This window comes from Hydractinia symbiolongicarpus, chromosome 1 (genome assembly GCF_029227915.1).
Source record: "Hydractinia symbiolongicarpus strain clone_291-10 chromosome 1, HSymV2.1, whole genome shotgun sequence".
NCBI classification, from domain to species: Eukaryota; Metazoa; Cnidaria; class Hydrozoa; order Anthoathecata; family Hydractiniidae; genus Hydractinia; species Hydractinia symbiolongicarpus.
In genome coordinates this window covers 25,816,231-25,888,319 of record NC_079875.1, presented here as the reverse complement: position 1 = coordinate 25,888,319, position 72,089 = coordinate 25,816,231, and the positions used below count along the sequence as shown (strand labels likewise).

At 33.1% G+C, this 72,089-nt stretch overlaps 3 protein-coding genes across 5 annotated transcripts; 1 reads left to right on the top strand and 2 right to left on the bottom strand.

The window, feature by feature from the left end:
• Window positions 1–824: 824 nt before the first annotated feature.
• Window positions 825–17,335, bottom strand: LOC130648352 (putative ankyrin repeat protein RBE_0319). Of its 3 annotated transcripts, none has more exons than XM_057454383.1 (7): window positions 17,102–17,335; window positions 7,215–11,569; window positions 6,025–6,291; window positions 3,993–4,912; window positions 3,867–3,915; window positions 3,572–3,624; window positions 825–1,692 (listed from the first exon to the last, which is right to left on the bottom strand). In XM_057454383.1, exons 3-7 carry the CDS (start codon window positions 6,147–6,149, stop codon window positions 1,196–1,198), a joined length of 1,644 nt encoding a protein of 547 aa, XP_057310366.1. In that variant the 5' UTR covers window positions 6,150–6,291; window positions 7,215–11,569; window positions 17,102–17,335; the 3' UTR covers window positions 825–1,195. The 3 variants fall into 3 exon arrangements, with proteins under 3 accessions (XP_057310366.1, XP_057310358.1, XP_057310375.1); XM_057454375.1 differs by having other exon boundaries at window positions 8,231–11,569; XM_057454392.1 differs by having other exon boundaries at window positions 10,596–11,569.
• Window positions 17,336–46,521: 29,186 nt separating this feature from the next.
• LOC130648337 (putative ankyrin repeat protein RBE_0319) lies at window positions 46,522–51,612 on the top strand. The gene is made up of 5 exons (XM_057454369.1): window positions 46,522–46,998; window positions 47,422–48,340; window positions 48,416–48,464; window positions 48,710–48,762; window positions 50,946–51,612. The coding sequence occupies exons 2-5, from the start codon at window positions 47,524–47,526 to the stop codon at window positions 51,515–51,517; spliced, it is 1,491 nt and encodes a 496-aa protein (XP_057310352.1). The 5' UTR covers window positions 46,522–46,998; window positions 47,422–47,523; the 3' UTR covers window positions 51,518–51,612.
• Window positions 51,613–64,725: 13,113 nt separating this feature from the next.
• Window positions 64,726–69,453, bottom strand: LOC130648322 (putative ankyrin repeat protein RBE_0319). Its single transcript, XM_057454368.1, has 5 exons — window positions 69,313–69,453; window positions 67,974–68,892; window positions 67,848–67,896; window positions 67,557–67,609; window positions 64,726–65,588 (listed from the first exon to the last, which is right to left on the bottom strand). Exons 2-5 carry the CDS (start codon window positions 68,788–68,790, stop codon window positions 65,131–65,133), a joined length of 1,377 nt encoding a protein of 458 aa, XP_057310351.1. The 5' UTR covers window positions 68,791–68,892; window positions 69,313–69,453; the 3' UTR covers window positions 64,726–65,130.
• Between the last annotated feature and the right edge of the window lie 2,636 nt (window positions 69,454–72,089).

Here is a 72,089-nt window from a genome sequence, read left to right as displayed (position 1 = left end):
TTGATACACGAAGCATTCCAAAGACGTGAGTGTTATATATTTGCGATTGTTTGTATTAATGCAGGATAATTGTCATTTAGGGTCGACAACCTCGTTTCAAGTCCTTATATTTTAGCCGTATAATTGATGAACCAGGAATTTAAAAGAGACGAGTTTCTCATATATTTGCGCTTTTTGTATTAATGCAGGATAATTGTTCTTTAGGGTCAACAACTTCGTCTCAGGCTCTTTTATCTTAGCCGTGGAATTGATTAACGAGGCATTTAAAAGAGGCTAGTGTTATATATTTGCAATTTTTCGTACTGATACAGAATAATTGTGCTTGACGGTCAACAACCTCGTCTCAGGCTGTTAAATTTTAGCCGTGGTATTGGTAAACGAGGCATTTTGAATGTGAACAGTGTCATATATTTGCGATTTTTTGTATTGATGCAAGATAAATGTCATTTAGAGACGGCAACTTGGTCTCAGGTTCCATATATTATAGTCGTAGAATTGGTAAACAAGGCATTTAAAAGAGACGAGTGTCTCATATATTTGCGATTTTTCATATTCATACAGGATAATTGTACTTTAGGGTCAACAGCCTCGTTTCAGGTTCTATATATTTTAGCTGTAAAGTTGATAAACGAGGGATTTAATAGAGACGAGTTTCTCATACTGGATAATTGTACTTTAGGGTCAACAACTTCCTCTCAGGATCTTATGTCTTTGACGGGGAGTTGGTAAACAAGGCATTTCTAAGTGACGAGTATCTCATATATATGCGATTTTTCGTATTGATACAGGATAATTGTACTTTAAGGTCAAAAAATCGTCCCAGGTTCTATACGAATTTCGTGTATTTGCGATATACACATGTCAAGAAAACTTGTTTAGTGCTTCTTACGTTCTTGATAAACTACTGAGGTAGCATCTCTACTTACTTCTGTTAGTCAACTAAATTTAATGAATTATATCTTCTTCTTCTTAAGAAGTCATGTTTTGAAATTTGTGAACGTATATTTATGAAATAAATAAGAAACCTATTCTACTATAACCTATAGTTCTTTTAAAAAAGACGATATATGCTTTTAATAATTTGCTTAGGTAAATTAAAAAATATAATTGTCTGAAAATGTTCTTAATTTCTTTAATGTTCTTGTAATAAACGTTCGATAGTGTTGTTACAAGTAACATCATAAGCAGTTTTTTTCTAATTGTCTCGTATATTGATATCGATATGTGGTATAGACAACAACAACTTCACACATTCAATATGATCATTTTCAGATGCAAGATGTAATGGTGTGTCATTGTAACTGTCTCGTACATTGACATCAATGTGTGGTATAGACAACAACAACTTCACACAATCAATATGACCGAAATAAGATGCAAGATGTAATGGTGTGTAATTGTAACTGTTTAAATTGTTAATATTTGTGACGTCATGATTAATTAAAACTTTCAAAACATCATGATGACCACAACATGCACTGTAGTGATATGCATTCCATTTATTTGCATTGACAGCATTCACATCGCTACCAGCATCAATCAAACATTTCACTATTGATGGTTTATTGTACCATGCTGCTTCCATCAACAGTGTTCTTTCATAAAAACCTCTCATTTTAACGATACTTGGATGATCAATAAGAATTGTGTGAAATGTCTTGACATCGCCATTTTCAATGATTTTTTCAAGTTCTAAACACAAGTTATGTGGTATTAATTAAAAACAAAAATGACAAGGGTGTAAACTTTAAATAAAATTATTGCGCTAAATGAAATAGGGCCGAAGTTCGCAGTCGGCACTAAAATTTTTTATAAGAATCTTTATTTCTAACCTCTTGTTTTAAGAACATATATATAGTCAATTGTCTAAAAATTAAAACTTTAAGAACATAAATGTTAATAAGTTTATTTGGGTTATGTTATTTTAAATAAATAATAAAAATTAAACTCATCATTTTTAAACTGATATACGACTAAGTGTAAAAATTTAAAGTGCGTATTTGATATTCTGTTCTATTATTAATGTAAATTCCCTGGAAACAAAGTTGCTGCGAGCGTTCGCAGTTGACTTTGGTGACATTTTCGTTCAATGTTTCCATTTTTTGCACGCATTAGTTTTATTTACAGTCCTCTGAAAGAAGAAAAACGCTGTTAGTTTTTATCCTCGATTTTGATTAGGTGCAACCTAACAGTATGCAAATTTTATACCGCAAGTTTATCATATCTAGTGCGACTTACAAATTTTAAACTGCGAGTTTAACGTATCATATTGCGAGTTACAAATTTTAAACTGCGAGTTTATCATATCTAGTGCGAGTTACAAATTTTAAACTGCGAGTTTAACGTATCATAGTGCGAGTTACAAATTTTAAACTGCGAGTTTAAAATATCTATTGCAACTTACAAATTTTAAAATGCAAGTTTATTATATCTCGTGCGAGTTACAAATTTTAAACTGCGAGTTTGACATATCTAGTGCGAGTTACAAATTTTAAAGTGCGAGTTTATCATATCTCGTGTGAGGTACAAATTTTAAACTAAAAAAGGAAAACAGGAAAATAAAAATCATATAAAAAACGAACTTTTTTTATAAAAAGAATCTCCACATGCTCTTTCAAGCTACTCTCTTTTAAAAGAGCCTAATAATTATTAAAGAATAAAGATTTTGGGTGAAAGTTATTGAGAGCCAAGAGAATTTACATTTTGTATTGTTCTTACTTGACGACAAAAATGAGGTTGTTCTTAGTTTTAGAAACAACGATTTGAACCTAAAGTTGTTCTTTTGTTATTTGTATTTGCCAGAAAGAAAAGTCTCATGTTCTTATAAAATTATTTATGTAAGAAAACCGTGGAAGTCGCTGCTTATAGCATGTATTTAGCCGAAATTAGCAAGGAGTAATTGTACGGGAGCGCAGAGATGGATAGTTCAGTGGGGGAATTATCATTAGTAGGTGTTATCTAGGGCCGCAGTTTTATTTGGATTCTAAAACAGTTTTTTTTTTATTTTAAAAGTGGCAAGTGACATTACAGTGACACGGTGAGTTGTTAAGAATCAAAATGGAAGTAGGCAAACTGGATTTGATTGGCTCAGCAAGTATAAAAATTTAGGGGGCAGTGTGAGAAGAAGTGGAGAAGAACATCTATTGTGCTACGAGTGGTGAAAGTTGGAGTGATAGTACTACGGTAAACTACAAGTGGTTAAAAATGGGATTGAAAGTACTGTTAATCATCAAAAACTACATATAGGGACGAATAAATTAAGTCTAATTTCTTCGTACCGCAAGAGAACAAACCCCAGTCTTTCTTGCCTAAAATCTCTTTTAACATATTGATTTTATCTTAAAATAATATAACTTTGGTGTGAAATTTTTTTTTTTCCAAAGCCGAGTGCTCAAAACAGAACAGTTACAAGAAAAAAATGTCAAACTTGATGAGTGTTTTGAATTGATAGTATTGGAGTAATACTTGTGCTCACGTTATTACAAAGGCGATCCGTTTTAGGTAGCAATACCACAATTTACTGCAGATTGAGAAAAATTAACCTATCCCCACCACATAAAAAGCTTCATACCTTCAAAAGAGTAACTCTTCTTAACATGCTGGAAACTTTTTGGCTTTACATCACTAAATAAAAACACCGTTCAATTACATTGCTACTATTTCTTAATCTTAATCAATCTGTACAAACATTTAACAAACAGGCTGTAGAAACATTTTAATTGTATGTGACAAATATTGAAGCAGTTGTAATGATATATCAATCATTTAAAATAGTTCAATGACAACAAATTCTGATTCTGATCAATATGGTGACTAGTGAAGATGACAATGACAAGTAACACTATGAGGATTTAAAATATACCTACTTCTGTTGTTGTTTTCCAGAAGAAGGATTTACAATTGGTTTCTCGTACTCTATAAAATACAATATTTTTTTTTAAAATTCACATAATTTATGTTAAAACTTTAATTAATAAGAATGAAAAACTCACTTTTCAGAGTTTTAACCAAGTTCATTAGATCAGTTGTTAATTGGGAATAGTTGGGTTGGGTTTCATCTTCATCAATCAAGTTTCTATAAACAGAACATTCATTGGGATCTACACCAGCAGTGGTGATTTCATCAATTGAAATTTTCATTTCGCCCAACGGATTTGACGAAATATCCGCTTTGTTCATTTGATGAAGGTGTGAATTGAATGTTGGGATAGTTCTTGGAAACAAGGATAGCCTGCGAAGTTGTCGTTCAATTTCCAACTTTTCAGTAACTAACTCAAAATGAGATTTTAAATTAAGAGTTTGAATGTAATTTGCAAATTCTTGTACTTTCTTATTGTCGACAAAACCATCACAAGTCAATTTTGCTTTAAATTCTTTAGATTTCTCATCGAATATCCGCAATAGATCTTCTTCTTCTTTATTTAATATTTTGAGATATTCTTCTAGTCGTTTTAACTTTCTTTCTTTTAATTTTTGAACAAATAGTTCTCTTTCTTTCTCTAAATTTGTTAGAGCGTCACTGTATTTTCTTGTTAACTTTTCCAACACCACTTTTGTTTCATCGAATGAAGTGATAAACGATCGAAACCACTTTTTGGCTTCAAGGCCAAAATCATCAATCGTTTTTATTCTGTGATTCTTATGTTGTCTGTGTGTGCAATATGCACATGTTAACAAATTTTCACAATCAATACAGACAAATCTTGCAAGCGAGTCGTGTTGCTTACACAATGGTTGAAGTTCTTTCAATTTTTGATTGAAAATGACATTGATATATGATTTGTTGGAACAAGAATGAAGATTTTGACATTTTTCACAGATCTTTAAACTGCATGTTGTACAGGAATAGCTGATTATCTGGTTACACTCTTTACTTTGCTGACATAAAGATTTTACATTTTCTCTAGGTGACCTATGGATAAAGAAATATCATTTGCTTTACGTAAAAATTCTATATAACCAAATTCCATTTTAGTGAGTTTCTTGACATATGCTATACACATTTTATAAAGACCATGAGTTGCCATTATTCTTTATTTGTTCCTATATCATTAACACTTGTTACTTACGTTAAATTATAAATATTTGATATAAAATTTCTGCTTTAAAATATCATTTTCCTTTTTTTTTTTTATGAAGAACTTTCAGCTTTGTAATTTTATTTTTTCTTTGTTCACATCAAAACCACATTTGTGTATAGGTAACTCGAACTGAAATGTTAGGAACCAAAAGAACTGTTTACTGCAGCCACATCTTGTTTTTGTTGAGATGCTGTTTTAAAGTAGGAGAAAATGACAACATGGTTAGCTCACGATACATACCTGATGATGGTATGAAAGCGTTGTTTAACAACCATCCAAGCAATACTATCGATGCAAACTACTTACAAAAATTTGCTAAAAAATTATCCCGCAAAAGGAGTGATCCTCAAAGCACTTTATCCGCACATCCTCTGTTTTTAACAGAAATGAGGCTGTTGAACAAGACTTCTATATTTGCCCACAGAAATGCTGCATAACGTCTCTGAAATTTTGGTCGAATGTCATCTTTCCAAAAAGCGTTATTGCGGATGTAGGCATTGGGGACAATGACAAAGATGATGTTGCTAAAAATCTTGATGTTTCAGTTTCGTGAAGTTTAAGAAGCCATAAAATTTGATTTTAACGATTTTTAACGTTAAAACATTTACATTGTATTCATGTCAATTTTCGGTGTGGACGTATTGCTTATCGTTGGATTTTTTGTTTTGCTTTTGTATGAATAGTGAGAGTAGAGTCAAATTTTGAAAACGTTTCTTCAGACAAAACATGCAGTGACTTCTGTTTATTTTTAATTATATTCTTACTCATATAAAACTATACTATGAACTATATCATAAAAAATAGTGACTTTCATTATTTACGTCAGTTTCATTGGTTTTGAAAAGCACGTAAAGCACGCAAGCATATGAGCACGTAAAGCAGGTAAAACACATGAGCACGTAAGCACGTCGAGCACGTAATTTAGCAGACTCAATTAACTTACACTTTGTCCAAAATACCAGTTAATGTAAACACAGTCATTAAGGAGGATGCTGTTTGTTCGTGAGTAATTGTTGTCGTTTTAGTACATCTTACTGGACAAGGCAGTTCAGCACTCCCATCTTCCATAAACACTAAAATACGATCTAGACAATCTTGGCAATAAGTGTGTCCGCAGTTTAGATGTTTAGGCTGATGATAAGTGTCCAAACAAATCTTGCAAGCTCAACTTTTGATAAAGCCATTTTATTGCAGAAACTTGCAAAAAATTCTAAAAATAAAAGTATTTCAAGTATCTTTTTTAATCCACACGAGTGAGACTGTTTATTATTATTAGTGGGCAGATTTCCACTTAAAGATATTTACGTCATACACGTCTCAGTGCATACGCTAGGAATTAAAGTTTTGTTAAGATTGAACCTCACCACGCATTCTAATAAGAAGAGACTTTTACAGTGATTTCACACAGTTAAGTAAGGTTTAAAAATATACAAGTAATTTACAAAATGAACAAAAAATGAATTTCGTGTGAATCAGCATAAAATTTAGAATATTATCTGCATTCCCATGCATAAATATTCATGTCAATGACATGATTATTTATGCACAGGGATGCATAGCTTTTGAATTTAGCGTTTGTGCAATTTCTCATTTTGTTTAGATTGATGCTTACATTACGATGCATGACATTACTAGGTATGTCGCATGGAGGAGAACTACTAGTATAGCATAGTATTAAAGATCCATATATTTCAATTTTTCAAAATGAGACAAAAATATGCCAAGTAGCAGTTATCATATGTGACAGAGTGATAAAAAGTGAGAAATTGCAAATAAAGTGTACTTTGTGTCATATCACTACGAGCCAATAAAATGAATTAAACTAATATTTTGTGAAAAAAGAAATTAAGAATCGAGATTATGAATCTAAAAATATACCCTTCCAAAATTCAGCTTAATCACAAAACATTTAAAACCTAGAATACACGCAATTGCATCACACCCACAATAACAGATAAGCTTTTGGAATCAACAGCCTTTATTTTAGCAAATGCAATATATAGCTTTCTGTCAACCAATGAATTTACATTTCCAAACCAAGTATGTAGTAAACGGTTAAAGTTTATTGATATTTTAAGTCGTAACATATTCCCCTTTACGTAAAAATTCAAATTATTTTTTAAAATTATTTACCAAAAATATACAAACTCTCTCTTCTAACTTGTGTTTTCAAAAATATCTTTCACAATACTCAAACAACAAATGACACGCCAGCGTTTGTCCAGTAATAAAACTGATTAAACAGTGGAATAATAGACCTCTCTTGTTGCCATAGCTCGTATCTTCTTTTAGAAGCTCTTCATCGTAGAAGCTTTAAGACACTCCGTTATTTGTTGTCATTAAAAGCTTATAGTTATCATATAATTTTAAGTATAATCACGATAGTCTGTTATTCGCTATATTTGTATTCTTCATTTTCCTATCATTGAAAATCTTGTAATTCATAATATATGTAACGTGTGTACCCTTACGACCACTGATTTCAAATTTAATTGAAAATCAGAAATCCAAAATTTTAGTTGAAATACATTTTTTAATACTTTCTTATTTTGAAATTCAAAATTGAGTGCAGGGTTTACCAGATTCCGGGTTGAACTAACGCTGCAACGACTTTCGAGCATTCGTGGACCGAGTCTAACATTAAAAAAATTCGAAATAGCAATTTTCTTTCGTTGTATATTAAAAAAATTCTTTTTACTTCATTATCATTTTTAAGATCAAAAATTGAAAAAATAATATAACTTCGTACAAAGTTCAATTTCTTTTTTATCACGTCTCGCGCGTAGTTAGATCTAATTCTCGCCTATACATGTAAATTTCTAGCCCGATATATAACTAGATGACCTGAAAAGATATAAGTGATAAAAAGTGAGAATTTGATAATAAGGTGTTGAAGAAAAGTCGATAGATAATGTGAAATGGCATTCTGTGACATGTCACTACGAGCTAATAAAATGTATTCAACTTATTTTGTGAAAAAAGAAATAAAGAATCTAGAAGTATACCCCTCCAAAATTCAGCATAATCACCAAACAATAAACTTAGAATGAACGAAATTGCATCGCACCCACAATAATAGAAAAGTTTTAAAAATGATTCGATCAAATTACGAAGGAAGTAATAATAAGCCGAAATAATATTTTACTTACAGCACAATCAATCGAGTATTTTCCAGCCCGAAATTGTTCCGTGTTATGTTTCTTTCTGCAACGCTACACTTATTATCAGACAGTCTTTATTTGAAGCAAATGCAATATATCGCTTTTTGTTCTGTAAAACAATGAATTTACTTTTCCAAACCAAGTATAACGTGAACGGTTAAATATAATTGATATTTAACGTCGTAAGATCTGTACTGGAAGTATTTTTAAGACTATTTAACAGAAATATACAAAACGTCTTAACTTGTGCTTTTAAAAACAACTTTCACAATACCCAATCAACTTACCACAAATGACACACGCCAAAAATATTTAATTAAACAGTGAAACAATAGACCTCTTTTGATGCCATAGCTCGTATTTGCTTTTAGAAGCTCTTCATCGTAGGAGTTAAGGGGCACTCCGTTATTTGTTGTTTTTTAAAATCTTAGTTATCTTATAGTTTTTGAGTAAAATCACAGTATTTTTATACGGAGTTCCTGACACTTTCAGGCAGACATATTATTTTTGTTACCAGTATTACTTTAATTGACTTTTGTTTAATATGCCTTAATCTAAGATTTCTTCTGTTGGTCCAGAAAATTTGTTGACACACTTCGACAATCTATTATAGAACAGATTAAAAGGCGTTATAATTGGTATAATATTGTAAATTCTCGATTAACATTCGGCTGTAATAAAGTTGGAGTTAGGAGGACAGGTTTGATGTGAATCTCGTCCAGGGGTTCTTAGTTTCTTTATATTGATTCCGTTCAAACAATTAAACCTAAGATGTCCAGAGAAGAGACTGGGTTAACCCCATGCATCATGTGCGTTATAAAAACCTAAAAATATAAAGTAAAAATTTGAATTTAATCAAATAACACAAAAAGAAAAAAAAACAGTGAACAAGTTCTCCTAATGGGTTATTACCGTTTATTCAGTTCTTACAGAAAAATATGAAGTCAAAAAACCAACAATACTGTTTCCAATTTGTTATTGCCGTGGTGCCACGAAATGGCTGGTGAACTAAATTTAGAAAAGTTCTTAAAAAAAGCTTTTTTTATAACTTCCATAAAACACCTAAAATAGATCTACAATGGAAAAGATTAAACAATAATAAAAGAAGGCATGCGACTAAGCAAAAGGTCATCTTCGGACCATTTGGTTTTCTGTTATTATTTACACACTAAGCAAAAAAAAGCACAAAAAGACTTTAAAACCTACTTCTCAAAAATATCACTTATGTCTGTACATAGTACAGATTTATTACACCCTAAATTTTTATTTTTTATTTATTACATTTATGACTTTTTGAAGAGAATATGCTACAGATTGTACATTGTGTCCTTTTTTGGAAATGTTCGGATCATTTCTAAAACACACGCAAAACATATTCAAAAATATGTTTTGCTGTATTTTAAAGAAAAGTTGAACATGAAACTATTTTATGTTTAATTCGTAAAATGACAACAAATAAATAAGTATGTTCCACAAATTGATATCTACATTTTTTAAACATTTTACTGAAAATTCATGACTGTGTTGAGAAAAAATAAAAAAGTTTAAGATAAATAATATTCAGCACTCAATGATGTAAACAAAACTGGTATTTCTTAGCTAAAAAGACAAATGGGGACTTCTTTTACAGAACAGAATAGTCAACTTTGAAATAGAACATGTCGATCTGAGCATGTGCCTTCTGCTTTTCGTTTTTTTTTTTCAAATAAAATCCAAATTATATGTGAAGAGTTAAGTTAAATTAAGACATTTGAAAGAGATCTGGATTCAGCTTGATTTGATCACATCACAATGGTCATAATACTAATTTGAAATAATATTTCACTTGTACAACCACCAAGAAATCCAACTGATCCACATTATTGTGATTCCAAAAGGTAAATTGCGTCATAAAACTATTATTTGTTTGACGAGGATAAATTTAAAAGTATGGTTTGTTCCTGTTGGAGAGTTTTAATCTCGAAGGTAAAAGATACACAACGTAGATAAAAAATACAGAAGGTGGAAAAAAGAAAATCTGTGCCTTTCCTGGGAGAGTTACAAACCAGATGGACTTTTCATTATCATTTTAGGCTAAATGTCGATTAAGCTTTTAGTCAGCACTTTTTTATGTTTCATAACAAAATATCAAAATATCTTAGATCTGAGTTAACAAGCCTAAAATTTTCAATCGCTTTTAAAAAAAATATTTGGCGTATTTGAACTCAGGATCAAAATTTATATAAACATGCAAATTATAAAGCTGGTAGACTAAGTGCAACTGCCAGTATTAACGCATAACATTCGAAAATTGCAGGTTTTTCTTGTGATAAAAACAAAACAAATCATAAAGCAAAAAAGAACGGTCACTTACAATCCGGTCTAAATTAAAGCTGAAATAGTTCGGTTTGTGATTTAAAATTTTAAGTTCACCAACTGCGGATAAATAAGACCTTGATCACTGAAGCGGCTTCACTGTAATACACATTTCCCGAATTTTTTTCTTTTAAGTTTTAGAAGTTTATTGTTTTGACTTTAAGATCATTTTCAGCATCAATGAATTTGTGTGTATAAAATTTTAACTTGGTGGTGTTAATGTTACGGTCAAAGTCTCTTTCAGACTTTTACTAATTAGTTTCTGTTTCAAGCAGAGTTTAATAAGTTGATTAATAAGTTGAGAAATAGCAGCGGTACATCAAAAAAAACTAACTCAAAACTAAAATATTTAATTAAACAGTGAAACAATAGACGTCTTTTGTTGCCATAGCTCGTATTTGCTTTTAGAAGCTCTTCATTGTAGGAGTTAAGAGACACTCCTTTATTTTTTTTAAAACCTTAATTATCCTATAGTTTTTAAGTAAAATCACGGTAATTTTGTACGGAATTCCCGACACTTCCAGGCAGACATATTGTTTTTGTTAGGTTTGAGAGTCAACAACGTCCCTGGTTCTATATATTTTAGCCGCAGAATTGATAAACAGGCATTCCAAAGTGACGAGTGTCATTTATTTGCGATTTTTCGTATTGAAACAGGACTAGCCGGGAGACTAAACCCGACGTCGAAACGCCGTGTCTAGAAACGCCGTTGAACACCCAAGCGCCTTATAAGAACTGCAAACAGTGTTCTCAGTAAGAGCTTTGTAATAAAAGAAACAAAGCTGTGAACTCGTGTATTCTCCAAAAAACCTAAGCATTGAGCAGGAACATTTTGTTTACATGGTTTGACTTGCTTATTTTTTCCATAATAATGAGATTCGGCAATCAAGTCAAAGCCAGCCTCCTCTTTTTCCTTCTCTGATCTTGAATCAGGTTTTTCTTCAAATGTAAACATTAATGGAAACCATCACCCTAGACGAAAAAATGTTACGTAAATTTAAAATACTTGTAAAGTAATTTTTCCACAACAAGCGAGATGTAAAGAATGACCAACTTGACGAAAAATATTATTCACAATTTAACAAAGGAAGAATGCTTAAAGTATTGACGCTGACTACTTAGACAACGGCAGGTTTTTAATAGGTTACCATAGCAATTCGCTGCAACTTTATATATCCTTGCCTCAGTCTTTTGAAATACTAATGAAGGCCTTACGATACAGTTTTTTCCTTGTTGTTGGTAAGATGTTATCATATAGGCGCGATAAGATTGGCAGTTAATTTAATAACAATTTTGTCAGGAAGCGATCTTTTGAAGTAATTTAAAGAGTTTCAAGAAGAATGTTTAAAAGAAAAATAATTAAGTTAGAGTTTTCTAACCAGGGATCAGAAGAGTAAGGTGAAACTGGTAAATATAATTTTTCTATACTTTTTCATCATATTAATATATGTTTTCCATTCCTGGACTTGATTATAAAATTTCTGTTTTGGCAAGCATAAAGATGAAGTCGTTGTTACTTTCCTTAACCTTATTGTCTCTGTTTGGTGCTTCTGTGATGGCAAACTCGAGGTCTGTATTTTGAAAAGGTAATAAAATCACGTATGGATGCAATGGATTTTGCTGGAGTTACTGTGGAGTATCTTGGGTAAGTCATTCATTATTTATATGAAAACTTCCAACTTTTATTTCGACTGTGAGATATCATAAAATAATTCTAGCGGATGGCATTGTGTTTCACATAATCTAACATTGAAAACATTCACTTTTTTATGTTTCCTCTAATTTAGCATGACGTAAAAATCATTTTTCATCAAACTACGTTAGCTAAATATGAAAATGCTTACAAAAATTTTAGTCTTAACAAGATTAAACAATTGTTTGGGTTATATTCTGAAATACTCTTTTTCCAATATTTCTTTCCACGGTGAGATTAAAGAAACTAAGTTTGAACAGTTATCTTAGAAGAAATGTTTTCTTAACTGAAGCTAAACTGTAAGAAACATGCTCTTACATCACGTTTAGTCTTTTAAACGATGCGATTACGTTGTAAAAAGGCGGGTTTCCATTCAAACGTATGTAGAACAAGTAGAACAAGTAGAATGATGTTGTTTTATGAAATATGCAAAAAAAATTCGTTTGTTTAAAATATCTTCAGCCATTTTTCACTTTTGTCCACATCTCGGTGAAGTGGAAACTTCTCGGTAAAGGGAAATCTTTCTGCTATGTCTTACCAACGTGTCTTTTAATGTAACTACATTTGATTTCGAACAAACAACACAACAGTATACTTCATATTATTCTACGTTGTTTTATAGTGGAAACAGTACGAAATTACTTAAAATAAGTATTAAAGTGCTCAAGTTATTATAATGTACTTCTCGTTATAGCATAGTCGAAATAATTTTATAGCATTTATACACAACTTTACATTCGTTTTTCTTTATTTAGACTGGTGGTGAATGGTGTTATACTAGCTTTTAGTCATATAAAGTGCCATCCACATTACCACGTGATTGTACTTATGTTATGCAGGGGGATTACCTTCATTGTTATGCTCGATGTACATTGTTTTGAATACTGGAAAAAGATTTCACAACATATTTTCTTGCAACAACTTGTACTTTGAAAGGGACATAATAAATTGATAAAAAATAGAGTACTTTTTCATTACTGCTAATCTGCTGTACTGAAGTGGCTCACAATCCACCCATTCATCCTTAGTATCCATCCTTAGTATTTCTCTATTAGTAATTTTTTTAACTTAGCGCGGCATTTAATTAGTGCAAATGACCATTTTGCGAACTTTGAATCCGACATTAGTTTAATAAGTTTTACCCAAATACCTTTCAACCAAACATTTATCGGCTTTTTGTCTATCCACGCTTTTGCCTGTGTTCTTACAACAAATAAATCTGTGATACGAAGTTCTTCGATCGTTTTTTGTTATTTTCCCCTGGAATATAATCATAGGACGGAGCATTGTACCATCAGCAGTAGTTATTTTTTCTCCTCTAATTTAGTGCGGTAATAGTCAAAATTTCCTCTAGATGTTTGTGACACGTAACGAGAAAAAATACGATGTTCTGCAGCCGCTAGCTTGCGAGAGCTCAACGTTGGCATAATTGTGCATTGTGAAACAATAAGTTCCGCAGGCCACAAAGTCTGCTAGCCAGGAGATTGGAGTGTACTGCGGTAGGCAATAATTCGTACAGTTTAAAGTTTGTGATCTAATCAAAGAATCAAACCAGGCCAGATGTTCATGGTCCGCTGTAAAGCTGATATCATGGATAATTTCAGTGACGGTATATTTGGATAAATTCATTACGCTTTGTTAGGCCTTGCTATACTCGTACTCGGGGTATAGTCATCCAGGAGAACCAAGACAATTGCTGTATCGCTGTTCATTTACATACGCAAGAGCTTGATCAGCATGTAAAGTTCTATTTAACAGAGCCAAGAGGTTTAAAGAACTTATAAAAAAATTTTGTTTACTTGTGGGAAATTCTTGTAACTCTTCATCCCTTTAACATTTCGCCGAGTATTTCGAACAGCATAGCACAATGGAAGCATCGTGGAACCAAATTCAAATTACTGATCTTTTGCGTTGTCCTTCTGCCGAAGTGGATTTTTCTCCGGGCATATCGACTAGTACCGAGTACACGGAAATAGACGAGTGCAAAGGCCGAAGTTCGAGTTTGACTGTAAATTGAAACTGTGTAGAATTAATTTTTCGAAAGAGGACAATTTACAAATCCTAATACTAGCGGGAAAGAATCATAAATCGATGATAAGTCGAGAGCTTTCTCCAAATCGGAAATTACTGCACTGGGTATTTAATCTAGGCACAAGAATCCTAGCTGAATTTAATGTTTAGATACTACAGGTTTTAATAAAAAAGAAAGAGATGTTTGTTTCCATTTTTTCAGACACGTTAGTCTGAAGAATCCTATTCTGTCTTAATTTAGATTTCAGAAAAATTCTAGTTGTAATAAATGCGTGATTTGTGTAATAATGTGTGTAGTTTGCTTTGTTTAACAGAAGTATAAACTTGATGCATCGACTTTCAAAAAACATATATTGCGACAACGACAAATATAGTTAAAATCTAGAGTGAAAATCCCATGTTGGGATTTTCACTCTAGAAGCCCAATCCTTTTTTGCCTCTTAAAAATGCAAAGGTCCCTACCGTATCTTCAAAACCCAAAAGTTCGCGTAAGTGGCTAGGTGTAAACGTCTGTTTTTTGTCTCTTTTATTATATAGTGTAATGCGTTTGTAACTTTAAAGGCTATTTGCCAAAATTGTGCTGTAAAATGCTGTGTACTTTAAGATAAGAGATCTAACCTCAAACTAGTCTACGTTTAACTTGTTATTAAAGTGTTGAGTATAGGTCAACCAGTAAATATTGAGCAACTAAACCTTAATTTATCAAATAAGGAATTCCATTTGATCCTTATCATGTGTAATCTTAATTGGTTTTAATAAAATCCTTGTGTTTTGATACATCAATCAATTTACGCAACAAATTACATCCTTAAATCCTATTACTAATAGCTTTATGTACGACTTGCACGTTTCTTATTTACTATATTAAATAAAAAAAAAACAATTTGAAACATCTGAGTAGATTATGGACTGGTGGCCATGTGATAGAGCGTTTTTACTTATATGGCATACAATATGGGCAAAAAACGTTTAAGATATAGTCATCTGGAAAGCATTGATAGAATACACTGTTCTTATTACTGGTCAGTTGAAAACATTATCTCTACTGGAAATATATTTCTAAAGTATAGCTTATTCTTAATTGATTTTTAAACAGATCTAACCTGAACCAAAAAAGATAAGACTGTCCCTTTAATTGGTCTGGATTTATAGAAATTACTGGTAAAAAAATAAAGCAATTAGAAAGTCTGTTTTCTTACTGCGAACGTTGTTTAAAGTTTACTTGAAGCAACTTAAAATTTAGAACATGAATATAAATTACCATTTATGAAAAAATACAATTATAAAGGAAAAGCAATTTGCTTGCAAAACCGATCGCCATCTTGAAAACGAACTCCCGCAGGAAACATCAATGTTATTTTTACGCCATTATGTTGCTCAGCGACAAAATGTTGTTACGGAACTTAAAGTAACGTTTTCAAGTTATCAACAAATTGGTAAAATATTGAGTTTTGACTCTGGATTTGTACATCCATCCGAAATAAAGTCGCTAAGAGCATAGACGGGTGTATAGAGGCTGAAAAAACCCCAGCCGTTTTGCCTACGTAGAGCAACTTTGAGCAACATAATGACGTCACAACACTAAGCAAAAAAAAAGCACAAAAAGACTTTAAAACCAACTTTTCAAAAATATCACTCATGTCTGTACATAGTACAGATTTAATACACCCTAAAATTTTATTTTTTATTTATTACATTTATGACTTTTTGAAGAGAATATGCTACAGATTGTACATTGTGTCCTTTTTCGGAAATGTTCGGATCATTTCTAAAACACACGCAAAACATATTCAAAAATATAATGTTTTGCTGTATTTTAAAGAAAAGTTGAACATGAAACTATTTTATGTTTAATTCTTAAAATGACTACTTTGACAACAAATAAATAAGTATGTTCCACAAATTGATATCTATATTTTTTAAACATTTTACTGAAAATTCATGACTGTGATGAGAAAAAATAAGTAAGTTTAAGATAAATAATATTCAGCACTCAATGATGTAAGCAAAACTGGTATTTCTTAGCTAAAAAGACAAATGGGGACTTCTTTTACAGAACAGAATAGTCAACTTTGAAATAGAACATGTCGATCTGAGCATGTACCTTCTGCTTTTTGTTTTTTTTTTCAAATAAAATCCAAATTATATGTGAAGGGTTAAGTTAAATTAAGACATTTGAAAGAGATCTGGATTCAGCTTGATTTGATCAGATCACAATGGTCATAATACTAATTTTGAAATAATATCTCATTTGTGCAACCACCAAGAAAGCCAACTGAACCACATTATTGTGATTCCAAAAGGTAAATTGCGTCATAAAAATATTATTTGTTTGACGAGGATAAGTTTAAAAGTATGGTTTGTTCCTGTTGGAGAGTGTTAATCTCGAAGGTAAAAGATACACAACGTAGATAAAAAATACAGAAGGTGGAGAAAAAGAAAATCTGCGCCTTTCCTGGGAAAGTTACAAACCAGATGGACTTTTCATTATCATTTTAGGCTAAATGTCGATTAAGCTTTTAGTCAACACTTTTTCATGTTTCACAACAAAATATCAAAATATCTTAGATCTGAGTTAACAAGCCTAAAATTTTCAATCGCTTTTAAAAAAAATATTTGGCGTATTTGAACTCAGGATCAAAATTTATATAAACATGCAAATTATAAAGCTTGTAGACTAAGTGCAACTGCCAGTATTAACGCATAAAATTCGAAAATCGTAAGTTTTTCTTGTGATAAAAACAAAACAAATCATAAAGCAAAAAGGAACGGTCACTTACAATCCGGTCTAAATTAAAGCTGAAATAGTTCGGTTTGTGATTTAAAATTTTAAGTTCACCAACTGCGGATAAATAAGACCTTGATCACTGAAGCGGCTTCACTGTAATACACATTTCCCGAATTTTTTTCTTTTAAATTTTAGAAGTTTATTGTTTTGACTTTAAGATCATTTTCAGCATCAATGAATTTGTGTGCATAAATTTTTAACTTTGTGCTGTTAATGTTACGGTCAAAGTCTCTTTCTGACTTTTACTAATTAGTTTCTGTTTCAGGCAGAGTTTAATTAGTTGATTAATAAGTTGAGAAATAGCAGCGGTACATCACAGAAAACTAACTCAAAACTATAATATTTAATTAAACAGTGACGTCTTTTGTAAAATAATTTTCTATAATATTTAATTAAACAGTGACGTCTTTTGTTGGCATAGCTCGTATTTGCTTTTAGAAGCTCTTCATTTTAGGAGTTAAGAGACACTCCGTTACTTGTTGTTTTTTAAAACCTTAACTATCCTATAGTTTTTGAGTAAAATCACGGTAATTTTGTACGGAATTCCTGACACTTTCAGGCAGACATATTGTTTTTGTTACCAGTATTACTTTAATTGACTTTTGTTTAATATGCCTTAATCTAATATTTTTTCTATTGGTTCAGAAAGTTTGTTGACACTCTTCGACAGCCCATTATAGAACACATTAAGAGGCGTTATAATTGGTATAATATTTTAAATTCTCGATTAACATTCGACTGTATTAAAGTTGGACTTAGGGGGGAGGGGGGGGGAGGCAGGTTTGAGAGTCAACAACGTCCCTGGTTCTATATATTTTAGCCGCAGAATTGATAAACAGGCATTCCAAAGTGACGCGTGTCATTTATTTGCGATTTTTCGTATTGAAACAGGACTAGCCGAGAGACTAAACCCGACGTCGAAACGCCGTGTCTAGAAACGCCGTTGAACACCCAAGCGCCTAATAAGCCTAATAAAAACTGAAAACAGTGTTCTCAATAAGAGCTTTGTAATAAAAGAAACAAAGCTGTGAACTCGTGTATTCTCCAAAAAACCTAAGCATTCAGCAGGAACATTGTGTTTACATGGTTTGACTTGCTTATTATTTCCATAATAATGAAATTCGGCAATCAAGTCAAAGCCTGCCTCCTTTTTTCCCTTCTCTGATCCTGAATCAGTTTTTTCTTCAAATGTAAATTTAAAATACTTGTGAAGTAATTTTTCCACAACAAGCGAGATGTAAAGAATGACCAACTTGGCGAAGAATATTATTCACAATTTTGCTTAAAGTATTGACGCTGACTACTTAGACAACGGCAGGTTTTTAATTGGTTACGATAGCAATTCGCTGCGACTTTATATATCCTTGCCTCAGTCTTTTGAAATACTAATGAAGGCATTATGATACAGTTTTTTCATTGTTGTTGGTAAGATGTTATCATAAAATAGGCGCGATAAGATTGACAGTTAATTTAATAACAATTTTGTCAGGAAACGATCCTTTGATGATACAAAGCTAGTTTTGTGCGCCTTGATTTTTAATCTTGTTTTCTCCTAATACTCCCAGAAGAGAGCACTTTTGTTTGAAACTTACTTTTGAAAACCTCGTCTATATTTTAGTCGCAAAAGAGAAAATAATTTACAAAGAGGTGGCAAGCCACCGCAATGATGAACTCAACCTGTTAGGTCTTTGGAAACAAGCTAGAGGTTGTACTCCTCTAGAGAACATGCCTCTAAAAGCACAATTCTCCCTTTTTACAAGGAATTAATGGAAAAAATTTAAAAAATAAAATAAAAAGGACACAACACATTTGAAAAGATGAACAGAACTTTAACCAAGGACAGGTAGGTTTCGACCCATATTTCTGAACCTAAGTACCCTGGATGTCTAGCTGGGTCACCTCGAAGAGTTCCGCGGACGGTCATCAGCAGAAACTAGACATCCCTAACTTCCTAAATTAACTTTGACCACTTTCTGTTCAACTGTGCTATTCTTTGTTTTTAACTCAGGTAGTAAGTGGAGTCGTTACTTTCCAAGGACAAGATCATGTGTGATCAAACCCCCCCTGCTAATATTTTTTTTATTTTTTTATTTATTTATTATTTTTTTTTTTTTAACTGGGGTAATAAGTGGAGTCGTCACTCTCCAAAGACAAGACCTAGTATGATCAAACCCCCTTGCTAACTTAATTTTTATTTGATTTTCTTTTATTTTTGACTGGGGTAATAAGTGGAGTCGTCACTCTCCAAAGACAAGACTGAGTGTAGTCAAGCCCCTTGCTGACTCATTCTGGTAAAAATATTCTTATCTCAGCTCTTCTAAAAAGAAAACATATGACTCGTGACTGTTAATAAGGCGGTCATCACAGAAAATTACTGCTCTATCATTGCAATGTATCCACCTGTGTACCATTTGGTCGAAGGCTATGGTTGTGTAGTGACCATTATTTAAGTTGCCGCAATGGTTGATAATAGCCCTTAATTGAAAATTTTTACGAAATTTCACTTCTCCATCAATGGTTAAAGGTATGGAAAGGGTACCAGGGTAAGCAGTAATACGAGAGGCAATTTTTGACACAAGGCCGTTTAGCTGTAAAATGAGATGGGAACCGCACGACACTACCTCTTTTTCAACTAGAGCTGTTTGATGAGCGTTGCAAACATGGCAGAAGTAGGCATTTGTGTCTGACAACTCCTCGCTTTCGAAGAAATTATCTGAGGAAGATTGTAACGTAGGGTGCAGAGAAAGTTGGATGCATGGTGATATAACTTCTGAGGAGCTGGTAATATGACATAAGTTGCAAGTGGTTGATGTCTTGATGCCAATACTAAAAAGACTTCCAAGAAATGAAAAGTCTAATGACAGACCAGGTAGGAGATATTCAAGAACCTCGGGGACGTCGTGCTGAGCATAGATATTAAATGCACTTCCCTTCGCAGCTGAGATATGATGTTTCATAGCACGCAAAAAATGGGAGGGATCAACTGGACTTCTAGAAACAGCCAAACTTTGAAGAACACCTACAAATGCTTCGCCTAACTTTGAGGTTGTTTTGCTGACAGAAATGGCTTCTTTAACTTTTGGAAGGTTATAAAAACATTGTAAGATGGAGTTTGCATAACATGTGTTTCCCAAGTTTTTTAGACCGCAATTCCTAAAATCAGGGTTAGATGGCAATGCGACTGTTGTTTTGGAAGACCTTGTAGCAAGTTTTTCGGGTTTTTTGATTTTACAAGTTTTTTTGTGATTTGCGGAAGATTTCTCAGGGGTTTTTGATTTCTTACATTCCATATTTGTAACAGAAGAAACTTCAGGAATGATTGGGGCCTTTTCAGGCTCAACCCAAGTGGTAGAATTTCGAGACATCCACATGTAAAAAGAAGCACTCATGGAGGTAAAAGTTAGAGATTTTAATAGGGAACGTAAAGGCTTGTTAGGGAAACCAAGGCGACGAAAACAGGTCCTTACTGATTCTGAACAGAAACCCCTTGCACCCACCTTAATGGCAAAGAAATGCACGATCCATCCATTGTTTTTCATAGCATAACAAAGTGAAGAATATTTGTTAAGCTTTCGTTTGTTCCAATATTCCGTGTTCTCTTCACATGGACAAGTCAGTTCTAACATAATTACAGTTTTGGAAGAACTGGATATTAATAACACGTCTGGGCGTAGGTGTGTTATTGCAATGTATGGTGGAACAACTAAAACGGAATCTAAATCTGACAGTATTTTCCAATCGGAAGCAAGGTGAAGAAGGCCTGGACACTTTGTATGCCTCGATTGACCGGCCGGAATGAAATTAATTTTGTTGCACTTGGAAACCTTAAGAGGTTTACATGATACCAAAAACTCTTTTAATGCCTTAACCAAAACTATTAAAACCGAGTCATGACGGTATGTGTATCTACCCTGCGTAAGGGAGGTCCTACAGGCACCCAATATGTGAGAGACATTTGAGGATGGTTTCTTGCACAGAATGCACATTTGTCTTTCTCAATTCCCCATCTCACAAGATTGGTTGGAGAGGGAAGGGTGTCGTAGGTTGCCCCTATACAAAAGGAAGTTAGACATTGTGGCAGTGAAAGAATTGTTCTTCAAGATAAATCATTTTTCACATAAGAGCACCATTTCGTCCAATTGCCTTGCAAATGCAACTGTACAGCTCTGGCATGGTAAATATCTTCTTCATTTTCTTCAATGATTTTGGAAACAAGCTTTCAGTAAGCATAAGTGCCTTTTGGTGGTATATTTTTGTGGTCTAAGAGCCCTAAGCCAGCTCGACCAGTCTGATGCAAACCTAAAATCCTTTTGAAATTGAGCTGACTATCCACCGAAAGAACTGCCTCACTAACTTTCCAATTTCCAGCTTTCAAAACTGGTAGGCACTTAGACACACAAGGGTCGACAGAATCTCTTAGTAACAGATGTCCACTGATTTTGGCAGATTTGAGAACAGATGCAAGACTTTTCAGGGGAAGAGGACAAGGCGATTGCGAGGAATATAAGGAAATGTTGGAAATTGAATGATGTAGTTTTAACCATTTCCTAATGAAAACAGAAAATCTTTGCTCTAGTTTTGTGATAGTAGATAGAGAAACTTAACAAATTAATAATGGCCAGCGGATTCTGGGAATTAACAGATGGTGTGAAAACTAAACCTTATGGACCCCTTTATGAAAAGACCTGTCTATAGCCATAAGTTTGTCTGCGGCATCATTTAGAAATTCTTGTATTGCAGCAGAATCAGACAAGGATGAGTTTATTGTTCTGCCTAAAAACCTATTTGGATTAGAATGAATGGATGGAATTTTTTCGCTGCCAACTGTAAACGGTGAACTTTGGACGACTTTTCCCTTATCAATAACAATGCTGCGTGATTTAGAAGGCCTAAACGACATGCCTACCCAATCAAGAGCTGTTGTACACCTGTTTAATAAATTTTGAGTACTGGGAATTGACGTGGACATTAAGAACATATCATCCATAAAAGCTTTTATTGGGGGTTGGTCTGGGATTTTGTTTTTATTACATTCAGTATCAATAAGGCTTGGGGTAACACACACATACTTAATAATAACGTTTATAGCTGCAAGAAATAGTGTAATGGAAAGTGTAAAGCCGATAAAAATTCCCCTACAGTGTTGATGCCAACTGGAAGGAGCAGAAGCCGAAAAAAACTTACTCCACAGGCTGTCGTAGTATAGCTGTATGAGCCTTATCCATGATTCTGGTACACCACAGCGTCTCAGAGCCATAAATATCAGCTTGTGCGGAACTGAAGGGTACGCATTAGCAATATCAAGCCATATGGCTGAAAGTGAATAATGTTGTGCCTTCGCATTCTTAAGTGTGAACCAAACAAAAGACATGTGTTTCCAGCAACCCGGAACTTTTTCCATACAAGCTTTTGAACGGAAGTATTAATGAAGTTGTTTTTCTTTATAATATGCGATTCTAACCGCTTGGAAATCAAACTAAAAAAGAGCTTTCCTTCAACATTCAGAAGAGCTATGGTGCGAAAATCCTTTATGTTGGATAGACAAGGTGTGTTGTTTTTAGGCATATAAACTTCAGATGCAATTCTCCATTGCACAGGAATAAAAGACTTCTTTAGACAAGCTAGAAAAATGTTAAACAGAAACGATGCAATATGAGGACAATTCTTATATACTGTGTAAGGAATTTGGTTCAGCCCAGGAGAAGAAGCATTTCTACGGGAATGTAGGAAAGCTTGGAAATCCTTGAACTTTAGCTTGGAAGAATCGAAAGCTGAGACTAGATTTGGTGGTGAAGACAATCCAGGGAGATCTGAAAGAGGTATATGGCGTGAAGGATCGTTCAAGGTTGAATGTTTGTGTGAATCCATTTCGTCCTGGGCAACTTCAAGTTCTATTGAACATTTGGGATCTAAAATATTTTTTCCAGTCTGATAAGGATTCTTAGAGAAAGCCCGGCGTGCATTCGAGATTTTCCAACGTCTTTTCCTATTCCGCTCACCTCTCCGAAGTAACCTTAACTTGGCCATTATATCATCTAAAAGGTTTTGCATGTTGCTTTTCTCAACTGGGTCAGATGTGTTCTTAAGAGTTCGGAGTAGATTGTTCTTTTCGTTCACCAAACTGATGCTTCGTAAAGCTCTCCTGTTCAAACCTGATAGGTTGTGCTGGGGAAGTGACCTTACACCAAACAGGTGAGACGCATGGTGGTAAATTGTTGATTCCAACAGCTCCACTTTTTTTTGACAATGGGTAAGAGCCTAGAAGATTGTGGAAAACTGCATCATCAAGGGAATTCCACAATTTTGTGTCAATTGACTTCGGCCAAGCAATAGGTTGTTTCCATTTCATACTGCTAAGATGGTCAGGTTCTGTTGATTGCTGAGAAAGAACACTGTGGGAGTTATCCGGGTTAGCTTTCAGCAGCCGAGACTTTTCAGTGGAATCAACAGCTAGCACATGATAAACGAGGCATTTAAATGAAACCCGAGTTATATATTCGCTATTTTTCGTACTGAAACAAGATAATTGCCATTTAGGGTCGACGACCTCGTCTCAGGTTCTATATATTTTAGCCGTAAAATTATTAAACGAGACATTTCAAAGTGACACGATTTTTCATATTGACAAAAGATAATTGTCATTCAGGGACGAAAACCTCGTTTCAGTTTTTATGTATTTTAGTCGTAAAATTGATAAACGAGGCATTTAAAAGAGACGAGTGTCAGATACTTGCGATTTTTCGCTTTTATACAAAATAATTGTAATTTAGGGTCGACAACCTCATATCAGGTTGTATATATTTTGGCCGTGGAATTGGTAAACGAGCCACTTAAAAGAGCAGAGTGTCTCATATATACGCGATATTTTGAATTGATACAGGATAATTGCCATTTAGGGTCGACAACCTCGTCTCAGGTTTTATATATTTTATCAGTAGAGTTGATAAACGAGGCATTTAAAAGAGACAAGTGTCATGTATTTGCAATTTTTCGTATTGATACAAGATAATTGTAATTTTGGGTCCACAACCTTGTCTCAGGTTCTTATATTCTAGCCGTAAAATTGATAAACGAGGCATTTAAAGAACGGAGTGTCTCATATATTCGCGATTTTTTGTATTGATGCAGGATAATTGTCATTTACGGTCGACAACCTCGTCTAAGGTTTTATATATTTTACCGGTAAATTGATAAGCCAGGCATTTAAAATTGGCGAGTGTCTCATATATTTGCGATTTTTCGTAATGATACAGGATAATTGTCATTTAGGGACGACAACCTCGTCTCCGGTTCTATACATTATGGCCGTAAAATTTATAGATGCGAAATTTCAAAGTGACGAGTGTCATGTATTTGCGATTTTTCTTATTGATACAAGATAATTGTAATTTTGAGTCCACAACTTTATAAAGCCTCATCATCTATATCATTCGATCAATATCTCAAATTCCCATTCATTCACCACATATTGTTTAATTTACACTGGATGCTAATTGACCTATAACCGCAATTTTTTGTTTGGAGCCTGTTATGGGGGTCTGGTTACTTGCTACTGACATGAAGACCGATAGCAAGTTAAGAAAGACTTCTTGCCATATAAAAAATCAACCTTCTTTATGTTCACATTGAAGAAGCTACACTTTCAGTTTCTAATGAGAATGACAAATTAGTCTGATATCGCTCATTGGAGCTATTTAGAACATTTCGCCGCGCTCCTTATCTCTACTTTTCAAACGCTCTTTAGCGCTCCCTATCGCTACTTTGGCTTCAAGTAAGAACTAAGTTTTTTTATCATCTCATTTAATCTCTTATAATAATACGGAGTGTATGTGACGGTCATAGTCACTTTCCTTTAAAGTCGCCGAAATTTCCTTTATAGTTGCCGAAAAAAGTATGTCTCAAATGTTAATTTTTATGACGTTACGGCGCGACGTCAATAACACTACTTTAACGTCATTATCCTATAGGACGCGTTTTCCATACAAGTGTTATAAATACACTTTCGTTTCTAATCTAGCAACGATTTTTAATAACTAAATACCTTACTTTTGGAAGATTTTAGCTCCTTTTATTATAAAAACACCTCATACAACACCACAACCCCTGATTTACTTTGCCAACAAAATCTGTTAAATTTTGCCTAACCAGAAAAAGATCCTAGATCCGCCCCTGAAATGCCTCGTTTATCAATTTTACGACTAAAATATGTTAAACCAGAGACAAGGTTGTCGTCCCTAAATGACAATTATCTTGTATCAATGCGAAAAATCGCAAATAGATAGCACTCGTCTCCTTTAAATGTCTCGTTTATCAATTTTACGGCTAAAACAGGGTCGACGCTTGTATCAATACGAAAAATCGCAAATACACGACACTCGTCACATTTAAATGTCTCGCTTATCAATTCCACGGCTAAAATATAAGAACCTGAGAGGAGGTTGTAGACGCTAAATTAGAATTATCTTGTATCAATGCGAAAAATCGCAAATAAATAGCACTCAACCCTTTTGGCCGTAACATTGATAAACGGGGCAATCCAAAGTGTCCGGTGTCATATATTTGCGATGTTTCGTATTGATACAAGATAATTGTCATTTAGGGTCGACAACCTCGTCGCAGGTTCGATATATTTTAACCGTAAAATTGACAAACGAGGCATTGCAAAGAGGCTAGGGTTATGTATTTGCGATTTTTCGTATTGATACAAGATAATTGTCATTTAGGGTCGGCTACTTAGTCTCAAGTTCTGTATATTTTAATTATTTTAGGTTAAAGTGATAATCAAGGCATTTAAAAGAGACTAGTGTTATATATTTGCGGTTTTACGTATTGATACAAAATAATTCTCTTTTAGCGTCTTCAACCTCGTCTTAGTTTTGATATATTTTAGCTGTGGATTTAATAAACGGGACATTTCAAATTGACGAGTGTCATGTATTTGCGATTTTTCGTACAAGATAATTCTCACTTAGAGGCTACAGCCTAGTCTCAGACTCTATATATTTGATTCGTAAGATTGATAAACGAGGCATTTAAAAGAGACAAGTGTTATATATTTGCAATTTTTCGTATTGATACAAGATAATTGTAATTTAGGGAAGAAAACCTTGTCTCAGTTTCTATTTATTTTAGTCGTAAAATTGATAAATGAGGAATTTAAAAGAGACGAGTGTCTCATACATTTGCGATTTATCGTATTGATACGGGATAATTTTCATAAAGAGTCGACAACCTCGTCTCAAGTTTTATATGTTTTAGACGTAGAAGTGATAAACTAGTGATTTAAAAGTGACAAGTTTCATAGTTTTTTGCGATTTTTCGTATTGATACAAGATAATTGTCATTCAGGTTCAAAAACTACACATTTACGCTGTAAAATCGAGAAACGAGGCATTTAAAAGCACATTAAAGGAGCCAAACGAAACGAAAAATAATAATTATTATCAAGAACACCTTAGAAGGGAGTCATTGCGGGTTGACTCCTTCTTGCGTTTCAATTTGACTCCTTTTTGATTCCTTAAGGGAGTCTTTGTAAAATGATTGCATTTAAGGTTTCATTTGACTCTTCTAAATTTGTCAGTGAATATCAAGTATTAAATACAATTTTTTTTTTCATTTTTTAAGTCAGTAAAGTGTTAAATAATTGCTAGTCACGCTGTCATCATTTGGTATTTGCAAAAATAAGCAAATTATCTTTAAAATATTCAGACGAATCAACTTTTTTTTAACAATTGATTCCAATGTTAGCCTATCCCTATGAAAAAAAATAACATTGCATTTGTTTTAACATTGCTGTAACAATCAGCCTGTAGTTTAGCAATGACAAGCTCCATATATTTTAATTTTTACTTGCAAATACTCTCTTAGATCCATTTCTGTTTCCTTTGTGGCTAGTGTGCATGAAGATGAAAACTGTAATAGATTCTGCAACTCAACAGCACTTTCTTATTTTTAAATTGCTATGTACTATCAAATGCAGAGCAATTTTTTGTTGCCAGAGAGTGTTTTTAACTGCTTATTTTTTCATTATCATTAAGAAGGATTACAGTCAAAACAACCTCAGCAAGCTTAGAAGACATAACTCTGGCATCTCTGAGTAGGCTGCGGTTGCTTTTGTATTTTGTCCTGTGGTAATTTTAGAGAGATAACCTTTTACTGCATGCTCAGACAATTTTTCTAATTCATTGTAAACTTAATTTGATTTTTCAGGAGAAAAAATTAATACGCTGCTTGCTAACTTTCTAAAATATTTTAAAGAGACCAAACGTAAAGGCATGTATGACAAAATTTACTAACGAGCTATATTCGTTTTTTAAGATTTTCATAAGTGGGAACTAAATGTAAACTAAGTGTTTAAAACAAACACAAGACGCGCGGACTGCATTTCAAAAACTTTCTTCATATATGTTGTATACTAGTTTTCTTTTGTAAAACAAAACTACAGCTCGGTTACACAAGCAAAAGGCCTGGATTCAGTACTATAGGTTTTCTAGTAACTAAAGAAATTAATTTATCAGCCATTTGTTATTGTTAAAATATCTGTGCCTAATATTTTTTAAAAATTACCAGATTCCATTGTTGAAACGCTGATCAAAAAATGTATAGGATCACACGTTTTAACCCGGTTAACCAAGTTTCAAAATATTATTTTAAGTCGTTGTTATTTTCATTCGTTTAATGATATTTAGTCTGAAATGTAAATGTGCAATGCAATGATTTTATTTTGGCAATAGGCGTCAACAATTATGCGCTCACCTAAATATTTAGACCCTACTAGATTGGGGTCAAGCCAAGCTAGAAAATTCTTTTTAACGGACAATTACCTTTAGAATTACAAACCAACAACAACTTGCACCCGTCTCTTAGTAGAAATTAAAAATATATTACTTCTTTCGTGCAGATTAACCAATCCAAATGCGAGAAAAATCATATTAAATAATGAAAATAAGTTCGTGGTCTTTTTCATGCAGGCCAAACAAATGTGAATTTGATATTTTACTGATTCAAGCTCCAGAAATAGGCACATTCACATGTTGATTTGGGTAAAAGATTTTGAAATGTTTAACATCAATCGTTTTCACGTCAGATCAATTTCGCTTCAAAACGGATGTGCAATTATGCAATGACGGAAATATGTTGCTGTCATATATTCAAAGTTACGTTACGAAAAGAAAGAGCATATTTTCTCAAAGGATAAGCATATATTAAGTTGCGCATCTTTCTGCGATTTATGAAACCTTACGAAAAATGACTTGGACATGAAGACGCGACTTTACTTTGTGTTTCAGATTTTTACCTAACTGCAAGCTTCAATAGTGCACTCAGTGACAAAACGAGTTCCATAAAAAAGCACTAACAATATACAAAAACAGAAAACTAGTTTAAAATCTAACTGGCTTTTTTAAAATAATTACTGTTTCGTTTGTGTTGTGGCATTTCTTTATTTTCCTAGCGCATTTCCTTACCCAACAACAAAATGTGTTGTTCGGTAAGGAAATGCGCTAGGAAAATCCTAAATCCTAGTAGTTGCAATTATTATACCTGCTAACAAAAGGTTTCATAAAACAGCACTGAAGAAAGAAAATTTTTTTTGTGTGTCTGTTTTAAGATAAATACAGCTTGGTTTGTGTCTAGCTGCAACATTTCCTATTGTAACTGAGTAAGATGCTGTGTTTGTTCAGTGATTCTTTGATAAAGAAGCACTGTGAACAAACATAGAACAAACAAAGTCGATAAAACGGTTTATCAAGCATTGTTTGTCGATATCATGGTGGAAACTTTTAAGACACATCGCAAATATATAACACTCGTCTCTTTGAAATGCCTCGTTTATCAATTTTACGGCTAAAATATATAGAACCTGAAACGAGGTTGTCGACACTAAATGACAATTATCTTGTATCAATACTAACAAGAAACCTTGACGGTTTGAAACACTCGTCGTTTCTGTATATGTGCATGTTCATGAGTATTCTATTACTTATATTTTGATAGATGGGATTGCTTAAGCCATAACCGCTTCCATCGATACCGGTTACCGTCTGTGTTGCTTCTACTGTTCTAGCCAGTCGCGAAGTTCCAGAAGGGAAGTACGAAAGTTGCTTCAACAAACAACATGACAATGCCTGTTGCATGACGAACCAATTAGATTACTGATTTTTTCGCGGTGACCGAATTGCATTTATTTCTTCATTTAAAACTCTGGATAAAATGGCAGCATGGCGTATGAATGTTCTCTTTGGTGAAAGTGTGGTGGTGATTAAGCAACGTAGAATGGCGCAATCCAGAAAGCAACCTAGAACCCCAGGTAAAATAGAACAGACTTTACTTTCACCTACGCATACGAAAAAGTGTTTTGTGCTGCTGTTGTATAGATAATAAGGCCTTCATGAAACTTTAGGTAGTTTTAAAGTTAATAAAACGAGTGACTACTACACTACTTCTACCACTACTACTTGCATAGATAGTTACCTAGGTATAGCTAGGTATAATTTTTTGTATGTATGTAGTTAGCTATAATTTTTCCATGATGATGTATATCATTTATTTTATTTTTTAGAGAAAGGAACTGGTCAAAATTTGGAAGGATATGTGGTGCAACTGTCTCCAATTCAGACAGCCAAAAGTAATTCATGTACCAAATTTTTCGACATGACGTTCAAAACCGAGGATGAAAAGTTTCGTGCTGTCTGTTTTTCGACAGAGAAACGACGGAGACTTGAAAAATACTTCGAAAGTGGTACCAGTTGCCAGGTCACCAATGTTATGACTGGCAACAACAAGATGGAAGTAAAACTCACAAACTTTTCATCCATCAAACCAAAAACAGTCCCTTTCAAGAATGAAAAAATCGAGTGGCAGTATCACACAATTGATGATATCATCAATGAAATTGAGCCAGCAACCTATGTCAACATCAAATTCAGAGTCGTATCACGAGGGGAGATAAACAACAAGGGCACCTATAAGTTACGAGAACATGTCATCACAGATGATGGTGTCAATACAATTATCTTGACAATGTTTGGTGACCTAGTCGATAAACTTGAAGAAAAACACGTTTATTCGCTGGTTAACTGCCAAGTCACGACTTTCATGAATAAAAAAAGGCTGAAAAGTTCTTACCTTTCTGTTGCGGAGGAAGTAGAAGGATCAATTCCTGACTTAAGCTCTACCGAGGTGGAAGAAGAATTAGCTTCAACATTGGATTCCACGACAGGGAGTGCAGAAGTCAAGATACGTTTAATTAATGATGGAAGTTTGTGTTCAGTGTTGTCGTGCAATGAATGTGTTGAACAACTGATAGAGAGTGGGAACGGAAAGTTGCACAAATGTGAATCTTGTGGTGCTGTGCAGTTGGTAAGCATGTGCAAATCAAAGATAATGGTGTCATTCACTTCATCAACAAACGAGAAGTTCCAGTGCGAGGGTCCCTTAATTCGAGGTGTCTAACCGAATGACATTGAAATTGGTGACAATGAGGATCTTTTAATTTTCATGCTTTCGAAAACTGTCGCAATTGAACATGTGAATGGAAAAATTACCAACATAAGTGTCAAGTAGTTCAGTGTGAGATTTTATTGTTTTTTTTGTATATGTGTTGTGCCCACTTCGTTTTTATGAAGTCTTCTGTTTAGAAACGTTTTTGGCTGTAAATATGTTTATATATGGAAAAAGTTATGTTTGTTTGCAGTATGCAAAAAATCTTTTGTACAAGCCTTTTGGTGTGGAGGTTGACACTGAGATATTACCTTGCGCAAGAAACTGCTCTTTTGAAAGGGCAATTATCAAGTAATTATACCTAAGAAGAAAACGCTTCGGAGTTTCTTGCACATGTGAAAAAATTATAACATTTGTTTGTTTCGACAGCGCGCTGCTGTGAAGGTTGCCCTTTAAGCCGGGTTTCCACTAGGTGACGTTATTCGCGCGAAGCGAAAAATAATTTTTTCCCTTCAATTTATTGCGCAATATACACAACATTTTTCAGACACAATGGAAGAGAACAATAGAGACTAAAATTGTAAAACTGTAAAAAAGTTTTTTTATGTGCGAAACCATCAACGAAGAAGTGCTCTGTTCAGCGGTACCGTGAGGGAGTTTCATTTTTAATTGATTCTGAGTGGTTGAGAAAAGTAGAGTGCGAAGATCTCGGCGATAAAGTAGCACTATATCTGCATACAGGGGATAATTTCCGTTTCAATTTTATCCTTAATATGGCATTGCTATCTGCACCGTGTGGCAATGTAGTAGTAACATTTTGGCAATCGATGGGAACATTACAAATGCTACCTTTCAGTTTAGGAGATTGACCTTTAGGCATAATTGCTATTTTTTTAAATAATATTTTTCTCGCAACAATAGTTCTTTCTAGCCTATTTAAAGTCTGGTAAATCATATAGTTCTAATTTGTCCCAGACAGCTTGTGAAGTGGTTTGAGATTTCACTAACTTTTTATGACATGATTTACAAATATAGGACATTCCATCATTACTTAAGACAGTGTGGAGTTGCAGATCAATAGGATACTTTTCGGAAGAGAAAAAAACAACAGATCTTCTGTAATGGCAACGATGACATACAACACAAATAAATACTGGTCCCTCTTTGACAGCACTTTTAAACCTTTCTATTTTCTCAGCCATTGCTTCGTCCTTGTACCAGCCACATTTCTTTTTTGATTGAGGTTCATGTGAGTCTTTGACAAATAACCTTGTTTTCCTGGCATATTTCGTTTTTGAGCAGTTTTACGGGATTTGGCTATACTAACATTAATTAATTGTGCTACACAGTCTCACTCATACAACTTGTACATACTGCATTTCAAACTGCGTTTCAACAGAATTTTCCATTTCATGTAGATACAAATCCTTAACGTACTTTAGTACGTTTGTAAAATTCCTAAGCTTCAAAAGAACAGAAAAGCCATTCTGAAAAATCTGACCACTTTCATCCCTGATATGACAGTCAAACAGATAAATGTAATTTTTATCCCATATGATAGCAACACTGTAACCACTTGTGGTAAATATGAAACCAGTACCAACTGTTTCTGAATTCATTTGTCCATCAGCTAAGAAGTAATGTTCATCACCCAAAAGAGCTGACGTACTACTCAGGAGACTTATAGAAATTTGAAAACGATCAATATTGATAGATATTGGTAACTCATAACATGCCATGGATCTGTTGAAATTTGACTGCTTAAAATTAGCATCGCCATGTTTTAAGATGTTATCTAAATCAAATGATTTCCAAACAGAAATTCTTTTGAGTTGGGACCGAGATATAGCTAGAAGAGCATTGCACATACACTGATTACCAGCAGTTTCACCAAACTTTTTGTCGCCTTGATTAAATGACCCATTAACTGATTTAATAGGGTAAGCCGGACCTGGATTAGATTCAATATTCCCGCACAATAATAATAGAAGTTTGTGCAAGAAAGAAGATATCGTAAAAACATGGCAGAAAAACATAATTAGCTAGTTACATGAAATAAAATAATACACTAAGTCAATGGAATGATGAATAATATTCAGCACGACGTACCTTGGTACCTAAAGCAGCTTCCCCAGGTATTGAAAGTCTTCTCGATCTAGCAGTTTTAAATTTCAGTGAGCGAAGGCAGACTTTGCAGAACAACAACACACTAGGCACACTTTGTACAACAACAGTAGGTCAGTAGGCCTAGCAAGATAGCAGATTGCATGAAAGCAAGATAAATAATCAAGCGATACTTCATTTATATTCCGCTACTATTTTTTAAAACAATTTCGTAGAAATGTGAAAACACAGCTAAGAGTGCTTCGATTCTCAGCGGGCAGTGCGCATGCTTCGACTTCAGGGGTAGTGATGCATAAACGACTGGTCTGTGGTCTGCAAAATACGGGTTAAGACACGCACAACATGATAAGAAGCGGGAAATAGGGTCGCGGAAAAAGAAGAAGAATTATGGCGCCAGGGAGCGGGTAAGTTACGATATTCGGTCAGATCGCATGTCACTTTTGGTCGCACAAGCCGAAACCAATACACTCCTCTCCTCCGGGACGAGTGTAATAACCTAACTTTATAAATATAAAACGGCGTATAAATTGGTCATTTTTCTATAGAGAGTCTTCTTCTTTTAGTTAGGGGTAGTTTATACAGCCGAACTTATGCCTCTTTTAATTTAAATGATTTTAGTTAGGAATAAGTTAGGGATAAAATCAATTTTGATTTATACGTAATTTTTAGTGGTACTTAATCTGAGTTCAGAAAGTGACTAAGCACAAGATTGGCCACGCTTTCTAAATTATTTTTTGTGCAAAATGTTTTAATATATTTTGGTCTGTTTGGTCATGGGTGTATAAACAAATGTTTCAGGATGGCTGCCATTGATAGGAGAAGGCCTCTTGCTTTTGCTCTTTATATTTATCAGAGAAATAGGAAACAGAACATACAGCGTATTCACAACACTTTATCAATCCTATTATCTATGGGAAGTAGCAGGATTTTCCTGATTCAGCAACATTTTATTCATCTGAAAAACCTTGTTATGATGGATCATTTCATCAGAAAGAAAACACGACGGAAACGACACAGCCCTCGTTTTTCCAAAAAACAATAGAGCTATACGTACGCAAATGCACGAATAATGACGATATGGATTTGAGTTGGACTCACGTTAGGTCGTTTCAACCGGTGCCTACGTTAGGCCGTTTCAACCAGTGCCTAAATAAGTTAGGCAAAATTTGCCGGACTTAATAGATGAGCCGAACCTAATGAAATTCAGTTTATGCAGCCTAACTTACGTCGAACGTAAAAGAAATCTTACGAGTATTCAAATTAGACGAGGCATAAGTTAGGCCGTATAAACTGCGCCTTATGCACATTTTTACAAACTAATGCTGCAATAGGATTTTGAAAGGTTACTTTGAAAACTAATTGTTGCTATTTAAAAGCAAATAATTATTTAAGGAAACATGGCCACATGACGATAACATGAGCACTTTTGTTACCATTTAAGGCGTGTTTTTTTTCTACTAAAGTCTTAGCGTTCCGCTTATGTAAACTCTCACAAAATAATGCTGAAAAAGGTTTTTGAAATAATTTTTTGGGGAGACATGGCCAGAAACAGTTTTATAGAAATATTATTTTCTTAATTCTTTATTGATTATGCCTTCAGCAATATTTATTACATTATAAAATTGTTTTGCGTCGTGATAACGCCTAATTTAAAAATTGACATGCAACAAAAAATATATTTTCTTTGGGTTGCACAATTATATATATACTAGTGTATAAAGCCCGTGGATAAATCCACTTAGGCAAAAGGTCAATAAAAAGAAAGTTATTTAAATCCGTGGAATAATCCACTTAAAAATCTTTTCGTCATATTCCATGTAACCGATGTATATAAGTTTAGTTACACAAAATGTGAAAAATACATTATTTGCATACACAAAATGTGAAAAATACATTATTTGCTTAAAAACAGTCCTTAAACTCTTCTTAAATATTATGTAATACTTTTTTAAAAGTTGTTGTGGCTTGTTAATTTAAGCTTAAAATGTCAAATGAAATAAGTTACAGTCACATTCTTAGCAAAGACCACTAAGATAACACTACGGTAGCTAGCTTAGCTACATGTAAAAAGCAACATAAAACTGAAGCAAACATAAGCTAGCTACAGCAGCTAATAGCTGGTCAGTTGAATATAAACTGGAGACTTTGCTAGGTATAAAGAACATGGCTACATATTTATAAAGTCCGAGCTAGCTAGCTAACAAACATGTCTCGCATCAATACTATCATCAAAACTGAAAAAAACATAAACAAACCTTACAGAAACCTTTCTACACTTCATTTATATACCATGCCCCTTTTTCAATGCTTTGTAAAGATTTATTTTGAAGGAAAGAGTAGAAATTGCTTAAAAAGAACAGCCATCTTTTTTGCAAACACAATTTCCGTTACTTTGTGCTAGAACTTCATTTAACAAACCACATAAAACTCGCAGCTTTTCACGACAAAGAAGACATAATTTTTTCAGCGACTTCAAAGAGAATTTCGGCAACATCAAAGGAAAATGGCGAAAACCCTTAGTATTTTATTCTAAAATGTCAAAAAGGAGGCCTGCAAGAGTTAGCACAAATCAACAAAAATAAACTTTTTACACATTTTATATATTGTCTTTCCCTTAGAAGCTTATACAAAAATACGAAAAAGCCATGGTTTGTAAAACATCAAATTTAAATCTAGAAAAATCAGTCATTTCGGTTATATACCATCCTCTACCACAAAAATTTACACAAAATGTAAAAATCAACCAGTTAAGAACACAAAATTTTTCACTTTTGGTTCCGTACTGCCCTTTACCAGCAATTTTAAACCTAAATGTCAAAAAATCAATGAACAAAGAATAAACTTGAATCAACAAAGATCATTATGTATAGAGCTTGAACATAGAGCATGTACAACACCAACAAATAATAAAGTCAGAAATAACACATCTCTACTTTGTGAAAAACCTTTAATAATTCAATCAAAGTGTCAAAAAACATAAAATTTATATCTGGAAAATCATTTCTTCGATTACATACTATCCTGTTCCCAAAAATATACACAAATTGTAAAAATGAACAGGTTAAAAATACAAAAATTTTTTCCTGAGTACGATGATCTGTAGTGACCTTTACCAAATATTTTAAACGTGAATGTCAAAAATGAATAAGGAGTAAATTTAAATCAACAGAGATATTATTTTTGGAAAACAGAGTGTATATACGGTCTGTCCTCACAAAAGTTTACACAAAATGTAAAACAGATTTGTTTTTGAGGAGCACATTCAAATCAACAAAAATCAGTCCATTTTTAGCATGTCCTATATTGCCATTGCCCATAAATCTTTCACAAAAAGGTTATGAAACACATCAAATCATAGAAAAATCAGGCATTTCATATAATATTAAAAACAAAAAAGTTTTCATTATCACCAAACACAGTTATTATTACAATTTTAAAATTCTTAACAAAAACGTGAATATGTTCTTTCAGTATATTGCATGTGGTCTTTTTCCCACAAAAGTTTACACAAAATTTTAAAAAGCAGCAGTTTGCAACATAAACAAAAACACAAACAACCATACCATCCTCTCATAAATTAATATAAAGTCATAACCCCACGTAAAATTGCCAATCAAATGTCTACAACCCCTGTAAAAATAACCTGGAATTTTACATGTAGGCTGACAAAAGTTTAACAGGATGTCAGAAATAAAACAATAACTTAACACACATGCTTTAAATTCTGAAAAAAATTGCTTGGGTCCCCTTGTAAAGTTTACAGGAAATGTGAAAATAATTATACTCCTAGAAATATACATCCTACTATCCTGTCCAAAGTTTAAGTCTTTGAAAGATTTTGCTCATAAAAGAAGAGAAGTTTAAGATAGGTAAACTAAGTTAGCTAGCTATACATATTAAAAAAAAGGAATAACAACATAATTCATAGGTTAGAGCTAGCCATGGGATGGGAGAGCAGGACTTGGAGAGGCTAAATTAGCTAGCTAACAGTAGCTAAGACCCCCAGTTAAATATATCTAAACCGGGAACACTTAGCTAAAACTAAAGTTACCTATTTATGCTTAATAAAACATACATAAAGAGAAACAATAGTAATGTAAAAATAATAACATTACAATAAGCAGTAAGTTCAACAAACCAAAGTTTTCCGTTTGTTAGTTAGCTAACAGCTTTATGCAGCATTTTGAATTTTAGGACAAACACATTAGTTACGCGCCAGGGGATACATTAATTATGCAACAAAAACATAAACAAATATGGTGGCTAGGTTTTTTAAAAAAAAAGCGGTAAAATATAAAACTTCAAGAATTTGAGGCTTTTCTTGGAAAATGCGAGTCTGCTTGTTCCAGTGACATAAAAACTAAACGTCTGAATACATCAAAGTTCTTACTATTTGGGATTTCAAATCCACTTCAAACCTCTAGCTTTTATTTTCTAATTCTAACTTTACTACTTTACTTCTAGCTCTAACTACCACTTCTTACTTCACTTCTTGGACTCTTCTTTCTCTGAATTACTTTTTTCAAGACAGAGGGACCGTTCTTTTGTTGCTGTTTTTTTTTCGGTGTCAAGGGACACCATTTTTGTAAAGAAAGCCGTTAAATATATTTCAGCAAATCAAGTTGCTCCATTTTGATCACGTGATGTAAACAAAGTAAACCCGCCAGCAAAATGGACATAACTTTTTCGGTGACTTCAAAGGAAATTTCGGCAACATCAAAGGAAAATGACGATATCAACTTTGCCTGTCACAGACAGACGGACACACTTAGCGTATTATTATATAGATATAATGGAAAACTCAAATGCTGTTGTTTAAAATGATTATGTTGAAACGAATATTTATATTGCGTATAAGAAGATTAACTTTAAAATTATAAACACGAAAATGCGTCTCTGACACGCACAATTAAGAACAGAAAGAAACATAAAAAGGTGTAAGCAAATAAGTGAACAAGTTGAAGCAGAAGAGCACGAAAACACGGTAACTTTAAAAGAAATAAACGTACAGTTAATGCTGCGTGACGTTATAATAAATTTGGGAAGGAAATTATCCTCCAAATACATATACATCTCGTACACATTGTGTTTTTCTTGCATCTTTTTAATTAACATAACACCTTTGTAAATATAAAACACTCCATTGAAAGTCTTGTTATTTCATTCAAGTACTGAAGATGTGTGGTTTATCTACATTTTTGCAAATTCATCTACAATAGGTGTTAAAAACCTTCTATGAAAACTTGATATTGCTATTTAAAATTAAATAATTATTTGAGGAAACATGACCACGTCAAGATAACAAGAACATTTTTGTTACCTTTTATGTAGTTTTATTTTTTCTATTTGATCATAAACGTGAACTATTTTACTGGCTTAGAGTAAAATCTTTTTTTATAAAGCTAAAGAGTTCAAGACTTGGTATATCGCGTATTTTTTTTCTCGCACGATCATTTTGTTTTTATATTTTTTAAAGCAGTTTTTAAATTGTTTGAAAAGAAGATACATTTTGTTTGCTTTAGTAGCATGATTTTTCACGTTTAATAAAAGGTTTTTTACCAAAAAGTTGTTTGTTAATTCGAATATTATTGGAGCAGATTTTATCATATTCAAGTAAACGAATACCTATAAAGTGAAGGCTCCTAATAAATAAAATAAAATTGAAAGTGAAGAATAATATTGCTGCCCAAAATAAACGTCTAACTGAAGAGGAAGAGACAAGAAAAATATTTAATGAAAATATTTCGATCAAAAATACAAACGATATAACTATTTTTATTGGGAGTGTTTAAATTTTAAATGTACAAATGGGCATACCAGATATAATGTTGTCTTAATCTGACGCAGCTTTCCTCATTTAGACGAGAATGAACAAAAAGGATTAAGTTAAAGAGCTGGAGTTTTTATGAAAAGTAAGTGTACCGTCATTAAGATAATGAGACTAATTTGTGTAATATATTAATATTACTGTATAATAATTAAAATATATAGGTGTCAATCATTACAAAAGATGCTTCATACCTTCCCAGAAAAGAAACCCACCTTAGAGGTACTTTAGCGCTGTATAAATTTAATAGTACCAAGTATAAGCAAATAACTAAAGAATATCCAACATTCTTTTAAAATTCAACCCACAATTAAAGGATTCAAAAAAACAGTCAGACTATTCTGTACAAGTGGTCATGTGTGCTGATAATTGTATTTCACATCTTGCTAATTTTAGCCTGGTGAAAAAAGATGAACCATACTTAATCTACCTTTTTTTTTATTTTATGCTTGCTGTTATGGCCACAACAGAAGAAAACACAACAACCGCCAGAAATCACTTTCGGAGCATCACCGTCTAATTAGAAATTTGTAAATAAATATATAACTCTTTGATATCACTTTACTTGAAAAAAGAATAACAACGCCAACACATAATTCCACCGTTTTGAATCCCAGAAAAAGGAACAATCCACTTGCATCTACTCGTTTGGATTTAAAGCACTAAAGGGTTAGCATTAACTCGCATGAAATGAACCATGGAATCAAAAAATCTATCCATAGGCTACCACGTATGTTTTAAAATTTCTTTAACCCCAAACTCATTCTTTCTTCTCTGCAATGTAATTTTCTCACTATTCTTTCTTACTTTTTATTCCATCACAGTCGAATTTCATTACTAGGTACAAAAGCTACAAAAGAGTGTCAAATCACACGAGACAGTGGGGTCATTCATTTGAAGAAAAAATATACACCCAGAATGAAAGAACTTACCCGAATCGCATCTTTCCATAATGCTTGTTTATTAATCCCACATTATGGAGCGATAGTCAGAAAATATTCAATCATTTAGAAGAATCTGTTCACAAGCGTTATTTCATTGACACATTTTTATTGTACAGTAGAGTCTCCATAACTCGAACGGCCAGGGGGGAAAGGAAACCGTTCGAGTTAAGGAGACGTTCGAGTAGTAGAGGTTCTCAAGTTTTTTCTAAATTTTTCCCTTATTTGCCTACCAGATGAACAAAAACAGTATATTAAGTACGTAGTCTTACTTATTGGGGGTTCTGGGTTGGTGAAATACAAAAACAGAGCGTTTTAGTTGCTTTTTGCTCAAATTTTTTGAAAAAAATCAGTTATAATTGATTGTTTATAAGTATCATCATAATCTGGTTTGATGTTTATATTCAAGTTCCAAGTTATGGAAGCCAACACTTCTTCTTCAAATTTCGAGAAAACGCTTAGGTCCTTAAGAACGGTGATTGCTGAACGCACTTGTTCGGCAGTCGGTCTTGAAAGATTATCCTCATCCTTGTCATCGTCATCTTCTTCATCCTCTTCATCTTCCTCATCTTGAGTTCCAGTGATATCAGCAATGATGTCAGCAGTTTTTAGACTTATATGGGATGTGCTCACTTCGATATCGAAATCAATGAAATCCTCAACTGATATGGTAGAATCGATATGGTCAGGAAACCTTCGTTTTATGTACGAGAGATCAGCATCGAGGGTCGGGATTGGGTCCTCTTCTGCCTCGCTACTGCCAAGGTCTTTGAATGGATCGTCATCTTCGTTGATGGCATTTTCAGCATCCTTCTGGGAAATTTCTGAATTCCGAAAACAGTTGGTAAAGGTTTGGTTGTCAATATCGTCCCACGCTTTTCTAAGCATGAACATAGCAGCAAGAATTGAGAACTTCGGGATAGAGACTTTTCATCCAATGCTTTTTCAACTTGCGGACTGCTAACGATCGATACTTCGCTTTCAGTGCACGAATGATTCCTTGCTCCATAAGTTGAGTATGCGACGTTGTATTCGGAGGAAGGAAAACTAATTCAGACAGAGACAGAAAATTTTCGATCAAGCTCCCGTACCCATTTTTCGAACAGCTCTCCAGACATCCGGCTCTTTTTTTGCGAACGGTATCGACAGGGTAGTGTTTTGACACCTTTAAAGCAGCGAGGTTTGGCAGACTTTCCGATTACAAACATTGGTAAGCGCTCTTCTAAGGCATTGCCAGCAGTTAACCCAGTAAGTCTGACTTTACTATGCTTTCCTCCAGAGCACTTTTCAACTTTCATGTGCAGAGATTTATTTGGAAGGCATTGGAAGAATGGCCCGAATTCGTCGGCATTGAAAATATTTTCCAAAGACAAAAATGGTTGGTAAGGTTGTCTCTTGTTTTTCTGGTTTTGATCTCTTAGAGATTGACCCTTTGTTAAACTATTTAAAGATTTTTTCCTTATTTTTTTTCACGTCGACAATGTGCTTGAAGGAATATTGGAATTTTTTGCAACATCCTTTGGAGCAGTTTCTTTTTCAAGCTCTTTGAGGGCACTGTATTTTATTTTACAGGACTTGTTATCGGCTCTACTTCTTTTTGACCCTGCCACAGACGCCATTGTCAGATTGCTATGAAATTCTGTTTTTGAAAATTGGTTGAGAAAGCGTTGTCGTTCGAAACACAAACAAAACATTCGAATCATACATTCGAGCTATATAAGGCCCACAACACACGTACACATTAAAATATGAAAATGATAAAGAGTTAAATGATCAGGAAAACCTATCAATTTTTCTCAAAATGCCACAAAATTCGAGTTATGGAGTCAAAAACCTTCAAGGGACATAATAATCTGTTCGACTTAAGGGAACATTCGAGTTATGGAGGTTCGAGTAGTAGAGGTTTTTTTATAAGAGTTTATTACGAAATTTTCACGGTGCAAACGAATTCGTTCGAGTTAAGGAGACGTTCGAGTAATAGAGGTTTGAGTTATGGAGACTCTACTGTATCTTACGTCGCTACGTTAAAAGATCTTGGCATACCAATCTGGTAAGTTGATCTATTTATGAATAATAAAACAAGCTTGCCCTATCCGCAATATTGATATAACAATTTTCATACATTTCTTTACTTAGGAGAAATAATAGTAAACAATAACACTCGCCATATTCAATTTTCTATAGAAGATCTAACTGTGGATCAAAAAATTATCTTTCACTATGTTAAATCAATCTTATTGACAATGAATCCAAGACAAAATGTAAGACTTTTTCATCTTGCAAATAAAATGTACCTTACCAACACTTTCTTAGCAATGTTATTTTTCATACACAGTCCAATTTACGTCCTAATTCTTTATGTGATTGTACCTTCTTTTTTGTTAAACATATCCACACTTTGTGGTCTGGGTGGTTTACTCTCTCTGAGGGACGACAATCAGCTTTCATAACACAAAGTCCAGAATCAAGAAATAAAATAGACAGTTTTCCTAGCCATCCATTAGCAAAAATATTGTAGGCTTTGGTAGTTTTATAATCACTGAGATCTTCACTACCCAAATCACTTTGGTGAAACATTATAAAATTAAAAATATTTCCGTAAGCCATGGGTGGCCAATACATGATACCGTCGTCCTCATTTAACCAACCTTCTTTAACTTTATAGGGATCAGGTACATCTATGTCGTCAGCAATGAGCTTAGACAAGTATTCCTCTTGTAAAAGTTCGTCAACTTTCTCTGCTGTACAGATAGATTTCACATCATTTTCAGCAGCAGAAAACACTCTAGCAACTAATTCTGCTTTCCTTCCAGATACCTTCAGGCCTCTCAGCCTTAAATACTTCTTCAATTCGTCGACTTTCATTTTATTTATAAGATCAAAACCCATATTTAATACTTGGTTGTCTTCTCTCTTCAACTATTTCACTGTGAATGGTTATTCATTATTATGATCCCGTCCATGGTAAACTAGAGCCCAATCCTTTTTCCGCACTAAAAAGATTACGTCATTGCGATTACGGAGAGCTATCTGGAACGGTGTATTATCATGTATCAATACGAAAAATTCCAAATACATGACACTCGTCACTTTGAAATGCCTCGTTTACCAACTCCACGGCTAGAATATGAGAACCTGAGATGAGTGTGGCGACCCTAAATTACAATTATCCTGTATCAATACAAAAAATTGCAAATATATGATACTCATCCCTTTTAAATGCCTCTTTTATCAATTTTATGGCTAAAATATATAGTACCTGAGACGTGGTTGTCGTCCCAAAATGACAATTATCTTGTATCAATACAAAAAATCGCAACTATATAACACTCGTCACTTTGGAATGCCTCGTTTAATAATTCCACGGCTAAGATATATAGAACCTGAGACGAGGTTCTCGTCCCTAAATGACAATTATCTTGTATCAATGCGAAAAATCGGAATTATATGAGACTCGACACATTGAAATGCCTCGTTTATCAATTTTACGGTTAAAACATATAGAACCTGAGACGAGGTTCTCGACCCTAAATGACAATTATCTTGTATCAATACGAAAAAACGCAAATATATGACACTTGTCACTTTGAACTGCTTCGTTTATCAATTTTGCGGCTAAAATATATAGAAACTGAGACGAGTTTGTCGACCCTAAATGACAATTATCTTGTATCATTACGAAAAAACGCAAATATATGACACTTGTCACTTTGGAATGCCTCGTTTATCAATTTTATGGCTAAAATATATAGAACCTGAGACGAGGTTGTCGACCCTAAATGACAATTATCTTGTATCAATACGAAAATTAACAAATATATAACACTCGTCTCTTTTGAATGCCTCGTTTATCAATTTTACGACTAAAATATATAGAACCTGAGACGTTGTTGACCCTAAAATACAATTATCCTGTATCAATACGAAAAATCGCAAATACCTTACACTCGTCACTTTGAAATACCTTGTTCATCAATTTTACGGCTAAGATATATAGAACCTGAGACAAGGTTGTCGTCCCTAAATGACAATTATCCTGTATCAATTCGAAAAATCACAAATATATGATGCTGGTGTCTTTGAAATGCCTCCTTTATTAATTTAGCAACTATATTATATAGAACTTAAGAGAAGGTTGTCGTCGCAAAAGTACAATTATCCTGTGTCATTACGAAAATCGCAAATATATGAGACTCTCGTCTCTTTTAAATGCTTCGTATATAAATTATGCGGCTAAAATATAAAAACCTGAAACGACGTTGTTCACCCTAAAGTAGAATTATCCTCTATCAATACGAAAAATCGAAAATATGTAACCCTCATCTCCTTAGAATGCCTCGTTTATCAATTCCACGGCTAAGATATAAGAACCTGAGACGAAGTTGTTGACCCTAAATTACAATTATATTGTATCAATACGAAAACCGCGAATACATGACACTCGTCAATTTTAAATGCTTCGTTTATCAATTTTACGGCTAAAGTATATATAACATGAGGCGAGGTTGTCGACCCTAAATGACAATTATCTTGTATCAATACGAAAATGGCAATTATATGAGACACTCGTCTTTTTTAAATGCTTCGTTGATCTATTTTACGGCCGAAATATATTGAACTTGCGCCAAGGTTTTCTTGCCTAGATGACAATTATGCTGTATCAAGACGAAAATTCGGAAATATATAACACTCGTCATTTTGAAATGCCCCGTGTTTCAATTTTACGACTAAAATATATAGAACCTGAGACAAGGTTGTCTTGCCTGAATGACAATTATGCTGTATCAATACGAAAAATCCGAAATATATAACAGTAGTCTCTTTAATCCTATTTGGTATGGGCTTTTTTCACCCTTGTAAGTATGGGGGGGGGACATAAAGTCCCCGCGACCTGTAACTTTTGTTCAGTTTAGTTTTAAGTGACGAAACTTGGCACAAAGAAGCATCAATATGTTGTGACTTAATTAGTGTCAAAGTATTTAGATTGACATGTCATGACAGGAAGTGATGACGTCATAATGAGACAATGGTTGAAGAAAATGTCTTTCTTGGAAATTCTCGTTTTTTTTTTTCTTTTTTAAAATTATTTACAGTACTAATCATTAAAAAAGTAATATAAGAATGTAAGATATTATTAGGAGCATTATCAGGTGGTATAAAGACAAAGGATTTCTCTAAGGAGAAAATGAGAATCGATCAGATATCAAATCTTCAAGAATTATTTTTTAAAAGTTTATATTTGAGAACCATAGTGCTAGTAGCTGTCATGGAATAAAACTTGGTATATATATTGGCACTTACGTCAGTAGCTACTCAATCAAGACAATTTGGATTGACATGGGACACAATGACCTATGACGTTTCCATATGACAATAGAAATAGAGAAATAGGAAATTACAGCCATTCCGGTCTGCGAATTACACAGTATGCATGTCAATATTAGATGATGACTTTCTGTCACTATCACATACGTAATCCCATATTCATACAACTGGTTAGTTTAGAAAGCAGTTATTTTTAGCACTACAATAAAAATGTTGATATGACCACCTGCCAAAAAGGACAAAGTGACATTGACAGGACAATTTTTGGAAATCTTTATTTTAATTTTCCGTAAGTCCAATAAGAGATAGGAAAAGTCACAAGATTTCAGGTAATTTCATCCAATATTTAAAAAGTTATTATGAAAATGCCGCGGGCACTTTATGAAGATTTCCGATAAAAAAGAATCGTTCGGATCTGTAGCGTATTCACTAGAAGTCATATTTTAAAATGCAACAAATAAATCAATAAAATTTTAGGGTCTATTAAGTGCCAGAAGTATTAATTAAACAAACCCATTAACTTTTTAATTGAGAAATAAACTGTACCAAACATCTTAAGTTATTTTAAGTTAGAATATCCTTAGGTATATCAAAAAATTAAAAATTAGGGGGTTTGAAAGAGTGGTTACAATTTTCATTTGAAATCTGTACTTTGTACAGGCAAGACTTTTTGCTTTGTGTGTAAAAAATAACAAAAAAGAAAACCGTAGGAAGATAACCTTTTGCTTAGTCGCATGCCGTCTTTTTAAAACTTTTTATCTTTTTCCTTGTAGATCTATTTCAGGTGTTACATGGAAGTTATAAAAAGACAAACAAAGCTTTTTTTAAGAACTTTTCTAAATTTAATTTACTAGGCATTTCGTGACACCACGGCAACAACAAACACATATCAATCCCCTGGAAAACAGCAATGTTGGTTATTTGACGTCATTATTTTTCTGTAAGGACTAGATAAAAGATAATAAGCCACAAGGAGAACTTGTTTACTGTTTCTTTGCTTTTTGTTCAAATTTCAAATTTTTTCTTGAGAATTTTAAGTATCATTTTTGGAACAGAATCAATATAAAGAGATTAAGAATCTCTGGCACGAGATTTACATCAAACCTGTCCTCTGAATGTTAATCGGAAATTTGAAATACTAAACCAATAACAAAGCTTTTTTAATGTGTTGTATAGTGGACTGTCGAAGAGTGTCAACAAATGTTCTGAACCAACAGAAGAAATCTAACATTGACGCATGTCAAACAAAAGTCAATTGAGACGATACTGGTAACAAAAACAACTACCTGGCAATGTCAGGAATTCTTTAAAATATTGGGCACAAATCTCAGCTCCTCATGGAACGCTGCTGATGAAAAACTATATGGAAGTATGCAAAATGTGGGGAAAAAATGATTTTTAAATTCTGTTTTTTTTTTTGGTTTTCAATTTTTTCTTTTCTTTAAATATTTGATATTTACGAACTTTGAATTTCAAAATAAAAATGTATTAGAAAATGAATTTGTATCAAAATTCTGATTTCTAATTTTCAATTAAATTTAAAATTAAATCGGCGTAATTACAAAATGTAAATTACAAGATTTTCAATGATATAAAAATCAAAAATACAAAAATAGCGAATAACATAGTATCGTCATTTTACTTAAAATTATATGATAACTATAAGCTTTTAATGACACCAATTAACGGAGTGTCTTAAAGCTTCTACGATGGAGAGTAGAAAACACGAGCTATGGCAACAAAACAGATTATCAATACACTGTTTTATTAAATATTTATAGCGTGTGTCATTTGTGGTAAGTTGATTGGGTATTGTGAAAAAAAAGTTAGAATATTTCTGTTAAATAATTTTAAAAATAATTCCAAGACAGATTTTACGTAAAGGGTAATATCTTACGACTTATATACTGAACAATCTTACTCAACATTAATAAAAAAACGATACTTAAAAAACTTTTAAAGTTTCTGTAATAAAATGGATTTATCAAAAGTTCAGCTTGCTGCAATGTTGGAATGCAAGATTTGTTTGGACACCTATCATCAGCCCAAACAACTGAACTGCGGACATACTTATTGTTAAGCTTGTCTAGATGATATTTTAGTGTTTATGGAAGATGGAAGTGCTGAACTGCCTTGTCCAGTAAGATGTACTAAAAAGACAATAATTACACAGGAAGAAACAACTTCCTCATTAATGACCGTGTTTGCATTAACTGTCATTTTGGACAAAGTGTAAGTTAATTGTATGCACATAATACTGAAAGACGCTCATTTTGTACTTTTCTCAGTAATTGTAGGAATGTTTATTTTAGACATAAGCGCATGGAAATAACACAGACTTAATTTAAGAAAAAGTTTTTAGTTCCTAACATTTCAGTTCGTTTGGATGTGAACAAAAAAATAAATTTACAAATCTGAAAGTTCTTCAGGAAGAATAACAAACATAGAAAAATGATATTTTAAAGCAGACAAATTTATATCAAATGTTTATAATTTATCGTAAGTAACAAGTGTTCAAAATATAAAAACAAAGTAAGAACAATAGCAGCTCATGGTCGTTATAAAAATTGTATAGCATATGTCAAGAAAATCACTATAATGGAATATGAGGATATATAATTTGATAATATAGAATTATTACTACCTTATCCATAGGTCAACTGGTAAAAATGTTAAATGTTTATGTCAGCAAAGTAAAGAATGTAAGCAGATAAGCAGCTATTCCTGTACAACATGCAGTGTAAAGATCTGTGAAAAATGTCAAAACCTTCATTGTTGTTCCAACAAATCATATATCAATGTCATTTTCAATCAAAATTGCAAGAACTCCAACCATTTTGTAAGCAACACAACTCGCTTGCAAAATTTGTCTGTATTGATTGTGAAAATTTGTTAACATGTGTTTATTGCAAACACCGACAACATAAGAATCACAGAATCAAAGCGATAGATGAATTTGGTGTGGAAGCCAAAAAGTGGTTTCAGTCGTTTATTACATCATTCGATGAAACAAAAGTGGTGTTGGAGAAGTTAACAAGAAAATACAGTGACGCTCTAACAAATTTAGAGAAAGAAAGGGAAGTATTTGTTCAAAAATTAAAAGAAAGAAAGTTAAAACGATTAGAAGAGTATCTCAAAATGTTAAATAAAGAAGAAGAAGATCTATTGCGGATATTCGATGAGAAATCTAAAGAATTTAAAGCAAAATTGACTTGTGATGGTTTTGTCGACAATAAGAAAGTACAAGAATTTACAGATTACGTTCAAACTTTTAATTTAAAATCTCATTTTGAGTTAGTTACTGAAAAGTTGGAAATTGAACGACAACTTCGCAGGCTATCCTCGTTTCCAAGAACTATCCCAACATTCAGTTCACATCTTCATCAAATGAACAAAGCAGATATTTTGTCAAATCCATTGGGCGAGATGAAAATTTCAATTGATGAAATCACCACTGCTGGTGTAGATCCCAATAAATGTTCTGTTTATAGAAACTTGATTGATGAAGATGAAACCCAACCAAACTATGCCCAATTAACAACTGATCTAATGAACTTGGTTGAAACTCTGAAAAGTGAGTTTTTCATTTTATTCATTAAAGTTTTAATATAAATTGTGTGAATTTTAAAACATTTATTGTATTTTATAGAGTACGAGAAACCAAATGTAAATCCTCGTTCTGGAAAACAACAGCAGAAGTAGGTATATTTTAAATCCTCATAGTGTCACTTGTCATTGTCATCTTCACTACTCATCACCATATTGATCAGAATCAAAATTTGTGGTCATTGAACTGTTTTAAATGATTGATATATCATTACAGCTGCTTCAATATTTATCACATACAATTAAAATGTTTGTACAACCTGTTTGTTAAATGTTTATACAGATTGATAAAGATTAAAAAATAGCAGCACTATAATTGAACGGTGTTTTTATTTAGTGATGTAAAGCCAAAAGGTTTCCAGCTTGCTAAGAAGAGTTACTCTTTTGAAGGTATAAAGCTTTTTATGTGGTGGAGCTAGGCCATAACATTATTTTTCTTCATCTAGATTACATGTGGTATTGCTAATTTTGAACGTTGCAGCAAAGCACAATGAAATAACCAGCCTGTTAAGTTTCAGGGTTAAATCATAGAGCCTTTGTTTCTCTCAACTTTCTGCTAAGAACGCAGTTAAACTTCCGTTTGGCCGTAATAACGTCACTACTTTATACTTGCACAAGTATTATTCTAATACTATCAATTCTTAACACTCATCAACTTTGAATGTTTTTCTTGTTGTTGTGTACTGTACATAGTACTGTTCAGTTCTGTACGCCAGGCTTTGGAAAAAACTTTCCAACCAAAGTTTAAATTATCCCACCAAAGTTTAAATTATTTTAAGATAAAATCAATATGTTAAAAGAGATTGTAGGCAAAAAAGACTGGGGTTTGTTCTCTTGTGTTACGCAGAAAATAGACTTAATTTATTCGTCCCTATATGTAGTTTTTGATGATTAACAGTACTGTCAATCCCATTTCTAACCACTTGTAGTTTACTGTAGTACTATTACTCCAATTTTTATCACTCGTAACAAAATAAATAAATCCCTAGATAACTCCTACTAATGATAATTTCTCACTGAACAATCCATCCCTTCCCTCCCGTACAATTAATTCTTGCTAATTTCGACTAAATAATAATTTTGTAAGAACACGAGCCTTTCCTTTCTGGCAAATTCGAATAACAAAACAAAAGAACAACTTTAGGTTCAAATCGTTGTTTCTAAAACTAAGGACAACCTCATTTTCGTCGTAAAGTAAGAACAATACAGAATGTAAATTCTCTTGAACCCCAATAACTTTCACCCAGAACATTTTTTTCTTTAACAATTGTCCCCTACATAACCTCTATCTACGTCACAAGTAGAAACTTAAGATCTAATATTTTGACAAATTATGATTTCCTGTACTTCTTTTAAAAGAAAGTAGCTTGAACAAGCATGTGGATGTTCTTTTTATTTACAATAAGATATATCATTTTTAACGTGATGGAAACTTTTGAAGTTTTTTAGATATCATAAAAAAAGTTTTATTTATGTGATTTTTTTTCCTGTTTTCCTTTTTTAGTTTAAAATTTGTAACTCGCACGAGATATGATAAACTCGCACTTTAGAATTTGTAACTCGCACTAGATATGATAAACTCGCAGTTTAAAATTTGTAACTCGCACGAGATATGATAAACTCACAGTTTAAAATTTGTAACTCGCGCTAGATATGATAAACTCGTAGTTTAAAATTTGTAACTCGCACGAGATATGATAAACTCGCACTTTAGAATTTATAACTCGCACGGGATATGATAAACTCGTAGTTTAAAATTTGTAACCCGCACGAGATATGATAAACTCGCAGTTTAAAATTTGTAACTCGCACGAGATATGATAAACTCGCACTTTAGAATTTATAACTCGCACGAGATATGGTGAACTCGCACTTTAGAATTTATAACTCGCACGAGATATGATAAAGTCGTACTTTAAAATTTGCAACTCACACGAGATATGATAAACTCGCACTTTAGAATTTATAACTCGCACGAGATATGATAAACTCGTACTTTAAAATTTGAAACTGGCACGAGATATGATAAACTCGCACGTTAGAATTTATAACTCGCACGAGATATGATAAATTCGTACTTCAAAATTTGTAACTCGCACGAGATATGATAAACTCGTAGTTTAAAATTTATAACTCGCGCTAGATATGATAAGCTCACAGTTTAAAATTTGCAACTCGCACCGTAAATTGGCGCCTAAACAAAATCGAGGAAAGTAAAGAAAACTAAAGCATGCAAAAAAATGTAAGCACTGAATGAATATGTCACGTGATCCCAGTCAACCGCGTAGACTCGCTGCAACTTCGTCTCCAGGGAATTTATACTAATAATGTAACAGATTATCAAACACGCACTTTAAATTTTTACACGTAGTAACTTGCAACTCGCAATGTTCTTAAATTTTTAATTTTTAGACAATTATGTAAATGTTCCTAAAACTTCCTTTTTGTAGTTAAGTTCTCTAGTGTGCCGTCTGTAGACTTCGGCCCTATTTCAGTTATTGAAAATTTATTTCACCGGTCAGAAATGTGTTGTCATTTTTGTTCCTAATTACTACGACATAACTTGTGTTTAGAACTTGAAAAAATCATTGAAAATGGCGATATCAAGACATTTCAAACAATTCTTATTGATCATCCAGATATCGTTAAAATGAGAAGTGGTTATTATGAAACAACACTGTTGATTATAGCAGCACGTTACAATAAACCATCTATAGTGAAATATTTGATCGATGCTGGTAGCGATGTGTATGCTGTGAATAAAGATAAATGGAATGCATATCACTACAGTGCAAGTTGTGGTCATCGTGATGTTTTGAAACTTTTAATTAATCATGACGTAACAAACATTAACAACGTAAACAATAACAATGACACACCATTACAACTTGCATCTTTTTTCGGTCATACTGATTGTGTGAAGTTGTTGTTGTCTATACCACACATCGATGTCAATATACGAAACACTGACAATAACACACCATTACATCTTGCATCTGCTTATGGTCATATTGATTGTGTGAAGTTGTTGTTGTCTATACCACACATCGATGTCAATGTACGAAACAGATGGAACGAAACTGCCTATGATGTTCCTTGTAATAACACTATCAAACGTTTATTACAAGAACATCAAAGAAATTAAGAACATTTTCAGACAATTATATTTTTTAATTTACGTAAGCAAATTATTAAAAGCATATATCGTCTTTTTTATTAGAACTATAGATTATAGTAGAATAGGTTTCTTATTTATTTCATAAATTTACGTTCACAAATTTCAAAACATGACTTCCTAAGAAGATAATGGTATAACATATCAAATACAAAAAATTTAGCTGGGATGTGTCATCTTTACTAACAGTGAGTAAGACACCTCACTAGTTTGACAAACAGGACGATTTGCTGTTTGTTTCAGAATTAAGCCGAGAAAAACGTTTCAAACAGAATTTGTTTTAAGAAACACCACTGGCTCTTTCTGGACTTATCATCAAAGTCTTTTTCTTTAATCAAGAGCGTAAAAACCCCCAAACAAGTTTTCTTCACATGTATACATCGCAAATATATCACACTAGTCACTTTGCATTACCTCGTTTATCAATTCCACGGATAAAATATATAAGACCGGGGACGAGGTTGTCGTCCCTAAATGACAATTATCTTGTATCAACACGAAGAATCGCAAATATATGAGACACTTGTCTCTTTTAAATGCCTCGTTTATCAATTTTACGGCTAAAATATATTAAACCTGAGACGTCGTTGACCCTAAAGTACAACTGTCCTTTATCAATACGAAAAATCGCAATCGATATGTGAGACACCCGTCAATTTTAAATGCCTCATCTATTAATTTTACGGCTAAAATATATAGAACCTGAGACGAGGTTGTCGTCCCTAAATGACAATTATCTTGTATCAATACGAGAAATCGCAAATATATAACACTCGTCTCTAAATGCCTCGTTTATCAATTCCACGCCTAAGATATAAGAACCTGAGACGTTGTTGACCCTAAAGTACAACAAGAAGCCCTGCTGCTTTAAGATTTCCGCCATTAGCCCGAGAAATTTAAAATAGACCTTGAAAACGGAGAATTATGGGATAAACAAATCACGATTCTCAACTATTTTTTAAACTAACCTGCAATGTTAAAATACAACTCAATTAATAAAAAATAAAAATTTTGCATAGCTATATGAAGTATTGTAAAATAACAGTTAAAACTTTAAATGGATATTTTTAAAAGTGATTAGAAAAATTTTGGAAATTCCAGAATACAAAAATCTTGCTATGTAAAAACTTGACGATTCGAATATAATAACTTCTGAACGAGCTCAATTTGAATGATGAAGTAGTTCATTGTTAATTAATTCAGCAATAAATACATACATATTAGCATTTCAGTATTTAAGGCCTTCAAAATTTACCCTCTTGTTAAAAATTTTTTTGAAAACGCTGGTGGTGCATGGTTTGATAACAGCTGATCTGAAAAAGAAAGTACGTTTTAAAAATAAGAAACAAGAATACAATTTAACCATAAACTACATTAAAACCAGGTTGTTTAAATATTGTCTCTTTTTTAACCTCTCTTTGCCTCTTTGATTTAAAAAGGGAATTTAATACAAAGATACAAATCCATGCAATGTGATGCACAAGTATATTTCGTGAGATTTTTAAAAATCAAGTCATTTCTAAGAAATCTTAGAAAAATATTTTGTGATACTTTGGGTTGATCTCAAGAAAGATTTTCAAGCAAATTAAGCACAAGGAGAACTGATAATTAACCAGTAACAGAATATTTAACCGTTTTTAATGGCGCCATAGCTTGGTGGTTATAACTCTGGCACTTTGTGCGGGAGAACAGGGTTCGATTCCCCTTGTATAATTAGCCGCTTATACAGCTACTTATACGATATCTATCTTTTTACTTAAATTTTCACTTTTCTTCGTTATCGATCCCCCCATAGCCATCTATATTTATATAGATCAACGTAAAGTTGTGCTTCAATTAAATCCAAGAAAAAGAACAAGAAATGATTTTGCAAAAAAGATATAATTTTACTGTAGCTAGCAGTACCTATGTCGTCTATATTATTAAACAACAAAACTATTCTGATTTCAAGGAAAAACATGGAAAAAACGCAATTAGCTGTAAAGAACACAAAGAAGCTTTTAACAGCTAATTATACTAGGTGTAGCATCGGCTAACTATATATTGTTACAGGTTAATTATCAGTTCACTTTACAACTAAAATATATAAAGAACCTGAGACGAGGTTGTCGTTCCCAAATGACAATTATCTTGTATCAATATGAAAAATCGCAAATATATGACACTTGTCACTTTGAAATGCCTGGTTTATCAATAATACGGCTGAAATATATAGAACCTGAGATGTTGTTGACCCTAAAGTACAACTTTCTTATATCAATACTAAAATCGCATATACATGAAACTGGTCACTTTGAAATGCTTCGTTTATCAAATTTACGGCTAAAATAGTTAGAACCAGAGACGAGGTTGTCGACCCTAAATGACAATTATCCTTTATCAATGCGAATTATCGCAAATATTTGAGACTAGTCACTTTGAAATGTCGCGTTTTATCAATTTCACGGCTAAAATATGTAGAAACTGGAGACGATTTTGTTGACCCTAAATGACACTTATTCTGTATCAATACGAAAAATCGCAAATATATAACAGTCGTCACTTTAAAATGTCCCGTTTTATCAATTTCACGGCTAAAGTATATAGAAACTGGAGACGATTTTGTTGACCCTAAATGATCCTGTATCGATACGAAAAATCGCAAATATATAACAGTCGTCACTTTGAAATGTCCCGTTTTATCAATTTCACGGCTAAAATACATAAAAACTGGAGACGATGGAAGGATGATCTGGAGTTATTATTAACTGCCAGTGGTATTACTCAAGAAGCACAGAAAAAGGCTTTAATTTTACACTGCGGTGGTTGAGATTTACGAGAGGTTTATCGCACGTTAAAAGCAGATACGGACACATATGCAGACGTCATTCAGAAACTCGACACATATTTTAAACCGAAAAAGAACATCAGGTATTAACGTTATGTATTTAACAAACAAAACCGAAGGATGGCGAAAGTTCAGTTATTTATGTTACAAAATTGAAACGATTAGGTGAGTCATGTGAATATGCTGATTTAAATACAGAAATCAAGGACCATTCCATACATACTTGTACATCGAGCTCGCTACAAAAGAAACTTTTACGTGAAGACACATTAACCCAGGAGATTTTATTAAAAGTAGCCAGAAATGGAAAATATCGTTATCCCAGGCAAACGAAATGAAAAACCCCAACGATGAGTCGATCGAAGAATTAAATCGTGTACGAGGTAAATTTAATAATCGTCACAAAAACAAACAGCAGAACAATTGTCAAAACTGTGGAGAAAAATTCTTTCCTGGACACTTATAAAGTTGCAAGGCAATCGGTAAAATATGTTACGAATGTGGAAAGAAAAATCATTTATCGGCAGTTTGTTTATCATCGAAGCATGGCCAAAATTATCAACGACACCATAGAGATTTTAATTGCGACCGAACGAGAAAACGTGGTAACCAAGTACAAGAAAATGCGAGTAACAGTTCTATATCTGAGGAAGAGAGTGAGAATGAACATTCTTTATTCTCTGTCGAGAACAACAAAGTTTTAAATTCTGTTACAAATTGCGCCAAGATTTTAGTTGAAAATGTACCAATTAAATTAATGATAGACACTGGGTGTACAACAAGTGTCATAGATCGAGAAACATTTAGCAAATTAGAATCTAAAAATTTAAACGTTGTTTTGAAAAGTTCAAAAACAAAACTTTATCCTTATGCTTCACAGCCTGTGAAAGTTGTTGGTAAATTCAACGCCCTTTTTGAAACAAAGAAACAAATGTGCTCAAGCGTGATTTGCGTAATTGACAAACAAAAAGCTGGAAATCTATTGGGTATCGACACCGCAAAACAATTGAAACTAGTAACAATCGCTAATGAAATTTCAACCAATGAGAAAATTCGAAATCATCATACCGAAAATCAAAACGTTGTACCGAATATACCGCAAGAAATAAAAACTTTAATAAACGACTTTAATGAATGTTTTCATGGTACCGGAACGATGAAAGATTACGAATGCAAACTACATGTCAAACCGGATGTTCAGCCGATTTATCAAAGAATGAGGAGCTATCATATACATCTTCAAAAACAAATAGACAGTGAAATTATACGTTTAGAGGAAGCTGGAATTATCGAGTCTGTGGAAAGACCGCAAGAATGGGTTTCAAATTTAGTAGCCACACCCAAATCATACAACTCAGTACGAGTATGCTTAGATGCTCGCAGCATCAACACTGCGATACAAAGAGAAACGCATCCAATACCGACCCTCGAATCTATACTTGATGGCATGCATGGGAGTAAAATTTTTAGTAAAATAGATATGAAAGAAGCATACACACAAATAATGCTTGAGGAAGAATCGAGAAAACTGACAAATTTTCACACGTCTTTCGGCATTAAAAGATTTAAAAGATTGTGCTATGGATTAAACAATGCTTTTGAAGTATTTCAAAGATCATTGGATCAAACCATTGGTAAATTACGTAATGTGAAGTGCATTTCGGACGATACTATTGTTTACAACAAAAATTATGCCGAACATTTAGAAACTTTAAAAGATTTATTTACAAAAATAAAAGAGCTAGGACTGCGTTAAAACAAACGAAAATGTGTTTTTATGAAAGAGTCAATCTCATTTTTCGGAGTTGTTATTTCTTCGGAAGGAGTCAAGCCAGACCTAGAGAAAATTCAAAGTTTGGTAGAAGCATCGCACCCAACTTGTGTTACTGAACTAAGAAGTTTTCTTGGATTAAGTACTTATTTGTCAAGATTTATTGACAATTTTTCAAACAAAACTGTACCGCTAAGATTATTATTAAAGAAAGGTACGAAATTCATATAGGGAGCTGAGCAACAAAAGCATATGACGAGTTGAAGGACTGTCTAGTAAGCGATAAAGTAATCTCATTTTACGACCCGAATCTTAACACGGAATTAGTTACCGATGCATCAGGTTTTGGTATAGGAGGTGTACTTTTGCAAACCGACACCGACGGACATCAAAGACCAATATCATTTATATCGAGATCATCACCAGAAACCGAAAAACGATATGGTATAACAGAAAAAGAAGCACTGTCTGTAGTTTGGTGTACTGAAAAATATCATCATTTTTTATATGGTATGAAATGTAAATTAACAGTTGATCACAAACCACTTCAGTTTATATTTAAACCGCAAGCAAAGTTAAGCTCACGAATAGCGCGTTGGCAGCGAAAGTTACAGGCATACGATTTTGATATCAACTATGTTCGGAGAGAGCAAAACATTGCCTATTTTCTGTCACGACAACGAAATGCTCAACCATTGGACGAAGATCGCACAAACCAGTATATCAACTTTATTACGAAACACAGCACACCACATGTCAATTAGTCAAAATGAAATCAGAAATGAATCATGTAAGGATTGTGAACTTCAGTTAATCTCACATGCAATTAAAACTGGAAATTGGGACAACCTTAAAGAATACAAAATTATGCAACAAGAGTTTTGTGAAGTCGATGAAATTAATCTCCGTGAAAATACAATTGTATTACCAAAATCACTTCGACAAACAGCTATCAACATCTCCCACCAAGGGCACTTAGGTGTTTAAAAAGTCAAGAATTTACTTTGCAGCAAAATTTATTGGAAAGGCATGGACAGTCATATCACGGAAGCATTATCGAAATGTAGGGCCTGTCAATCTGTAGGACCTTACTATGTACCAACACCACTAATACCTTTACCATTACCAAACCATCCATAGGAGGAGCTAGCTATCGATTTATTTGGTCCACTACCATCTGGAGACAAACTGTTAGTAGTAATGGACCTGTATTCAAGATATCCTATCGTGGAAGTTGTGAAAAACACTACTATTTCAAATATCATCAACAAACTAGAGAATTTTCGTTATTTGGATATCGAGAGATTGTTCGTATGGAGAATGGACCCCCTTTTAGTGGAAATGATTGCAAAAGGTATTTAAAATTATACAATATCAAAGCCAAACATATTACACCCTATTATCCACAAGCAAATGGTCAGGCGCGGATCCAGGGTTTGTCAGATAAGTCGCGTGACTAAGTGTAAATTTATCGAAAAATGTTAGCCAAGCGAATGATGTCGACAATCCAGGTGTTACAGTTAAAAAATCACATTGTAATTTATTTACGGCAAAAAGCCATGGTTCACAGCCCTCTCCATTTCGCCTATGGCGATGTTGACGTCAAAGTTGTGACGTCGCTACCATATAGACTAAGAGGGTTGCAAATTATAGCTTACAGATTTTGACTGATTCATTTTGACTAATCAGTCACTCAGTTAGTCAAAAATCAAAAAGCTATGGCCCGCAACCCTCCCCATCTCACCTAAGGGGCATGTGACGTCAAAATCGTGACGTAATTTTCACACTCTATGCGTAGTCCAACAATATGTGGCCCGCAGCCGGCGTAGGAAATTTAGGTTCCGTACTGCGTGGTTACTTATAACCTGTTAGGCTATAGTTTTAACTCCCATCCGTCAGGATTAGTCAAAGACTCACGCCTTTTGGCTTGGATTCTTTCCGTGCTATTATAGCTACTGCGGACATGTTGGCGCGGGTGCTTACTGATTCAAAGTGTGATAATGTTGAATCTGTTCGTAAAATCCAAAAAGAACTTTTAGAAAGTGCTTATTCTCGGACATTTTTGTTGTCTGGGGATATTTATCCCTTGGTTGGTAAAAGTCTTCATCGGAATTCAGGTATATATACATTCCATCTGAGGCGAGGTGTGAAGATAAAGGAATTATTGCTTTAAGGTGAGAAGTATGTTTTTTACTCTCCAACACACCTTGCATGTATTTAAGGGTTTTCAGTATATTCGCTACGAAAAGCTAGTTGTGGGAGAGCTTTTTACAACAGACTATCAAGAACAAATACAAAAACATTTAGCTAATTAGCTATAGCTAGCCAGCTGGCTAATTGTTTTTGGAATATGAGCTTTGAACAGAATTTTCAGCATTGTGGAGGAGTTCTTTCTCAATTAATATTTGTGTTGGTATTAGAAGCAAGAACTTGACATCTGGATAAGTAAGGTTGGTGAAGAAAATAAACAACTCTTCGAATGGCTATTAGGAAACAAAGTTTGTTGAGTGAAAGGTCATGGTCAAATGTATTATACAGCTCAGCATCGTTGGTATTGGTAGGTGATAATTCTCTTGTTGATATTTTGAGAACCTTGACATCCATAGAACTTTTCTTGCATCCTTCTTTTTATTCCAAGCATCCTTGTTTTCAATTGCTTTTAAAAACCAAAAGGCAAATATTTTTATATCTGAAAAAAGTTTATTCAGATTTTCCCTTTCCCATATTGTTTGTGATATGACTCTTTCTCCTGAGGAGGCAGTTAAAGCCGAAGCAATCAACATCTGTACCCCCAGACGTGGTCTCCTTTTCTATCAATACTTGCCTTGTCAATAGTAATAAAGAGAAAAATTAATACGTTTTACCCACAGTTCGGCTTTTTACGGATTCGAACTCTCTTTACACAGTGTATATTGCTATGCCCATCCATTTTACCTGATGGAGATCAGTTAAAAATTTTATTTTGTTATGAAGGTAATGGTGTAGACTTCAAGCCTTGTTCCAGGTTGCAACCTTCTTAAGCGAAAGTCGCATTTTCCTATTTCAGCATGCAAAAAAGCAGAAAATTGCCCCCTCTTAATTCTTCTTAAAGTTCAAACGAAACTCGAATTTAGCCCTATGAATAAACAAATATATCTGAAAAAATACATGGGTTGAGGTGTATGTATCATATCACGTGTATGTACATTTCATCTTCATTATCCTGATCTTTCCATATTCTTATTGTTTTTGTTATGGTTGTGTTTTATTTTGCTGTCCATGGCTGGTGTGATCACCTAGTCATGCTGATGAAGCCTGATATTGGCAGAAACAGCAAGAGTTTATAAATATTGAAATATATTCACAATTGTCTCACTTTATTGTAGTTAATCCCTGTTAATTTTAGTGCTTTTATCTATCTAAAATAAGACGTGTAGGACGGAGAGTTGATTCTTATAAAAAATGTTCTTGGAGATTTTCTTATAGCTTACCGTTTCTTTTCGTCAATTTTATTAATAACTAGATAAATCGGTAGACAATTTTCGGCGATTTTTGTACCCGCGAAGCTTAAATTAGCGAAAGATTCTGACCCCACCTGGGAGGGGGGGCTTACAGCGCCCCCAGGACCCCCAGCTGCAAAAATTCAAGACTTTGTCCAAATATTGCTGCTGCGCAGCAGCAATATTTTGACTAAGTCTAAAAAATGTGTGGATCCGCCCCTGATGGTGTAGCAGAAAAATTCATGAGAGTTATCAAGAAAACCATCCGAATAGCATCTTACGACAACAAAAACTGAGTAAAAGAATTAAACAGAGTGTTATTAAATTACAGAACATGTTGATGTTCTGTAAATTAATAACATTCTGTTTAACACATGGTAACTGGTCAAACGCCTTCCAGTTTACTGTTCAACAGATGCATCAATAATAATCTAGCATTCATCGATCAGCCAAAACATCCATCAGATTCAGAAGTGAGAAATCGTCAAGAAGCTATCAATCGAAAAACGAAAAAATGGTTCAATCAAAAAAAGAAAGCAACCGAATGTGACGTAGCTATCGACGATTACGTTATCCTGAGGAGAGAGAAGAATACTGATAAAACGAAGTCGAAGTATTACAAAACGATTTTTAAAGTTAATGACATCAATCATAACATGGTCACAGTGATAAGTGAAAGAGGAAATAAATATACAAGAAATATTACGTATGTGAAAAAAGTACAATCACCTGAAACAGAAAAACCAGCCGAATTACCGCTCAAAAATAGCAAACTTGAAAGACAGAAGTATCCATTACAGAACAGACAGAAATTTTATGGACACAACTGAAAATGAGATAACAGTCCCAGTAAACACAAAGACGTCTTAAAGACGTCTTTTCTCGTCTCTAGCTCGTTCGGACGTCTCTCGACCAGAAAAAGACGTCTTAAAGACGTCTTTATAAGCCAAGTCAAATCTCGTTCAAAAGAAACGTCTTAAAGACGTCTTTATTTGGTCTCCGTTGGACCAGTTATATCTCGTTCAAAAAAAACGTCTCAAAGACGTCTTCATTTGGTCTCTGTAACACCAGTAAAATCTCGTTGGAAATAAACGTCTCAAAGACGTCTTTATTAGGTCTCTGTAAGACAAGTATAATCTCGTTCGAAATGAATGTCATCATTTCTTTTCGTTTTAGAGATAATTTCTCAAGAAACAAATAACTACGTTATTTCTTTGCCCATTCTCAATTATTGGCGTAGAAATAAACGTTTTTGATATTTCAGAATTTTTTATACAGAGGTAGCCAAAAATTCGAATTAAATTTGTCAAAAAAGGATACATTTTAGAATGAAAACAGCGTTCGAATGACCGCATAGAAGAAACTTGTAAAGAACATCGTTCTATTTCAACAAATGTTGCATTTGACGTTTACTTTTGAAGTTAAAGGAATAATGTGCTCCATAAAACAACAAGTAAATAGCAAAGCAAAAGGCTGTATTTACCCGAGATATGAATGGACAATAAAGAAAATATTTTGCTGATTAAAAGTAAGTATCTTAGATTTTTTTTGTACTTTCTCGGGCAGAAACATTTGCGATCTTTGGTCTTCACCCGGAAGAGTATGCTTACGAGTTATTTTAAGCCAGTTTGAAATCAAGGGGAGCTTTCATCAACACTTGGGAAAATAATACTTTAAATGCTTAGTCTTAGCTTCACTATACCTTCCACACTTCAAGTGCACGTTACACATGTTCTGAAGTTTTAGACCTATAAAGTTTGTTCTTGAAAAAAAAACAGTAGCTACTTTATATATTGGCGTAATGACTGAAATGCATTTTAATAAAGGGTTGTTTGGAATATATCTTCAAAGAATAAACACATCATCCAACGTGCACAATATGACAGATATATTTTACAAGCAGAGCTCAGACCGAAGTGTTAGTGATTGGCGAAAATAAATTGACGCTGTTGTTCAAGACAACCTTCAAAGATATTAACTGTTATTGTTCATGGTCAACAATTTTACTTTTGTAGTATTACACTGTATATTTTGTGTTATACATGCACGCTTTTTTATAAGCAAAACAGCTTCAAATGCTTGATTGTTGCTTATCTGTTGCTCATTGAACATTCATCTTTTAGAACAAGAAAAGTTTCCGAAAGTATTTAATGAATTTGTTTTCGTTTTTGTTGCTTATATAAAAGCTTGTATGTGATTTTATTTTATTCTTATTAAACTGTTTAATTATATAAATGATATAAATATCAAGTTTTTATTAAATACTTCATCATCGTTTTCTTAACTTTTTTTTTGTTTTGGTTTGTGACACCTCCATCAGAATTAAAATTACTAAAACCCCAACACCCATAAGCTAAAATTATTTGGAGCAGGCCTGCCTTGGCAGTATAACGTTTGAAAGAGACTAAATAAGGACGTCTTTAATGCGTTTTGGTACCTACGGGAACGTCTCAAAACCGTCTTTAAAACGTCTTTAACACGTCGCAAAAAGACGTCTTTTTACGTTTCTTAAAGACGTCTTTAGGCGTTACGATTTTAGACGGGTCAGAGACGTCTTAGAGACGTCTCATTTGGTCTTTCAAAGACGTTTTAAAGACGTGTTTAAGACGTCTCGTGTATACTGGGAGGGTGTACAACGTCGTCTCAGGTTCTATATATTTTAGCCGTAAAATTGACAAACGAGGCATTTAAAAGTGTGCCATGAATTTGCGATTTTTTGTATTGATACAAGATAATTGTACTTTAGGGTTAACAACGTCTTAGATTCTATATATTTTAGTCATAAAATTGATAAACGAGGCATTTCAAAGTGTGCCATGTATTTGCGATTTTTTGTATTGATACAAGATAATTGTCATTTAGGGACGACAACCTCGTCTCAGGTTCTATATATTTTAATCGTAGAATTGACAAACGAGGCATTTGAAATAGACGAGTGTCATGTATTTGCGATTTTTCGTATTGATCAAGATAATTGTCATTTAGGGACGACAACCTCGTCTGAGGTTCTATATATTTTAGTCGCAAAATTGACAAACGAGGCTTTTAAAAGAGACGAGTGTTATACATTTGCAGTTTTTTGTATTGATGCATGATATTTGTCATTTAGGGTCGACAACCTCGTCTCAGGTTCTATATATTTTAGCCGTAAAATTGATAAAAGTGGCATTTCAAAGTGACGAGTGTTATATATTTGCAGTTTTTCGTATTGATACAGGATAATTGTCATTTAGGGTCGACAACCTCGTCTCAGTTTCTATATATTTTAGCCGTAACATTGATAAACGAGACATTTAAAAGTGTGCCATGTTTTTGCGATTTTTCGTATTGATCAAGATATTGTACTTTATGGTCAACAAAGTCTCAGGTTCTATATATTTTTCGCGAAACATTGATAAATGAGGCATTTCAAAGTGACGAGTATCATATACTTGCGATTTTTTGTATTGATACAAGATAATTGTCATTTAGGGACGACAACCTCGTCTCAGGTTCTATATATTTTAGCCGTAAAATTGATAAACGAGGCATTTCAAAGTGTGCCATGAATTTGCGATTTTTCATATTGATCAAGATAATTGTACTTTAAGGTCAACAACGTCTCAGTTTCTATATATTTTAGTAGCAAAATTGACAAACGGGGCATTTCAAAGTGTGCCGTGTATTTGCGATTTTTCGTATTGATGAAGATAATTGTACTTAAGGGTCAACAAAGTCTCAGGTTCTATATATTTTTTGCGAAAAATTGATAAACGAGGCATTTCAAAGTGACGAGTGTTATATATTTGCATTTTTTCGTATTGATACAGGATAATTGTAATTTAGGGAAGACAACCTCGTCTCAGGTTCCACATATTTTAGTCGTAAAATTGACAAAATAGGCATTTAAAAGAGACGAGTGTTATATACTTGCAATTTTTCGTATTGATACAAGATAATTGTCCTTTAGGGTCGACAACTTCGTCTCAGGTTCTATATATTTTAGCCGTAAAATTGATAAACGAGGCATTTCAAAGTGACGAGTATCATATATTTGCAATTTTTTGTATTGATACAAAGCAATTGTCATTTAGGGACGACAACCTCGTCTCAGGTTCTATATATCTTAGCCGTAAAATTGATAAACGAGGCATTCAAAAGAGACGAGTGTTATATAATTGCAATTTTTCGTATTGATACAAGATAATTGTCATTTAGGGTCGACAACCTCGTCTCAGGTTCCATATATTTTAGTCGTAAAATTGACAAACGAGGCATTTAAAAGAGACGCGTTTTATACATTTGCGATTTTTCGTATTGATACAAGATAATATTCATTTAGGGACGACAACCTTCTCTCAGGTTCCATATATTTTAGTCGTAAAATTCACAAACGAAGCATTTAAAAGAGACGCGTTTTATATATTTTCGATTTTTCGTATTGATACAAGATAATTTTCATTTAGGGACGACAACCTCCTCTCACGTTCCTTATATTTTAGTCGTAAAGTTCACAAACGAGGCATTTAAAAGAGACGAGTGTTATATATTTGCAATTTTTCGTATTGATACAGGATAATTGTCCTTTAGGGTAGACAACTTCGTCTCAGGTTCTATATATTTTTCGCGTAAAATTGATAAACGAGGCATTTCAAAGTGACGAGTATCATATACTAGCGATTTTTCGTGTTGATACAAGATAATTTTTATTTAGGGACGACAACCTCGTCTCAGTTTTCATATATTTTAGTCTAGGTTCTATATATCTTAGCCGTAAAACTGATAAACGCGGCATTTAAAAGAGACGAGTGTTTCATATATTTGCGATATTTCGTATTGATGCAGGGTAATTGTACTTTAGGTTCAACAATCTCGATTCAGGTTCGATATATTTTAGCCGTAAAATTGACAAACGAGTGATTTAATAGAGACGAGTTTTTCATACATTTGCAATTTTTTGTATTGATACAGGATTATTGTACTTTAGGGTCAACAACTTCGTCTCAGGATCTTATGTCTTTAACATGGAGTTGGTAAACAAGGCATTTCTAAGTGCCGAGTGTCTCATATATATGCGATTTTTCGTATTGATACAGGATAATTGTACTTTAAGGTCAAAAAATCGTCCCAGGTTCTATATATTTTAGCCGTGGAATTGATAAACGAGGTATTATAAAGTGACGAGTATCATATATTTGCGATATATACAAGTCAAGAAAACTTGTTTAGTGCTTCTTACGTTCTTGATTAAAAAAAAAAGATTTTGATGATAAGTCCAGAAAGAGCCAGAGGTGTGTCTTAAAACAAATTCTCTTACTTACTTCTGTTAGTCAACTAAATTTGATGAATTATACCTTCTTCTTCTTAAGAAGTCATGTTTTGAAATTTGTTAACGTAAATTTATGAAATAAATAAGAAACCTATTCTACTATAACCTATAGTTCTAATAAAAAAGACGATATATGCGTTTAATAATTTGCTTAGGTAAATTGAAAAATATAATTGTCAGAAAATTTTCTTAATTTTTCTAATGTTCTTGTAATAAACGTTTGATAGAGTTATTACAAGCAACATCATAAGCAGTTTCATTCCTTTTGTTTCGTATATTGACATCGATGTGTGGTATAGACAACAACAACTTCACACAATCAATACGACCGAAACAAGATGCAAGATGTAATGGTGTGTAATTGCTATTGTTTACATTGTTAATGTTTGTGTTGTCATGATTAATTAAAACATTCAAAGCATCATGACGACCATAACATGCACTGTAGTGATATACATTCCATTTAATTTTATCCACAGAATTCACATCGCTACCAGCATCAATCAAACATTTCACTATTGATGGTTTATTGTTCCATGCTGCTATAATCAACAGTGTTTTTCCATCATTACCTCTCATTTTAACGATACTTGGATGATCGATAAGAATCGTTTGAAATGTCTTGACATCGCCATTTTCAATGATTGTTTCAAGTTCTAAACACAAGTTATGTGGTATTAATTAAAAACAAAAATGACAACGGTGGAAACTTTAAATTAAAAAATTATTGTCATGGAATACTTTCTTTCTCAAATTTCTGACTCATGAAATAAATTTGCGCTAAATGAAACAGGGCCGAAGTTCGCAGTCGGCGCAAAATTTCAATAGTAATCTCTATTTCTAACCTCTTAAGTTTTAAAAACATTTATATAGTCAATTGTCTAAAAATTAAAACTTTAAGAACATAATTGTTAATAAGTTTATTTGGGTTATGTCATTTTTCGTAAACAATAAAAATTAAACTCATCATTTTTTAAACTGATATACGACTAAGTGTAAAAATTTAAAGTGCATATTTGATATTCTGTTTTATTATTAATGTAAATTCCCTGGAAACAAAGTTGCCGCGGGCGTTCGCAGTTGACTTGGGTGACATCTTCGTTCAATGTTTCCATTTTTTGCACGCATTAGTTTTATTTACAGTCCTCTGAAAGAAGAAAAACGCTGTTAGTTTTTATCCTCGATTTTGATTAGGTGCAACCTAACAGTGTGCAAATTTTATACCGCAAGTTTATCATATCTAGTGCCAGTTAAAAATTTTAAACTGCGAGTTTAACGTATCATATTGCGAGTTACAAATTTTAAACTGCGATTTATCATATCTAGTGCCAGTTAAAAATTTTCAACTGCGAGTTTAACGTATCATATTGCGAGTTACAAATTTTAAACTAAAAAAGGAAAACAGGAAAATAAAAATCATATAAAAAACGAAATTTTTTTATAAAAAGAATCTCCACATGCTCTTTCAAGCTATTCTCTTTTAAAAGAGCCTAATTATTGAAGAATAAAGATTCTGGGTGAAAGTTATTGAGAGCCAAGAGAATTTACATTTTGTATTGTTTTTACTTTACGACGAAAATCAGGTTGTTCTTAGTTTTAGAAACAACGATTTGAACCTAAAGTTGTTCTTTTGTTATTTGTATTTGCCAGAAAGGAAAGGCTCCTGTTCTTATAAAATTATTTATGTAAGAAAACCGTGGAAGTCGCTGCTTATAGCATGTATTTAGTCGATATTAGCAAGCAGTAGTTGTACGGGAGGGCAGGGATGGATAGTTCAGTGAGGAATTATCATTAGTAGGTGTTATCTAGGGCGGCAGTTTTATTTGGATTCTTAAAGAGTTTTTTTTAAATTTTAAAAGTGGCAAGTGACATTACAGTAACACGGTGAGTTGTTAAGAATCAAAATGAAAGGAGGCAGACTGGCTTTGATTGGCTCAGCAAGTATAAATATTTAGGGGGAAGAAGTGGAGAAGAACATCTATTGTGCTACGAGTGGTGAAAATTGGAGTAATAGTACTACAGTAAACTACAAGTGGTAAAAAATGGGATTGACAGTACTGTTAATCATCAAAAACTACATATAGGGACGAATAAATTAAGTCTAATTTCTGCGTAACGCCAGAGAACTAGCCCCAGTTTTTCTCGCCTAAAATCTCTTTCAGCATATCGGTTTTATCTTAAAATAATTTAAGTTTTGGCGAGAAAATTTTTTTCAAAGCCTAGCGTACAGATCTGAACAGTACTATGCACAGTACACAGCAACAAGAAAAACTTTCAAAGTTGATGAGTGTTAAGAATTAATAGCATTGGAATAATACTTTTGCTTACTAAATTGTTTTCTTCGCCATAGTAGGATTATTATATAAAAAAAGAACATTTAAAATTTACAATAAAATACACGAAGCTTTTTGTAAATAAAACTTAACATATTCAGGTAAGTAAGGATTATTTACGAAAAGCTTCGTGTATTTTATTGTAAATTTTAAATGATCTTTTTTATATCACTTGTGCTCAAGTTATTACATATACAACCTGTTTTAGGTAGTAATAGTCTTTTAGCAATACCACAATTACTGTGTGTCGAGAAAAATTAACCTATCTCCACCACATAAAAAGCTTCATACCTTTAAAAGAGTAACGCTTCTCAGCAAGCTGGAAACTTTTTGGCTTTACATCACTAAATAAAAACACCGTTAATTATATTACTGTTATCTTTTAACCTTTATCAATCTGTATAAGCATTTAACAAACAGGCTGTACAAACATTTTTATTGTATGCGACAAATATTGAAGCAGTTGTAATGATATATCAATCATTTAAAACAGTTCAATGACAACAAATTCTGATTATGATCAATATGGTGATGTGTAGAGACGATGACAAGTAACACATAGAGGATTTAAAATATACCTACTTCTGTTGTTGTTTTCCAGAAGAAGGATTTACAATTGGTTTCTCGTACTCTATAAGATACAATAAAAAATTTTTAAAATTCACATAATTTATGTTAAAACTTTAATGAATAAAATGAAAAACTCACTTTTCAGACTTTCAACTAAGTTCATTAGATCAGTTGTTAATTGGGAATAGTTGGGTTGGGTTTCAACTTCATCAATCAAGTTTCTATAAACAGAACATTCATTGGGATCTACACCAACAGTGGTGACGTCATCTATTGAAATATTTATTTCTCCCAATGGATTTGACAAAATATCTGCTTTGTTCATTTGATGAAGATGTGAATTGAATGTTGGGATAGTTCTTGGAAACGAGGATAGCCTGCGAAATTGTCGTTCAATTTCCAACTTTTCTGTAACTAACTCAAAATGTGATTTTAAATTAAAAGCTTGAACGTAATCTGCAAATTCTTGTACTTTCTTACTGTCGACAAAACCATCACAAGTCAATTTTGCTTTAAATTCTTCAGATTTCTCATCGAATATCCGCAATAGATCTTCTTCTTCTTTATTTACCATTTTGAGATACTCTTCTAATCGTTTTAACTTTCTTTCTTTTAATTTTTGAACAAATACTTCCCTTTCTTTCTCTAAATTTGTTAGAGCGTCACTGTATTTTCTTGTTAACTTTTCCAACACCACTTTTGCTTCATCGAATAAAGTGATAAACGATTGAAACCACTTTTTGGCTTCCACACCAAATTCATCTATCGTTTTGATTCTGTGATTCTTATGTTGTCGGTGTTTGCAATAAACACATGTTAACAAATTTTCACAATCAATACAGACAAATTTTGCAAGCGAGACATGTTGCGTACACAATGGTTGAAGTTCTTGCAATTTTGGATTGAAAATGACATTGATATATGATTGTTGGAACAAGAATGAAGGTTTTGACATTTTTCACAGATCTTTAAACTGCATGTTGTACAGGAATAGCTGCTTATCTGCTTACATTCTTTACTTTGCTGACATAAAGATTTAACATTTTTACCCGTTGACCTATGGATAAGGTAATAATAATTCTATATTATCAAATTATATATCCTCATATTCCATTATAGTGAGTTTCTTGACATATGCTATACAATTTTTATAACGACCATGAGCTGCGATTGTTCTTACTTTGTTTTTATATTTTGAACACTTGTTAGCTACGATAAATTATAAATATTTGATATAAATTTGTTTGCTTTAAAATATCATTTTTCTATGTTTGTTATTCTTTCCTGAAGAACTATCAGATTTGAAAATTTATTTTTTGTTTACATCCAAACGAACTGAAATGTTAGGAACTAAAAACTTTTTCTTAAATTATGTCTGTGTTATTTCCTTGCGCGTTTTTCTATAATAAACATTCCTACAATTGAGAGAAATACAAAATGAGCGTCTTTCAGTATTATGTGCATACAATTAACTTACACTTTGTCCAAAATGACAGTTAATGCAAACACTTTCATTAATGAGGAAGTTGTTTGTTCGTGAGTAATTATTGTCTTTTTAGTACATCTCACTGGACAAGGTAGTTCAGCACTACCATCTTCCATAAACACTAAAATACCATCTAGACAAGCTTGACAATAAGTATGTCCGCAGTTCAGTTGTTTAGGCTGATGATAGGTGTCCAAACAAATCTTGCATTCCAACATTGCAGCAAGCTCAACTTTTGATAAAGCCATTTTACTTCTAAAAATAAAAATATTTAAAGAATCTTATTTATTACTGCTGAGTGAGATGGTTCAGTATATTATTGATGAACAGTATTACTTCAAATGCTCGGGATTAAACTTTTGTTAAGAGCAAACCTCACCACGCATTCTGATAAGAAGAAACTTTTACAGTGATTTCACACAGTTAAGTAAGGTTTAAAAATATACAAGTAATTTAAAAAATGTGTGAATCAGCATAAAATTTGAAAATATTATCTGCATTCCCATGCATAAATATTCATGTCAATGACATGATTATTTATGTATAGGGATGCATAGCTTTTGAATTCAGCATTTGTGCATTTTCTTATATTGTTTAGATCGATGCTTACATTACGATGCATGACAAATAAAGTGTACTCTGTGTCATATCACTACGAGCCAATAAATTGAATAAAACTAATATTTTGTGAAAAAAGAAATTAAGAATCGAGATTATGAATCTAAAAGTATACCCCTCCAAAATTCAGCATAACCACCAAACATTAGAAACCTAGAATACACGAAATTGTATCACACCCACAATAACAGATAAGCTTTTGCAACAAACAGCCTTTATTTAAGCAAATGCAATATATAGCTTTCTGTAAACCAATAAATTTACATTTCCAAACCAAGTATATAGTAAACGGTTAAAGTTATTTTATATTTTAGGTCGTAACATATTCCCCCTTACATAAACTCTGTCGTGGAATTATTTTTAAAATTATTTATTATTTTTTAAAATTATTTATTTATTTGAAAGAAAAAAATGATGATAATCTTTTAAAGTCCAGCCTATCACATATTGCGGAAAGTTATTACCACGATTACCGACCCAGTCGCGAAGTTATCAAAAAACATGGTATCCTGAAAAAGTTGAAGAAAAACAATATTGTTATTTTAAAGCCGGACAAGGGAAATGGGGTAGTAATCTTAGACAGAAAGGATTATGAAAAAGGCATCTTGGATATCATTTTAGATACTACTAAATTTAAAAAACTCGACGAAGATCCAACATTGAAGAGAGAAGGACAGTTACAACGTTTTCTTTAGAATTTAAAGAAAAAAGGTTTTTTTAGTGACAAAGTGTACAACGATATATATCCCAGTGGTTCTTAACCGGCCAGAATATACGGCCTTCCTAAAATGCATAAATCTTTTGAAAATTTACCTAAATTTAGGCCTATTATATCTTCTATAGGCACATGTAACGATCAACTTGCCAAGTTTTTAGGTGGTTTATTATCTGCTGTAATTCCCAAGGATTACTGTACTGCAGATACTTTCACTTTCGATGAGGAATTAAAAAAGGTGAGTAAATCCGACAAGTTTATGGTTTCTTTTGATGTTTGTAGTCTTTTCACGAACATACCATTGAATGAAACATTAGATCTTGCAGTTCAACTTGTAATTGCCGGAAATCGTAAACTCAAAATCACAAAATCTGAACTAAAACAATTATTCGTTTTTGCAACGTCATCCTCGAATTTTTTGTTCAATAATGAAATGTATGAACAGGTCGATGGTGTTGCCATGGGCTCGCCGCTGGCACCTATTTTAGCGAATCTTTTCATGGACGTTAAAGAAAAGGAATGGATAAAAAATTACTCGGGTTGTGGCCAACATACTACCGAAGATATGTGGATGACATCTTTGCTTTATTTAACGATGAAAGTGAAGCTTTGGCCTTTTTTGAATACTTGAATCAGAGACACCCTAATATAAAATTTACCTTAGAAAAACAAGTTGATGGTAAACTTCCTTTTCTTGAGATTTTAATTGAGAACACCAGTGACCAATTTTATACTTCTGTGTTCCATAAGTCAACCTATACTGGCCTTTTAACTAATTATTTTAGTTTCACTCCCAAAATCTATAAAATAGGTCTCATTAAAACACTAATTGATAGGACTTTCAAAATTAACAACAGTTGGAAACACTTTGACATTAAATTAAGGCTCTGACTGAAATTTTGAGAAAAAACTTTTTTCCTACAAAACTGGTAAACCGCCATATTTCAAATTACCTTGATAAGAATTTTTCTACAGCTGTCAGTACAGAGACAACTAATGTATTAGAAAAGAGGTATTTTAAATTGCCTTTTATTGGCAAGTACTCTAATACTGCCAAAGAAAAAGTCAATCAACTTGTCAATAAGATGTGTAAAGAAATCAATGTGTGCCTCGTTTTTAAGTCGTGTAAAATTAAAGATAATTTTTCTTGCAAGGACAGAGTTCCTGAATCTTTTAAATCTGGACTTGTGTATAAATTTGTTTGTGCTAGTTGTAATGCTAGCTATGTGGGTGAAACCACCAGGCACATTTCTAGTAGAGTTAAAGAACATTTGAAAACTGATAAAAACTCACAAATATTTAAGCATATGCAGTCAAATCTTAACTGTAAATTACTATGTAACGAAAATTGTTTCTCTATTTTGGATTATGCAGACACTGATTGGCAGAGGAAACTCAAAGAGGGTATGCATATTTCTTGGTTGAGGTTGAAACC

What these genes read in the sequence shown, in the direction of transcription:
- LOC130648337 (XM_057454369.1), top strand. Translation starts at nt 47,524, where the DNA reads ATGTCAAAACCTTCATTGTTGTTCCAACAAATCATATATCAATGTCAT. An exon ending in CTTGGTTGAAACTCTGAAAA is followed by an intron (nt 48,341 to 48,415) that starts GTGAGTTTTTCA and finishes TGTATTTTATAG; the next exon opens with AGTACGAGAAACCAAATGTA. An exon ending in TCTGGAAAACAACAGCAGAA is followed by an intron (nt 48,465 to 48,709) that starts GTAGGTATATTT and finishes GTTTTTATTTAG; the next exon opens with TGATGTAAAGCCAAAAGGTT.
- LOC130648322 (XM_057454368.1), bottom strand. Translation starts at nt 68,790, where the DNA reads ATGTCAAAACCTTCATTCTTGTTCCAACAATCATATATCAATGTCATT. An exon ending in CTTAGTTGAAAGTCTGAAAA is followed by an intron (nt 67,897 to 67,973) that starts GTGAGTTTTTCA and finishes TGTATCTTATAG; the next exon opens with AGTACGAGAAACCAATTGTA. An exon ending in TCTGGAAAACAACAACAGAA is followed by an intron (nt 67,610 to 67,847) that starts GTAGGTATATTT and finishes GTTTTTATTTAG; the next exon opens with TGATGTAAAGCCAAAAAGTT.
- LOC130648352 (XM_057454383.1), bottom strand. Translation starts at nt 6,149, where the DNA reads ATGGAAGATGGGAGTGCTGAACTGCCTTGTCCAGTAAGATGTACTAAA. An exon ending in ACTGGTATTTTGGACAAAGT is followed by an intron (nt 4,913 to 6,024) that starts GTAAGTTAATTG and finishes CTTTATCCATAG; the next exon opens with GTCACCTAGAGAAAATGTAA. An exon ending in GAAGAGTTACTCTTTTGAAG is followed by an intron (nt 1,693 to 3,571) that starts GTATGAAGCTTT and finishes ACTTGTGTTTAG; the next exon opens with AACTTGAAAAAATCATTGAA.